The sequence below is a fragment of the Helianthus annuus genome, chromosome 17 (assembly GCF_002127325.2).
Source record: "Helianthus annuus cultivar XRQ/B chromosome 17, HanXRQr2.0-SUNRISE, whole genome shotgun sequence".
Lineage (NCBI taxonomy): Eukaryota > Viridiplantae > Streptophyta > Magnoliopsida > Asterales > Asteraceae > Helianthus > Helianthus annuus.
In genome coordinates, this window is record NC_035449.2 from 3,242,576 (window position 1) to 3,314,211 (window position 71,636).

Here is a 71,636-nt window from a genome sequence, read left to right on the forward strand (position 1 = left end):
ACACAAAACCACACTTTAACATGAAGAACCCATTTTGCTTAGACCCGTATTGACCCAAAAACCTATTTCGAGCCACCCCTTTTTGCCAACCTTAACCACACATATACACAGGGGAACATGAAGACGGTGAAGCAAAAAAAAAATTAGCTCTAGAATATGAAAACCTTGTCACTATTTAGAAAAAAAGTAGCCCGTATCATCTTCCTTGATGAATGTAAATATAAAGCACCCCACATCCAGTCCAAAGTAGTCTTCAAGTTTGACTTCACATATAAATAAATGATCGATTCGTTGAAGCATATCAGTAATTATTGAAGTTACAGTATCATACACATAATGCCAAGTGATTAGCATTTTACTTATCCTAAAATGAATAAAAAACTTACAATCTTGTAGTAAAGAAAGCCTACTTCAATCATATCTGAAATTCCAGAGAATGGATGTTAAACTCCCTCTAGTCGCCTTCATCGAATAATAAAATCTTGGCTTTGACTGATACCAAAAAACATCAATTTTGTATTAGTTGACTATGAAAAGGATTTCTTGATTTTATAATATCATTTATTTTTACTTAATTTAGTATGCCATGTTTATATATTTACAATTTGTCAAAGTTTTAAACTTTTCTTCTGCATTTTTACAAGTATGAACTTTAATTTGCATTAAAAAACCATATACAGGTTAAAAAGTTCCTATAACCTTAAATCATGGCTACAAATAGCAAAATGCCTGGTCCACTATTTGAACGATTCTACTTGTCATTTGCTTCTCGTAGATCATCCTTGTGGAAAATTTTGCATGACATTAAAAGAAATCCTTATATCGGCGACTTACCGGTACCGGCCGAGAAACCATACCTTTTAAATCAATTAACTTACGGTCTTCAGAGATTCGAGATCATCCACCATGATTATGTTGCTGATGATGCTATGATCATGTTCTGGGAGGAAAATTTTGAAAGAGATGAGATAGAGATCATTTCAACAACAAAATCTATGGCGATGTTGGCTACCAAAATCATGATGGTTTACAATGAGGATTAGGATTTTGGGTGAGTACAAGATCCAAATAAATCAAACAACAGAAGGATCTGATCGATTTATCCGCGTAATCCTTGCAATGATCGGATGGACGGCTGCTCTTTAAGAAGATCCAGTAGCCTTGCAACAATGTTCAAGGCTATTGTTGGCACCGTGGCTCATATCAGCTTTTTACCTCATGGTACCAAAAGGGCCTCTGGTTCTGGTATTCATATCATTAGAGCACCATAGAAAAAAAGCCCCTTCAAAACATGATAATAAAAGTAGGGTATTTAACATATTACCGGAGGAAACAAACACTTTGCTAGAAAACTATATCCTTAAACATTTGAAAGTCCACTTGGCAATACTAATTGTCATTTTAATGCTAGAACCAATACAACAATTAAATAGGACATCATCTTCCTCAACAACACATATGAAATCACTACTTTAAACCCTAAACCTGACCTCTCGATTTGATTACGAATATTAAAAAAAAAACAATCTGTATATAAAACAAATCGTGGAGATTTACTTACCTGCAGATGTTATCAGAGATTTGAAAGACGGTTGAGATTATCGGATTCATCTTCCACGAGATTATCAGAGATTTGAAAGAGAATAAGGGTAGAGAGGCAGAGAAACTGGTTAGGGTTTGCGAGGATCCAGTTAAGGCAAGAGGGGAAAACCGGGTCGGATCTATCTCTTTAATCGGAATCGGGCACAAAAAAAAAAAAAAAAAAAAACTCACGGGGATCAATTAGAGGGAGGCATTGAGCGGGAAAAAAGTCTAAGAACCCTCTCAATGAGTGACACCTGTTCAAAACAGGTTTACTTTATTATATGTATAGATATGTTATGGTATATCAATATAATTAGCCAATTTATTAATCATATATATATATATGTATATATATAAATAATTAATTTATGCAAAATATGGAATTAAGTAAGTTTGCGAAAAATAAAGTATAGGTCATGTATTGTAAAGGTATAATCAAGCGTTGGTACGTATAGGATATCTAGAATCGTATATTGGTTGCAAGTTACGCATGTGTTACGAGGGTACAAGTATGTATCAAATGTGTATAAGGATCAAATGTTCAGGCATGTAAGAAAAAGATAAACGAAGCATAATTCGTATGGAATAATTAATTTTTTTTTTTACTACGATCGAAGTCTCGGATGAAAAAAAAAATATGATTACAAGAAATATAAGTTTTTTCGAAAATAGAAATATATTACAAGCTTTCTAAATAAGAAAAGATACGAAAAGCGGGGCGTTACAGTCTCCACTCCTTTAGGAAATTTCGTCCCGAAATTTATTCAAGAGGAAAACCTTGGAGAAAAGGGCGTTTTGGCCAAGCGAATCGAGGTAAAAAGCGAGTACATGTGTGAGTCTAAACAGTTTTGAATCAAATCGGATAGGTATATATAAAATGTGTCGTTTTCAGAAAGATCTTTGTACGAGACGGTTGTATTTAATGAATAGGGAGGTAGTTTGTATGAAAATTTTAAGACTAGTAGTAAATCGCATATTTGTAAAAATTTTCTTTATTAAGAGGGACGAGAAGGTTTGGTACTTTAAATAAAGTGATAACGGTCTACTAGTACGTTTACACAGGAGTTAAGAATAGAAAGACGATTTTAAAGTTAAGGCGTCAAGTTAGGATTCGAACGTTTAAACAGGCTTGAGGTTCGTATTGAAGAAAAGAATAATAGAGGATAATGAGAGTATGGAAGTGAACGAGTGACTCTTAATGAATGCAAGTATAAGAATGGCATAAGTATTGGATAGATGAAAGTAGCGTGCTAAGAATGAAGTCTCGTCGTGGATAATCGGATATAATGCGTTTGTGAGTTGTTTGAAGTTTGTATTAGGTCTAAAAGGTCTGCAAAACACCGAATTTCTCATGGCACGTTTTACGAAATTTTGGTAACATGGTGAAATCACTTATATATAGGATGTACCAGCGGCGTATCCACCATGTTTTGACCATATTACATCCGTCTCGTATTCGGTGTCATGTTACGTTCCGTGTTTTTTTTTTACCATACGCAGTAGTACGCTCTATGGTTTTCATACGCCTATCACTATAATCCCGTGTGCACCCGCGATTATATTGATTGTCGCATGATCCGCATAGCTTGTACTAGTTGAGTATGAATCAGGGTATACATAATTTAAAAATAAGAATGTGTACGTATAAGAGTATAGTATACAAGCAAGTCCATGCTTAAGTATGTATGGGACCCACGCAAGCGAATCCCTCGGGTTGCGCTCGTGTATAGGTACGAATGTATGAATCATTAGTAAGGATGAAAGTATTAGCATAAGTTTAAGTATGAATACGCATGTATGTATGAGCATAAACATAAAACGTGTAAGTAGTATATGTACAAGTAGAAGCGTAAAACGTATTAGTAGTATGCGTATAAGTACAAGCATAAAACGTACGAGTAGTATGGGTATAAGTATAAGCTTAAACGTATGCGTATAAGTGTAGATACGAATAATAAAATTTACGTATATAGTGTATGTTGGAGCATCACGGATTTAAGTGTATGAAAGCGTTAAAAGGGTTAAGTATGTAAATACGAACGATATAAATGATGTTATCGCGGGATATCGACTAAAATGTGTATGATGATATGCATGTATAGTTGTTTAAACGAAACGTTGAGTTTATCATATCAAAGTTAGATGGAGCTTGGTTTGAAACGTTGAGTTGATCGATGTCGTAAGGTCGGTCAAAAATATAAGTTAAAAGTGTCCTATTCACCTTTTACTAGTAAAGGGCAAGTAGGGTGTCGAATCCACGGGGAATCAGTGGAAAGTATGAAAGTTCGTTGCTTTAATTACCATCTACGTCTAAATTAATTGCTTTTTGCAGTTTTGAGAATGATTGGTAAAACAAATATAAATTAGAGTTGTAAACAATTGTGAGAAAGTGGACCAATCTCCAGGTTTTCAGGTTATGCAAAAGATCAGGTTACTTAGTTACGACCAGTTGGAAATCACATAGACATGATTTGTAAACTTGTTTTGATAAATAATTAACGGACAATATATTTGATTGCAATGATCCACGATCGAAACCGAAAGATTGATGCAAATGAATAGTAGTCCAATTAATTACCAATTTTAGATTTCATAAACATAGTCAAGTTCAATGATTAAAGGTTTAAAACAATGACATCCTAGAATTTAATCCCGATTGTTGATGAACAAACCAAATAATTGATGAACAAGAATGATTACGATAATCAAATAGTGTTTAATCGAAACAAAAACAATAGGAACGACTAACCGAAAGTTTAATCGAATCCTAATCCGAAAAGTCGTAACAATAAGCAAACCAATATTCAAACATTAACCCTATTCCCGGAGACGGTCACAGGACGACTAGCCGCTCATGATGTTTATACAATCTTCAAAAGCTTTGTAGAAAGTTGAAAACATGATCGAACTGGTACGCGCGGAACTTGATGATGAATGATGTGTTATCGAGATGAGTTTTTGAGAGCCAAAGTTCTGTTGTGTGTTTCCAATCGATCCCCCCCCAAAAGTCTGATGTATGGCCGGCTGCTAAAAGTTGTGTTATATTTTTCCTCTTCGTGAGTGATTAGAGCCCACCAAAAATAGTCTTTTGATGCTGCCCATGTCGAGATGATGAAGCCCAAAATTAATTCCCATATATCGGCCCAAGTGTGCAACCTCTTTTATTCTTTTATTATTTTTTTTTAATAAATTAATGCATGCTAAAAAGAAATCCCCCAAGTCTGCACATAAAGTCCACCCCATGATGATGTTGTTGACTTTGCCTCTTCACGTGAATATTGGCTGATGATTAGCATTCTCTTGTAATGATGATGATATCAAATTAAATGCCCTCCAAAAATTATGTATTCTTGCTGCCAAGATCGATGATAGAGAAGTTCATGATGAATTAAAGGCTTTCAATAATCGAGAGTCCAAGAAGCCCAAAATTGTTGTAAATGGCTGCTCCTCTTGTCGAGATGATGGCTGCCAAAAAAACAAGTCGATGGATATGATCTCTTCTCCACTTAGGTTTTTAATATAATCCTTTAAATCCATCCCATAAACACTCACGTGCAACCTTGCTGAAACCGTAAGTTGCATGTTCATTCCGTAAGCTTTAAGTGCTACCTGCTGTGTCTTTTTGTGGAACCCATGCACAACAACCGTAAGTCACGGTTCGAAAACCGTAAGCTCCAGCGCAAATCAAAGCCTCCATTTCTCCATCTTTTACAACTTTCAACTAATGCCATTTCAACCCCCTCACTTTTAATCTTCTTCATTTCTTTTGTATGTCCACTACACTCAACTTCCAGATAATGACACAAAGGCCCCTCAACTTCAGTTCTTCGTATTGCTTGCATATCCAAACCATCAATTCAACCCAAAACGCATCCGAACCCTTCTGTTCGCTACATTCGCCAACATCGGACATTCCACATCAACTCTAAACGTGTTAACTTCCCCGAATTAAGCAATTAACCTGTACAAACCACAATTTCTCATAGTTATCTTATTCGACACGTTTAATCACTTAAAACCGAACGAAACACACAAAATAGACACTTTATAGCTTGGGTTTCACCCTCTCCATCACATCCCCACACTTACCTTTGATTGTCCTCAAGCAAACTAATATGGAACTACTCACCATAGTAACAATACCTCTGAACCCCTAAACCAATGCAACAGTTTAAGTCCCAAGTCATACCCGTTTCATAGACTAACACAATCAAGATTGACAGTCCGACAAGCAGTTGATGCACTTTATAAAACTTAAGACTTGTTTATTTAGAACTAACATGCTTAGGATTATAACACATGCTACACGCCCCTCACAATCAACTCTCATCTCGGTTTAACAACTGAACTAGCGTGTAATGTGCTAGCATTTAAAACACTCATAACCAAACATGAAATCCTGTAATCATAGGCTTGTATGACAATCACACCTCCACTGTATCATATAACACGACACATATCAAAAGGACTTTCGGTTTTGGGCTTAGGCTAAAGGTAGGAAAATTTTTGGCTTATATTTTTTTTCTTTTTCATGGCGAACAAACAAACGACCAAACCGTGACAACTTTATTTGCAAAACACATAACGACTAGCACTTTTGGGTTGGTTTCTACCCAAAACAATATAACATTATCCATGAAACTTTTTTTTTTCTTTTACCTTTTTCTATTTTTTCTTTTTTTTTTCAATTATTCATAATTTGTCGTTCACGGTCGGTATCAAACAATTCACATTGGGTGGACAAACGAAAGGGTAAATAGGCTCAACAGGGCTACTAAGGGTGATGGTTTGGTAAACACAAAACAAATAAACAGGTGTAGGGTATATCCTAATGCCTTTATCATTTACGTGCACATGTCAAATCACAATCTCAGCATGTATCGAATCATACAAGTTCTAACACAGAACAACACGCGGCCTGCTCTCAACAAATGAATTCAATATGTAAATCATTCTATCAGTCTACAGGCTCAAAATTCTCACCGAAGAAAAGGATAAAAGGCTGCCGACACGTAGCATATGCAATCTAAAGCATGTTACCCCTAAATAGACATCTCTTTTCAATTCTTTTAACTAAAAACACCTGTCGGACCTACTTTCATGAAACTTAAAGGAACGACCATGACAATGGACTATGCTAGATTACAACTGGCAAGGAACCCATTAGTGATTGAAACGTTCGGTTTTCATATCCATTTAGTTCACTTAAGGCGATGAAATTCTTTAAAATTTTTTAAAATTTTCAATTTTTTCGCTTTTCATCATTTTCAATCACTTTCAACCTCTTTCAAACTCTTGTCCCAAACCTTCCCTTCCCGGGTTTCCATATCCCCACACTTGGGCGACATTGTCCCCAATGTATCGTGCTTTTAAAATAAACCCGGGAATACCAACTAACAAACATCATGAGCGACCAATCCCTAACACAATAAGCAAAAACACATTCCCTAAACACCACATAGTTTAACACCACCAAGACACGAATAAAAATACAATAATAAAAGTGGAACAGACTCCCCTGGTTTAAAGCGTAGAATCCTCATGTGCCCTGTTCCACCACGACCGTATAGCATTTCATTCGCAGTCGTGTCCAACAAGTACTCAGGTCAATCTCTACAGTTAGTGTTCAGATCATCCCCATCCAAATGGAGATTGAGTATGGACAGTTTTTGACTAAACTCTAATCCGCGCATTGTCCGCAACTGCAACTAGAACGTATCGGGACTTCACCAAACATCCCCACACTTGGACCATTGCATCCGTAGAGATTCATAACCTGGTAACCTGCAAAACATACTCACACAAAAACAAAACAAATACACACTACTCTACATCCTCGGGCTGCCTCCCGAGAGCGCTAAGTTTATAGGTCTTCAGCCAGACCGTACCTGACATACCCTCATGGTGGTCGAGTGGGATGCTTGCATCCCATGGTCTCTATGTAGGTACCCCGCCAATGCTCTAGTAAGTCATCCACTGTATTCCACATTGGACCGAATAAATTTAACCTCCGTTTTGCATTATCAACTTCAGGCGGTTTCTTTTTCTTCTTCTTCCCTCGTGGCTTCCCTTTGTCCGTTTTAAACTCCTCATGAGCCACACTTTCCTTTTTCCTTACTGCCTTGCTCCCTGCCACTTCAAACCTGTCAATCATAAAACACTCATGTTTGGTTTGAATCTCCTTTGCAGGAGAGACTTGCTTATCACCACTTTCAGCTTTTGAGTGTTCACCTGTAATAAGAGGATCAGTAGCATTTGAAAACACATTTAACCGCAAATCGCGGTCACCAAACCTCATACTTACCGTTCCATCAACACAGTTTATAATTGCATGAGCAGTCGCTAAGAACGGTCTACCCAGAATGACTGGAGGGTGCGTGTTCTTTGAACTTGTGGCACAATCAAGAACTAAGAAGTCAACTGGGTAGTAACACTCTTCTATTTTCACAATTACGTCCCTTACAATCCCCCTCGGACACATGGGAGTCTGATCAGCCAACACCACGGTGGTGTTGACTTTTTGTAGCGGACCAAAATCATATTGGTCATACAGACTCCCTGGTAAGATACTAACACACGCTCCAAGATCCAACAGTGCCCTGTCTATTTTAAATTCACCCACTTGTACTGAAATGATGGGTGCTCCTGGATCTTGGAGTTTTGGGGGAAGGGTACCCAACAAAACGGCATTCACATTTGCAGTCAAATCAAGTTTTTTAGGAAACTTGTGAAGTCGTTTTTGGGTACTTAACTCTTTCAAACACTCAACCTGATCAGGATTCTCTTTAATCGCATCGAGTAAGGGTAGATTAATTTTAACTTGTTTAAAATTCTCCCACCTTTTATCCCTTGGTGGGCCCCGTTTACTCAAAACAAATGTTTCAGATGGTTCTAATAAAGCCATAGGATATGGAACCTTCACTTTCTTACCATCAACTTCCCTAAACATTTCCTTTTCACAAAAAGATTTTTTCAACTTAGTGCTTTCCTGATCATGTTGAGAATCTGATTCAGTATCAACATCCTCCACCACCTCCTCAACTACTTGTGATGGTGGAGCTACCTCAACGTTGCCAGTTTCAAAAGTTGGACGAACACTTACCGCATTGATGTGCACATTTCTTCCATTCTTTGAGCTAGATGACTGATGTGCTGGATTAACTGTGGTAGTGCTTGGCAACTTACCTGGATCTCTTCTCAGCTGAGCTAGATCTTCTGCTAGCTGCCCCAACTGTTTCTCCATTGCTTCCGAAGTTTTGTCTCGAACTTCATTATCCTTTTGGATGTCCTTCATAAACTTCATAATAGCATCCAACTTGTCATCACTTGTTCCACCACTAGCACTTGAGGAGTTCCCCTGCTGATTACCCTGATTATATTGGCCCTGAGTTTGGTAATTACCTTGCGAGTAGTTACCTTGACGACTCTGATACTGCTGGCCTCCTTGCATGGGTACCTGAAAATTAGGGTTCATTTGATTAGTAGAATTACCGTAACTAAAATTGGGATGGTTTCGCAAACCTGGATGATATGTATTCGATTTCATATCATAGTGCTTTCGTTCACCGAATACTTGGTTCACTTCTTCATTCGGACCCATCCTTGCGAGACACTCTCCAACCTGGTGTCCTAACTCACCACAATCTGTACATACGGCGAATGCATTAGTTGCCCTAACTTCAGCTCCCTTTCCCAACTTCATCTGAGCTACCTGTCGCTCTAATAGCAAATTCTGTTGTTTTAATTTCTCAACCCGTTCTTCAGCTTCATAATCAACTGACCTCGCTGATGCTGATCTTGCTCTCCTGCTAGACTGTGCCTGTCTCTTAGAAGTAGCACTCTGCCTCTCCAAATATGCCCAATCTGCAGCTTCTGTATTCGTGAGAAACGTCCCATTACTGATGGCTATGAGATCTCTTACATCATCAGGAAGTAGCCCATCGTAGAACGCTTTAATCAATTCCCATGTCTGAATGCTATGATGGGGGCATTTACTAAGCAACTCCTTAAACCTTGTGAACGCCTCATGGAACGCTTCCCCTGAATGTTGCTGGAATGCTCTGATTGCATCCCGAGCTTCACTGGTTCTATTCATGGTGTAGTATTCCTCCAAAAACACCAGCTGCATCTCTTGCCAAGTGTATATACTACCTGGAGGTAATGTGGCGAACCAGTGGCGAGCTTTGTCTTTCAAGGTGAACTGAAACAGCATCAACTTAACTTCATCCTTTGTAAACCCCGAAACCCCAATTGTTTGGCAAATTGAATCAAAACTTGCAATGTGCAAGTATGGTTCTTCGGTCCGTTTTCCATAAAACTCTGGCAAATGGCCTAAGTATTGAGGCCTCACCTCAAAAGGTCGGTTATTATTTCCCACTGGTGTAACTATAGCTGACGAGTTCGGTACTACAACTGGTCGACAATGACCTTCAACGCCTTGAATGGGTGCCCCTTGAACGACTTGTGGGACACCATCCACAAACTGTATCTGATCGCCCCCAACCCGATTAATAGCTCGTTGATTCCCCGCATTGAATCGTGGGACTCGATGTTGAACTAGATTTTGTGGAATCGGGCGGGGGATGTAATTTCTTTGATTGACCTGTTGTACTGGGTAGCCTTGATTCACATTGTATCCCTCATCGTATCTGTAATCAGCATATCTCCCATCATACTGATTCTGATAATCATCTTCTTCCCAACCAGATTCCCAAGTATGCACACTGCCTTCTCTGTGTTGAAAACCCTCATCATACCCGTGTTGATGCTGTGGTTGGTTGAGACGAATAATTTCCCCATGTCGGAGATTCAGATTTCCTGGTTGGTTCTGTGGGCCTGGGTTGAATTGTGGAAATGGTTGTGGTGGTGGTTGATTCTGGTTTTGGTTATTGGGCTGGTTTTGGTTTTGAGGGATTGGTGGATCTGGAATAGGTGGAATTGGTTCGTTTTGGGCTTGGTTTTGTGGCTCTTGATCAGCCATCTCGTTAGCTGCTTGTTCAAGGTCTTGAGCAACTGTTGACGACTGAGCTTTATCTTTCACTGCTGAACGTAGAAGAACGCGATTCTGTCGAGCAGTCTTTTCTATCTCTAAATCAAACAAAAGCGGTGATGATTTCTTTGAAAACCTGGTATGCATGCAACACGAGGATCACCTGCACACAGACAAACAAGAAACCAAGCGTAATATGGAACGAAACAAGAGAAACAAACAAAAGGAAATATTTTTGGATTTTTTGGTTTTTTTTTTCTAATTTTTATATTTTTGATTTTTTTTAAGAAAAAGCAACTAACTAAACTAAGCGCACCGATTCCCCGGCAACGGCGCCATTTTGATCGATGTCGTAAGGTCGGTCAAAAATATAAGTTAAAAGTGTCCTATTCACCTTTTACTAGTAAAGGGCAAGTAGGGTGTCGAATCCACGGGGAATCAGTGGAAAGTATGAAAGTTCGTTGCTTTAATTACCATCTACGTCTAAATTAATTGCTTTTTGCAGTTTTGAGAATGATTGCGAAAACAAATATAAATTAGAGTTGTAAACAATTGTGAGAAAGTGGACCAATCTCCAGGTTTTCAGGTTATGCAAAAGATCAGGTTACTTAGTTACGACCAGTTGGAAATCACATAGACATGATTTGTAAACTTGTTTTGATAAATAATTAACGGACAATATATTTGATTGCAATGATCCACGATCGAAACCGAAAGATTGATGCAAATGAATAGTAGTCCAATTAATTACCAATTTTAGATTTCATAAACATAGTCAAGTTCAATGATTAAAGGTTTAAAACAATGACATCCTAGAATTTAATCCCGATTGTTGATGAACAAACCAAATAATTGATGAACAAGAATGATTACGATAATCAAATAGTGTTTAATCGAAACAAAAACAATAGGAACGACTAACCGAAAGTTTAATCGAATCCTAATCCGAAAAGTCGTAACAATAAGCAAACCAATATTCAAACATTAACCCTATTCCCGGAGACGGTCACAGGACGACTAGCCACTCATGATGTTTATACAATCTTCAAAAGCTTTGTAGAAAGTTGAAAACATGATCGAACTGGTACGCGCGGAACTTGATGATGAATGATGTGTTATCGAGATGAGTTTTTGAGAGCCAAAGTTCTGTTGTGTGCTTCCAATCGATCCCCCCCCCCCCAAAAGTCTGATGTATGGCCGGCTGCTAAAAGTTGTGTTATATTTTTCCTCTTCGTGAGTGATTAGAGCCCACCAAAAATAGTCTTTTGATGCTGCCCATGTCGAGATGATGAAGCCCAAAATTAATTCCCATATATCGGCCCAAGTGTGCAACCTCTTTTATTCTTTTATTATTTTTTTTTAATAAATTAATGCATGCTAAAAAGAAATCCCCCAAGTCTGCACATAAAGTCCACCCCATGATGATGTTGTTGACTTTGCCTCTTCACGTGAATATTGGCTTATGATTAGCATTCTCTTGTAATGATGATGATATCAAATTAAATGCCCTCCAAAAATTATGTATTCCTGCTGCCAAGATCGATGATAGAGAAGTTCATGATGAATTAAAGGCTTTCAATAATCGAGAGTCCAAGAAGCCCAAAATTGTTGTAAATGGCTGCTCCTCTTGTCGAGATGATGGCTGCCAAAAAACAAGTCGATGGATATGATCTCTTCTCCACTTAGGTTTTTAATATAATCCTTTAAATCCATCCCATAAACACTCACGTGCAACCTTGCTGAAACCGTAAGTTGCATGTTCATTCCGTAAGCTTTAAGTGCTACCTGCTGTGTCTTTTTGTGGAACCCATGCACAACAACCGTAAGTCACGGTTCGAAAACCGTAAGCTCCAGCGCAAATCAAAGCCTCCATTTCTCCATCTTTTACAACTTTCAACTAATGCCATTTCAACCCCCTCACTTTTAATCTTCTTCATTTCTTTTGTATTTCCACTACACTCAACTTCCAGATAATGACACAAAGGCCCCTCAACTTCAGTTCTTCGTATTGCTTGCATATCCAAACCATCAATTCAACCCAAAACGCATCCGAACCCTTCTGTTCGCTACATTCGCCAACATCGGACATTCCACATCAACTCTAAACGTGTTAACTTCCCCGAATTAAGCAATTAACCTGTACAAACCACAATTTCTCATAGTTATCTTATTCGACACGTTTAATCACTTAAAACCGAACGAAACACACAAAATAGACACTTTATAGCTTGGGTTTCACCCTCTCCATCATATGTAAAAGGATATAAGGTACTCATTGGTTAAGCAGAAAGCATTTTGTAAAGAATGGAAATGCTACTTTTGTTTTAAAATAGTTTACATAATCCAAGGATGGTCGGTCTCCAAGAAGTCTTCTTGCCCACGTGTTTTGTAACTTGGGGTAGGAAAAAGGTTTTCAATCAAAAGTAAGTTCATTTCATCAAACGAGAAATCATGAATTTAAGAGGTTCTTGTGAAAAACGAGGATCCTTCGAAAAGAATTTTTTTTTACAAAGAACTTAGTGATTGTTAAAAGTTCTAACAAATGATGTGTCGATGTTTGAAAAGAGTATTTGGTAAAACGATCATATAACATCTATAAGTTCTTATAAGTAGTTGAGGAAGGTTGGTTCGATTTCGATTAAGAATGGAAGTCTCTAGTATGATGATATAACGTGAGTGCGTTTTAGTGATTAGGTCGAATATGAAGTTCGTGGGCAAGAGATTCATTGGACCGGTTAAATTGATAGGTAGCATTTCGTAAGCTTTGGAAATTCGTGTAGTAAAACGTTTAAGACATGATTAAGAGTATCGTGTATAAGAGTTAAGTGAAAACAGGTTGTAGGATAAGGAGTACGTTTGATAAAACAATGTATTTTGAAATCGGTATAAGTAGGTATTTTGAATAATGATAAATGATTTAGGTATAAAACATGATCGGGTTTGCATAATAAAATATTTTGAAAGAGGAGTTTTGGTAACGGTCACCTAAGTAAGGGAATCACCCCTAACTCGTTGGTGAGGTCGTTTTAAGGGAAGAGGGGTGGAGTCAATCGTCAAGGTAGGGAAGTCACTCCAATCTCGATGATACATCTCCACTAGTTGTTACAAGGAATATGAATGTAAATTATATGAAAATCATGCATATATAAGTGTATCAAAAGGTTCGATATGTTGTGCGTGTGAAAAGAGAAATCAAAGGTAAACTCGAGGTTGAAAGGTTGCATCGTATAAAATGAACAATAGAAAAACATGTTTGACCAAAGTTTGGAGTGTTCCAAACGGAACTTTGACTAACCAAAGTGGTCGAAAAGTCTTTTGAATTTGAGGAGCATGCTTTGGCCTAATAGGTAAAATACTCTCGCCGACAAGTCGGTTAACGGTATTTACCCTTCCGGTTACTACATGTCCCAAATAAATCGAAATTTCGAGACTTGGCGGGATTTATGAAAAAATCAAGGAGTGGAACTAGTCGACAAGGTGCGGGTTTCACCCCTATCTTGACGATTTCGTATCCTAAGTGTGGTTGGTACTCGTCGGGTGAAAATTTAAATTTCGACATGTTGACGAGGGTCCACTAGAATTTGAAATTTGAGATTTACCATTTAGATGTGGATTTCACTCCTAGCTCAATGGCGATATCTCGTGTAAAAAGAAGAATAGATAGATTGAGAGTCGTTCACTAAATTGTGGGTTTCACGCCTATTTTGGTGAATTCGTCTCATTTGTACAATATGAGTGTTGTCGGATTTAGAATAATCAAGTAAAATGTATGAGGGAAGTGTGTGTTGAAGGAAATACACAAGCAAGTATAAACACATAAGAAAGCATATCAAGAATGGTACTTAAATAATGAAATGATAAAACAAGTGTTATCACATAATAGAACAAGCTTTAATGCGTACGAATAACATGTCAAATATTACACATGAGTAACATACATGCTTAAAAGAGCATAAATAAGTAACAAATAAGGTATCATGTAGTAGTCCAAGCAAAGCATACGAATAAGGCTCTAAAACTATAGACTAGGTGAAAGCATTCCTACTTTTCCTAATTCCCTATAGTTATGGCTCTGATACCAATCTGTCACACCCCAACCAATGGCGGAAACATCGGGATGAGACGAAGTGTGAAGATTGCAAGAGACTTCATAACGCTATTTGTGACAATATTTAATAAACCGGTTTCATTTCATAAGTAAATTGTCAACAATACAAGAAATACAAATAACAACAAGTTCAAAGGAAATACATAACAACATAATCAAAATTGATACAACATATTAAACCTAAACGTCTATATGTGTATCTAGGCATCAACGCTACTTCTTTTCATAGCATCATCATCCTCAACCTGTAACATGTTTAAAATAAAGTTCAATGCAAAAGCAAAGGCGAGTATACAAGTTTGGTACATACATAGCATAAGATAAAAGTGTGAACAATTCCTCATAGCAAGCATGCGATTCAAGATAAACATTAAATATGGCATGTGTCTAACATATCAAACCAAGAAAACGCAACTTGCTCATGACATAACCAAAGTTTCAGTAGAGGCGGGTCGTTAATCCTATAGCGCTACATATGTCAAGGTTTGGCTCGTACGAAGTTAATGATAAGTTCAACACATAAGAATCACCCAAATTTAAAGTATCAAGCCATCACATATACAAGCATTGTTATAGGAATGTTCGTGTGTTTAGACAAAAGTTCATGTGTAAGTTTCAATAGGTAAACATGTTACACCCCAAAAGTGGTAAAAGTAAAAGGGGAAAAGTACGAGTATACTCACAAATTTGCACATGCTTTCCGATTATCCAAGAGTGACGAGTTTGCTTGTGAGTGAGGATTTGATGGTAGGGTTACATGATGTGTAGGGAGTGGTAAGATTCGGAATTTAGAAACTAAAGTAGTAAAAGTATGTATACATGAAAGTAATATCTAAGCCCTAAGAGTTTGCTTATGACACCAAAATTAGTGGTTTCATGGGTCCCAAATTGCCCATTGGAATCATAACAAGAACTCTAGAATCTTTGATATGATAACTTAGGTTTTTGATGGCTAATCATGGTTTGATTAACACCACAAACTCAACCATGTTTTTATATAATTATGTATAGTTTATATAGTAATAATACATCCTAAAACTAAGTCCAATCAAGTATTGTCATATAACATCATGTATGTCAAGCATGGAGGCTAGAAAACCTCATTATAAGATTCACCACTACACACACCATCATGAATATGGTGGGAGGGTCATGAATAACAATAAAGTAAATCTAATCTAACAAGTTATAAAATGTTCAAATGAAGGAGTGGAACTTAGTTTGGAAAGCCAAAGCTTCCATTTGTTCACACTTCACAAGTCACAAGTTCATCATATAAAAGATGATGTCTTGTGCTTGTTTTCATCATTGATTTGTTATGTATAAACAGAAATAAAAGGGGTTTTTGAATCCAAAACTTTGATGGAAATCCCCTAAACACAAACTCACAACCATAGACTAAGTTGTGAGCTTGGTGGGAACAAGATTCCACCAAGTTTTCTATCAAAATATAAACTTAAAAAGAAATAAAAATGAGCAGAATTTTATATGCACTTTGGACCTCAAAAATGGTGAGGTTTCATCTTAGTTTGCCCAAGCAAACATGTGAAAACCTTCCTAGAGGTTATCCAAGTGTTTTAGAAGAAGAAACAAGAAGAAAAGAGTTGAAGAAGTGAGCTAGAACTCACTTTGAATGACCTAAACCTTCTGCTCAAAGCTGGGAATTTTAGAGTGATTAGAGAGTGATTTTGGAGTGATTAAGAGGTTTGTAAAGTGAAAAAGGGGCTGGATATTAGTGGGTATATATAGGGGAAAGGTTAGGGTTTAAGTTGATTGCAATTAATACAAGTAGGTGTGGTTCAAAACAATAAAAAAAGAAAAAAAATCTAAATACGGTTGATGTCTCGAGACCTGGCCGAAATTCTTGAACATAACCAGCTGATGTGCTTTATTTAATTGGCCATCAATGTTTCATATTAATGTATATTAAAATGAAATAATATTAGTGGAAAGGAAATGGCCAACATCAAGCCAATGTGTAGTGCGAGACCAGCTACAAAAATTGGCCAATCCTTGTCCATTTTTTTATTTCTTTATTTTAGATATAATGATATAAGAATCCTTGTTTTTTTTTTCTTAACATAATAATAATAGTGTAATAATGATTAAAAAAAATAAGTTAATTCAGCCATGTAGGCTGTGATGTGATCGGCCGAAAGTGGCCAGCAAATTGTCTTTCTAACTTTGGCAAATTTGTGTTTGATTATCATTATTATAATATATGTTATGGTATATCAATATAATTAGCCAATTTATTCATCATATATATATATATATATATATGTATATATATAAATAATTAATTTATGCAAAATATGGAATTAAGTAAGTTTGTGAAAAATAAAGTATAGGTCGTGTATTGTAAAGGTATAATCAAGCGTTGGTACGTATAGGATATCTAGAATCGCATATTGGTTACAAGTTACGCATGTGTTACGAGGGTACAAGTATGTATCAAATGTGTATAAGGATCAAATGTTCAGGCATGTAAGAAAAAGATAAACGAAGCATAATTCGTATGGAATAATTAATTTTTTTTTTACTACGATCGAAGTCTCGGATGAAAAAAAAATATGATTACAAGAAATATAAGTTTTTTCGAAAATAGAAATATATTACAAGCTTTCTAAATAAGAAAAGATACGAAAAGCGGGGCGTTACACCAGATCCTTTAATTCTCTGAAATACATGTAAGTTGAAAAATCAACAATAATGTTGAGCGAGTTCATGTGTAAGTGAGTAAGTATAACCTTTGTAAGTATGAAAATCCTGGTATGTAGCAAATAAGGAAAAAGAGATCACCAATGGTTTGCAAGGCCATTGATATGTGTGAAGTGCAAGTAGGGAGACTCAAACCTAGCGGATTTATGCGTTGGGCACAAAGTCACCCCGAGGTCCGTTTCTAGTTTGGCCTGGGGCTGGGCTCGCTACACCCAGATAGATCTACCGCTCCTGTCCCTCGGTCCTACCATGAGGATTAATGGCCCCATGTTGCTCCTACCCACTCACATGATCTAAGTAGTAAACCTCCTTACGCTAACCATACCATGTATAAAGTACTTGTAATCATAGTAACATGTAGTTCACCCCCGCAGTTTATAAAACTGAAAACAGTTAAGAGAAAAGGGGGACATGAACTCACTGTGGTGCGTCTCTACCAAGTATGTCTCCTGATCAAGCAGCTGTGTGTCGACCTACACGTACTAACTCTATTAGACGGACGGTCGTGCCTTAGCTTTATGGTTTAAGTTTTTTTTTGGGAAATAGTTAGACAACTATTTCGTGTTTACATTTAGTAAATACTTGGTAATCATTTTCCTTCCCAAGGATGGGGAATTTAATACATGTGTGTTCGAAATATATTATTAAGTCTCACTTAAAATATATTTTATTTCTAACTCCAAAATATAAATATTCTTCTAAAAAATATTATATTTTCTATTACATAAAGTTTTCCCAAAATAATACCTTGACAAAATATGCGTTCAGTCATATTTTCTTAATAATGCGTAAGTTACGTTTTAACGATCGAGTGGTAATAATAATTACCGGTGTAACTTATATATTTATCGTGAAAGCGTTCGTATTATTTTGGAGCCGTTAAAGTTTGATAGTATTATTTTTACCCTAAAAATAATATTTGTATCTTCCCAAAATAATCATAAATACATGACAAGTAACGTTATGAAAAATATATTTACTAAACATATATTCATCACGTTTAATTTTGTGAAAATCCCACCTCCGATATTTTGTAAATAAAGTCGTGGCGAAACTTATAATTTGAAAACAAGTCGAAAAGTATTTCTAACACTTGTAGTGAAAATAATTCTAGGTGTTAGGTTTTTGGGAAAATTTCGCCAGAGTTTCCTCTGTAACTGGAGGTGGCCACGCTTTCAAGCGTATCATTTTCTTTTATAAATCAAACCAACAATTTTTTCTCATTCAGCCAAAACAATGTTCAGAACAACAAACTAGTCAATAAATATGTAAATCGCAAAAATCACATGAACTTGTAGTTTTCCAAAACTATGAAGTAAATCTCATTACTTTTAGTGGATCTTTATATATATCAATCCGGTTTTATAAAAACCTCGTTTTTAAAGAAATTCCGTCTTTACATCTTCTTGTAAATTTTTACAAAAATAGTTATTTTGTCGAAACTTTATGTGTTACACACTCGGGTGTTCTAAAAATCATCCTTGTTAGTGTAAGATCCGTCTTTAGTAAATATGGTTTCTTTGACACTCGGTCCTTTGAAAATACCGCTGGTAGATCCGTAGATCTACTAGTTTTAAACACTATTCCGTAAGTAAAACCATTTTAACACAAGTTCAAGTTTGATGTGTGGTAGAGTTTCATCACTTAACCCTTGTTATATTTAAACAAGCTTTATGTCATAATCCATGATCATGACCAATCCGGGTTAAACGATGATCCGAGCTACCACAACATAGATCGGGCCTAAATAACTACACAAGTCAAATACTACAAGATTTACACAACATTCAAGCTTTTAACCATCATTACTTGCATTTTTAGTAGACTTTTATGTATCATCTTGTATGCTCATGACTTTTAACCGTTACATATCATTTTAACCATCTTAAAATAGTTCGAGAAGGTGATTCAAGCAACTTACTACTAGCTCGAGGCTAGGGAAGAATCTAGACGCAAAATGAGTGGATAAAAGCAATGAGATGAGGTCCTTCGCCTTCCGAATGCACCAAGCCTCCTCGGATATGATCCTTAACACTTGTGTGATCTTGGAATTACTTGAACAAAACTCGAAAAATTGATGGATTGTGTAGGGGTGTTCGCCCGTGAGTTATTTAGAGAGAGAGGGGGAGTTTTGTGTTGAGTGAAATGTGAAGAATGATATGGATGATTATGATGGGTTTAGTCTACTACTTATAGACATTACATAGGATGACTATATGTAGGCTAGATATAAGACAAGTGAGATTATTTTATTCATCAAGTACACAAGGAGGTCACAATGTGACCGAGTTCGGTTAAAGGGGGGGGGGGGTGGTCCTAGTTCAAATCCAACCATCTAGTTAGTTTAAAGTTAGGTTAAGTTAAGTTAACTTAGGAATTAACCCGGTTACTAGTGTGTTGTGCATTACAGTGGGTGTTAGGGTGTTCAGGGACCCTAACTGGCTCAGAAAAAGATAAATAATGTTAATGGCAATATTTTTATGTCCCGAGTAAAGTCCGGTTGGTCGGTTGGATAGTAATCCGTTAAAGCGCTTAACAAAGCTTTAGAGTGTCGTTAATATTAATTTTAGTGACACAACTTATTCCCGACACTTTGGAAAGTGTCTAGTAACATTTTTCTCATGTTTTGGCACTTTATGAGTTAACCAAATGCTGAATTTTGTACTTAGAGTACATTTTAGGCACATCCGATCACTGTAACTTATTCCTAGAGACGCAGTTCTACAACCCTTGTATCCCTACACTCACTACTAGTGTAGTAAAATATTTCTGGCTCATACAGGCCTTAGAGGCAATATCTGCCTGGTGCTGGTTATGACAGCACGTTCAATAGGTTATCCGTTCATTGTGCTACTGTGCTTTTGTGCATCATGTTTGTCACTAAGGTTTAGCATGCAAATAATGTAGTGACAGTAAATAAGGTATGATGCAAGTAAATACATGTATCAGCATTTAAGTAGCAGTTTGTTCACAAGTTCAAGTAAGTACAGTAATTAAGCAGTAATTAATTATTAATTAAGTCGTACGAATACCTGATTTAGTGAGGGTTGTCACACAATGCCCCTACGGTAGCGGATTTACCCCCAGACTCAGGCTTGCTGGGTGGCGGTCTGCGAGGTGGGATCACCTCGACGGTTGGAAGGACTGTGGAATATCCCCTCTACCTCACATTAGCTTTACCCGAATGAATGGCTCCCCTAAACCAAATTACATTATAGCTCTCAAAATTTAATAAAGTTTTTTTTTTTGTTTTAATTGATTTACACTACAACATTTGACCTTTAATAAAGTCATAATTTTAAGGTCTAATTTTCTGTGACGTGATATTTTTTAACGGTTTCGTAGCGCTCCTCACGAGTTATTTTTTCGTAACCCTGTTTTAAACCGACCAATTGTTTTTCATGTTTTTTAAACCACCTAACGCTTATCTCTAAATACATCATTGTGACGTGCTTTTTTATCTATGTTTACACGACTTGTTGTAATGTGTGGGCGTCATGTTTATCTTTATATACGTTTTGGTGTAAGTCTTTTAGAATAACTTGCATTTGGCACAAAGTGACGTAACTTTTTTGTGACCTTCAAATATATCATCACGAAGTGGTTATTCATCGTCATGTAGAACATCTCATCACGATTTTCTTATTTGTAACACCTCAGAATTTTATATCGAATCGTATGGCAACACGTGTCCAAACAACTCTCAAATATGCCACAATATTGGATGAGATGGACTAATTGTGTAAAATAGTGGAAGTTTGGATGTGGAGGGATCAAATATGTCAACATGCTAAAAGATTGGCCTCTGAGTGACCCTTAGGGACTGCAAGGCCTAATGCCTTACGGATCGTAAGGCAATTAAATTATTGTTAATGGCAAAGGCTTACGGATCGTAAGGCTTTAAAGCTTACGGACCGTAAGCAATTATGAAACCATGTGCGCTGAGGTCCGTAAGGGACCGTGCTGGCAGAATTCACTTGCTGCCCATGGCAGCCTGCACACTTTCAACTTAGCACGCGAATGTGCCACCTTTCTTCTGGTTTTAACACCTCAAGGGGCACTTGTTATCATCTTAGAACCATTGCCAACACATGGCAACATCCTCTGAACATAATTCAACTATAAATAGCCTCATAAGTTCATTCTTCCAACTTGTTCATTTCCATTTTCTTTCTTTCTACTCTCTACCTAGAGTTTGCTTCTGATTAGAGGCCTCCAATTGAAGTATAATCTTCCTCTTGAACACTTGTAAGTGTTCTTCCTAGCTCATTTCTTTCTAAGCTAAGTTATTAGCTGAAAGTCAAGCAAATTGACTTTTGCTTTGACTTTCGGCTATGACCATTATGGTCCAGCCATTATTCGAATCGAACATGGTTACGTGATCGTAATAAGGTAGGTGATAATCCCCTATGAGGGCACCTCCTGAAGATCACGTTAAATTGGTCAAATGACGGGTCAAAGTTATAATAAAATAAAAGTCAAAACGCAGTTTTTCGGAAAATTTATAAATTGAACTTATAAATATCTAAACTCATATTTTTGACATTATATCAGTCACTATAACATATTAGAACATGTGTAAGCATGTTCAACCCGTCATTTCCAGACACAATAAACAACTCTGGGGCAGTGGTGGATGGTTATCACTAAGTCCTGAAGACTTTTTACTGTGGTGAAGTGGAGGTGAGCAGCTGCGTGGCGGTGGTGGTTTCGTCGAAGGAAGATGACAACAATGGATGCAATTTGGGTGTTGGTGAGATGGAGAATGGTGGTTGAATAGGGTTTTTTTTTGCCGAATTTTGAATAAGGTGGGTTTTGATAAGATTCAGGTGGTTGTGGTGGTGTTGGGTTTTGGCCGGTTTTTTATGGTGGTGGATTTTGGTCTGACTTGGGTAGTGGGAGATTGTGACGGTGGTGGTTGTGGGGTAGAAAATGAAGAAGATGGGGTTTTAATAAAGTGGAGGGAAAAGACAATAATGTCCTCACGTAGGGCCCATGTAATCAGAGTTAACTGTAAAAATTAACTTAGTTAGGGCCAAAGGACATAACAAGCTAGGGCTTGCATACATCGAGTACGTTTTTTGTCATTTTTAAAGACAAAGGACACACTTTCCAATATGGTGTCAACATAAAGGACGAATTTTGTAATTTACTCTAAATTATATCTTTCATGTTTACTACTTAGGCTATCTGGTGTAGAGCGACGCCTTTTGTCACATCTGCACAATGGCTCCCCAAACACCACCCCTCCATAGCCAAAGGGGGCGTTATTGAAGGTCTCGACCAAGGTATGGCGAGCGCGAGAGGGTGAGCATATGGGGCCATTTGCTTCTTATCCAACATAATTCATTTTTTCTTTAACTTCTCTTTTTGTTTTTTTCTTTTAGTTAAAAGGCTCTTTAAGAGGATTTTATTCCATACCGTGGAAGTTAACAATAAATCCTTCCGTTTGTGTCACCTACGTGGTGTGATAAAGCCCGGGCTTTATCCACACTATATTACTAAAACCTAAAGTGCTAGATTAAAATTGTTGGTTGATTTGTGGTTGACTATTTAAAAAAAATTATAACTTGTAGAGAGCAATCGTACTATATTTATTATGCATTTTCTAATGACAATTGACGAATTTTTATCATGAATGCATTTGGTTTCATCTTTTTATTATATGAGGCCACCCAAAACGAACCGAAAAACATATGATCTGGCAAAGGATACCTGCGCATCGAAAATTTCAACCCCATAGCACGGTGTGGGTTAGCCAGCGTTGCCTGGCATCCCCCACCCTATAAAACGCACCACTCCCCACAGTCTAAAAGATCCCAGAATCAAGAAAGAAGAATTACATACTGAATTTTATCGAAGAATTCCACCCATGTTTACAAGATGTTCATCGTATATACACACAAGGTTTATCATAATTAGTTTCTAGACACTGTCACACTAAACATAGGGGGGTATGGGGCGGGGGTTTGGGCGTGGGTGGGCTGAAAACGCCCAAGTCACCACCCCGGGTGGGCATGGGTTTGGGCGTGGCCCCTTTTTCGTGGGTTTGAAGCCGGGCGTGGGGCGGTCTGGCCAAGCTGACATGGCGGGCTCTGATTGGACAAACCAAAGAAGCCGTTGGGCTAGCCGTTGATTTAACTATCAATGGCTCAGATCTAGCGAAGCCCACCAAACCCACGCCCCCAACCCCCGCCCCACCATACCCTGTTTAAATGTGGGTCGCCCCATGTCTGCCACCCCAAGCCACGTGTCAACAAATGCCCCAACCCAAGCCCAACCCCCGCCCCACCATACCCCGCAGTCTAAGGGCACACGGGGTGGTCCGTTATACCACCCCCATCACTCGTTAAACAAGAACGGAACGCCGCCGCCTCCATGTTTATCACGAGTTATAGGAATAACTCGTTGAATGTATAACGCGTTGAACTTGATCAAATGAATGTGTATTACTTGTACATTGGGTATTAATACTTGTACATTGGAATCTCATCACTAGTGATACCACCCCCCCCCTACATTTCTATCACTAGTGATAGAATATTGGGTGATGACATGGCATGATTTGATTGGATAGTGGGAGTGATAGAAATCTATCACTAGTGACCACTCCTCCTCCCCTAACTACAAAATAGAACCGTAATCTTTGTATCAAACTTAATCATCAATTAAGGCCAACATGGACTGATGCACAAAATCATGTTTAACACATATGAAAGAAACATATAATAAGATAATCCCATCATGGTATCTATCAAGTATCAAACAAACCAAGAACACACATGCAACATGAAATATAAAAAAAAAACATTTGTTTATAATCACGAAACAAATTACATAATCACAAACCCATAACATCATCATGTCATGATCATATATCATAAGGCTGCTTGCCAGTGAACTTAACTTCAATGGGGCTAACATTCTTCCCAATGGACCTCATGTTCTGGCCCACACCTTGACGCCCAGGGTTCACCTTCTCAGGGTAAACCCCATCTTTAGGGTGCAAATACTGCACCTCACCATTCGGAAACACCCTATAAAACTGATACTTAATCTTGTACTTGGACCTCAACCTAGTACCAAGAGCCAAACACTGTTCTTTCCTAGCCAACTTCAACAAGTTGGGCCCCTCTCTCATAATAGCGGCGCCGCCTGTCGGCATCTCAAAGATTTGCTCCTTCGGAGACTCCCATGTGATGACGTAGAACTCTTCCACTTGGGCTTTTCGGAGTAAACCGCCGGTGGATCCGGCGAAGATGGGGGAGGGGGTGTTTGGGTCGAGTTCGGGTGGGGTGAACCCGGCTGGGGCTTCTTTGACTGGGGCGGGAGTGGGGGTGGGTGAGCCTTCGGCTGCGGTGGCTTTGATGGTGAAGGTGGTGCGGGTGGTGGGTTTGAGGTGGGTGTGGTTAGGGGTGGTGAAGGAGGATTGGTTGAATGGGTTGGAGAGGGTTGGGGTGAAGAGGGAAGCTTGAGTAGCCATGGCCATTGAAGATCAAGATCAGGTGGTGGTGGTGTTTGTAGAGAATGAAATGTATTGAGGGGAAGATGGATTATGTGGAGGTGAGTGGGATAAGGTGATATGTGAGAGCCAATCAGAATGTTTTGTTTTGATTTGCTCCTATATCTCTGGTGTCTTAATTTTCTTTGTTGTTTTCTTTCTTTTTTTATTTTTATTTATTATTTTTTTATATATGTACGTTTGACAGAAATATCATGCATAAATTTACGCCTTTATTATTTTAATAAATAGATAGATGGAAAAAAAATATTTTTACTTTTAATGAAATGCTTTCTTTTTGATGAAATTAAAAGACTAAAAAAATGACCGAAACATTTGAAAATTATGAAAACACAATAAAAGCTAGGGGTGTGAATTTCTGACACGGATCGAAAACCCGACACGAACCTAACACGAAATTCGCGGGTTTAGGTTTAGTCTAAACGGGTTCGGGTCAGTTTCAGGTTGAACCCGCGAACCCGTTTAGGTTAACGGGTCGGGTTCGGGTTAACCTGGTCGGGTTGGCGGGTTGACCCGTTTAACACATTTATACTATATTATATTTTTTACAATATATTTTATATCATAAATTAAATGGGGTGTGTATTTTATGCCATGATTATAACTTAAAAGGAGAAATTAACATAGATTTTATAACTTAAATATGATATTATTATATACATTTGTGTTTTTTAAGTAAATATTAATTTTAATATATTAATTTCGGAAAAAAATTAAAAAAATTCAGGTTAAACGGGTCGTGTTCGGGTCAACCCACGAAACTTCGGGTCGTGTTCGGGCTCATATGTATGATATGATTTTCGGGTTCGGGTTCACGTAAAATTTTCGGGTTCGAGTCGGGTTGAACCCGCCAACACGACCCGTTTAACACCCCTAATAAAAGCATGTGAAGACATTCATGACTTTGAATTTAGTCTAAACAAGTTCAGTCCGGCTAAATTTCAGATCAAATCCTTAAACATGATTAGCTAAAGTGGTAAAAGTTTGGGTTGATCGGCTAAATTTCATATCAAATCCTTAAACATGATTAGCTAAAGTGGTAAAGTTTAGGTTGATCTCACGAGTTAGGGTTGGTTACAGGGTTGGCATATAACCCGTTTAGGACCTTAGGTAGGGCTGTAAACGAACCGAACGAACACGAACAAGGCCTTGTTTGTGTTCGTTCGTTAAGGAAATAAATGTGTTCACTAACGGTTCATGAACACTTAGCGAACGAGATTTTATGTTCGTGTTCGTTCATTAAGGAAATGAGCATGTTCGCGAACGGTTCACGAACACAATTAAATTTGGCAAACGCGACGAAGAATAAAGATAGATGGCTCAGAGAAAAGCTCTCGAACTTGAATCCCTTATTGTGGAACGGAGGTCGATCGTATTCGTGGATGTAAATAATGAGAAATGAAAGGAAATGATGCATAAACAAGGTAAAAGTGGGTTTCCTAGTTTAATTGTTAGGGAAATAAAATAAATAAAAGTTTAATAATATATAAAGTACAAATAAAATATAAGAAATTACAAAGATCTTCAATAAAAACACAAACATATGAACATACATGAATGAAAATCAAGGAATGTTCACGAACACGTTCATGAACACCTTACCGAACGTTCACGAACATAATCGAAAGAACGAGACCTCTGTTCATGTTCGTTCATTTAACTAATCGAACGAAATTTCTTGTTCATGTTCGTTCGTTTATTAAACGAACGAACATAAACGAACTTCCCGCCGAACGGTTCACGAACTGTTCGCTGAACGTTCGGTTCGTTTACAGCCCTAACCTTAGGTGTTGTGTTGTTTGGCAACTACTGAATGGCTAAGTGCTGAACCAGTAAGATATCTCAATCATTAAGAGACAGTATAATGTTTAACCGTTTTAAGGCAAATGTCTGGTCAATTCAGATAAGACCATGCGTAGTGGTAGAGAAAAATGATGCCCCCACCATGGGGCATTATTCGACACGTGTCATCTCAGTCAGCATGGGGCGTTATTGCGAAAGTGGTGTAGTGGGAATAATACCTAATAATGTCCCTTCCAATCATTAAAAAAAAAAAGCAAAAAGATGGTGATTGGCTAGTCAAACTTGGACACATGCAAAAGTGGGGGTTCTCAAAAGTTATCAGACCATGCTCAACATTGATTGGTTAAGCAAATATGTAAATAGCGTTATAATTAAAACGCCGGAAACTTTTTTGAAATTTAAAAAAAAAAACGCCCCATGTAATGGGATTGGGGGGGGGGGCGTTTTTAGGCCTTTTTTTCAATTTTTTTTTAAAAGACGCCTCACTACGGGTGGTCTAAGAGGTCTTAACCATTCAGACCCTGTATAATGATTAACTATTTAGAAGCAAATGTCTGAATCACTCAGACATCTGCTCGCAAAACAAACAATCTAAACTATTAAGTGATAAACCAGTAAGAGGTATAAACCATTAAGAGCCTTATTAAGAGGTATACAAACAACCCCTTACTTTTCTAATTTATTTTTCAATGGTTTTTATGTATTAACTTAAAATAATCAATTATTTAATATCAAAATTACAAAAACTATAAGAGAAATTGGATATCTACTATAATTTAATAGCAATTCTCTTTCTCAACATATACAAGAAGAAGTGGATCACCTCAGCCAGTAACAGTTTTGATAAATGGTTGGCCACTTTGGGCGGCCATTTCACTTTAGCTTTTTTTTTTTATATATAATAGTTATTCTCAATTTATAGGTGATGCCAAATTACAATTTTATCCCAAGTGTAAAATTATGATTTCGCCCTCGATTCAAAAAAGAAGTGGATCACCTCAGCCGGTAACAGTTTTGATAAATGGTTGGCCACTTTGGGCGGCCATTTGACTTTAGCTTTTTTTTTTTATATATATAATAGTTATTCTCAATTTATAGGTGATGCCAAATTACAATTTTATCCCAAGTGTAAAATTATGATTTCGCCCTCGATTCAAAATAAAATTTTGCTTTTGTCCCCTGCTTAAATTAACGATTTTGCCCTCAGTTTAAAAATACAATTTTGCCCCCAGTTCAAAATAAAATTATGGTTTTGCCCTCAGCTCTCCTACCAAATTACGATTTGGTTCCCAGTTTAAAATTACGAATTTGCCCCCAGCTAAAAATTACGATTTTGCCCTTTATAGGTGATGCCAAATTACAATTTTATCCCAAGTGTAAAATTATGATTTCGCCCTCGATTCAAAATAAAATTTTGCTTTTGTCCCCTGCTTAAATTTACGATTTTGCCCTCAGTTTAAAAATACAATTTTGCCCCCAGTTCAAAATAAAATTATGGTTTTGCCCTCAGCTCTCCTACCAAATTACGATTTGGTTCCCAGTTTAAAATTACGAATTTGCCGCCAGCTAAAAATTACGATTTTGCCCGCAGCTAAAATAGTACGATTTTGCCCCAATTTCAAAATAAAAAAAATGGTTTTGCCCTCAGTTCAAAATATTCTTTTACCTCCATTTTAAAATTACGATTTTACCTCCGCTAAAAATTGCAATCTTGCCATCGTTTTTTTTCCCTTTGGCAAATCCATGGTAGTGTTTTATTTTATTTTGTTGACTTAATTTTGTTTCTATTCATGCCAAACAACTGCCTAGCAATCGCTAATTGATCTTGACAAATTATTGTTTTGCCCCCAACTCTAAATTACATGCCTGTCATTGTTTTAGTTAATTTTTTTTATCATAACTATGGTACTGTTTTTCTTTAATTGGTTAACTTGATGTATCTTTTTTAATATCGTGTTATAGGTAGCATGTATAACTAACCGACATAAAGGCGTACATGTTATTAACCTAAGAAATACTCGGTTTAGCGCCCCGCAACACGGGCCGCGCATAACTCTAGCTGCCTAACACTGGCTCATTAGTCCTGAAAATTTACAGTTTTGCCCTGAATCCAAAATTATGGTCTTATCATCCTTTTTTTTCATAGCAAAATTATAGTAGTCTTTTTTTAATTGGTTGAGAATTATTCGGCTATGCCCCGCAACGCAGGCGGGGCATCTACTAGTTGTTTACATAGAGTTGTATCTTACGTTGTAATTTTTATTTATTCTAAAGTAATAATATGCGTAAAAAAACATTTCGGGTATACATATCATATTCATGTCAACTCGTGAATATCCATGTCAGTGTTCAGGTTCACACGTTTGACATGATTTTCGACCTGCCAAGTGCCCTGCCATTTACACCCCTATAATAGTAAGTAGACCAATAGCATCAAGGAGCTATCGAGTCTACAAACAGTACATTGACGAGCTTGAACCAAAATTATCAAGAAAACATCCACTATAGGCATATATAACAATGTCGAAACACAATAGCATAAGCCAAAGGTTTGACCCTGAATAGTCAAAGCATCTTCGTGTTTACGATCTGTAGGTTCTAGATTCCAGCTGCTGATCACATCTCCACCACTGGTGAATACCATGAGCTTCCTTTAAATCACGCGCAGGAGTCGAATTCACAGTCAGATTCGCAGACGGAAGAACGTGGAGTGGTTCATGTGATTCCTTTCCAATCGCGTCCATCAACAGACCAGAAAATGAATGTTGCGAGGCCAATCGTTCCACCCCTCTCGCCCCTATACCCTCCATCTTTCTACGATGTTGAAAATACCCGATATACTCCGAGCAGATATGATCGCGTGGATTCACGTATAAACACGGGACCCATGACGCCAAATTCGAAAACGAGTTGTCTGGTGCAATGTTTCTTTGCTGAACATTCTTTTTAGCCTTGACAGCAACCGCAAGTCCAGCTGTTACAAAACTGCTAGCGATTCTGATCCCGTGTTTGACTTTCTTGTTTTTAATGTTCTCAATTGGAGGCGAAACATACGGTGAATTGAAAAGATGAGATTCGAGAAAAACGCCATTTCTCGCCATGCTTTTTCCCGCAAGCATGGCCATGGCTGATCCGAGAGAATGACCGGTTAACCAGATGTTTCGATTACCCGAAGCAACCAAGTTTCGAACAGCTTGAACAGCGGTTTCAAATCTTGACGATTGGTGTAATATGTTTTTGACACAGTGGAGATCTAGCTGCAAGTCTCGAGCAAACGCATCGCCTTTGGTTAATGTGCCTCTGAAAGCAACGATATAGGACGGTGTTGCGTTCGTTGAGAGGGCGTAGTCCGTTGATGGGTCGGGTTTGGGTTTAAATTTGAAGACGGCACCAAAGATAGACGAATCAGCATCGTCTATGAGTTGACTGTGCAAGTCAAAACTGAAGAATTTCCACCATGGAGGAGCAAGCGCAGCTGGCCCGTGGCGGTTCTCCTGGCGGTCACGCTGCATGATATACACACCTTGAACCATACACGCTGCCACCGACCTCCGGTGATCCACATTGGTCCTGAATCATCATGGGTAACCTAGTTATCTTACGAATACAATGCGGCCTCTACGCACACAAGGTGTTCGATGAAATGTCTATGGTTAAAAAACTGATAAAATTTAAAAAAACAGTGTTACCAGTCAATAGTAGTCAAGTGTAAGGGGCCTGAAATTTCAAAAATATCCCTTTCTGAAGCCATTACATCTATGTTGCTTTATTCTTGATCAGATCAAAATTATTCTGAAACATCACAAGAACAAAAGAATAAACACATATTCAACCAAATCAAAACAAATTCGTATTACAATAAAGTGATAAATTGGGGGTTGAAACTTGCAATCAAGCAGGCATCAATGGAGGATTCATTCTGATTATCGATACTTCTTTAACAGCAAGCATACAAATTAAACAACCCTAATTATTAGGTTGATGAATAAAACATACAGATTGAAGTGTAAGACGGAAAATTAAGTGGCGAAATGTACCTAGGTAAGAATGATATAAGGAGATGAGATCTGGTTATATGAATGTATGAATGGAATGAATCAGAAGCTTCAGGAAGACTGTTGAGATCTGCGCAGATGAAAATGGAAGTTTGTTTTGAAATTATTTTGTTTGTTGAGTGGTCTACCGTCGGTGAGTGAGACGTTACAGCCCCCAAATTTATAGTTTTTCAATATTAAAAACTAGGTTAGAACCCCGTGTATTACACGGGTTTACTAAATGTAATTTTATATACTAAATAATAAAAATAATATATCCTTAAAAAACTCGTGTATCGTATGGATTTAACAAATGTAATTTATATACCAAATAAAAATAAAAAAAAGTTATATCTTTAAAAATCTTGTGTAATACATGGGTTAAATAAATGTAATTTTGTATAGTAAATAATAAAAAAAGTTATTTTTTTAAAACCCTATGTGTTACACGGGTTCAATAAACGTAATTTTATATACCAAATAAGAAAAAAAAAGTTGTATCATAAAAAACTAATGATAACATAGTAATACAAAGTTTGGTTTTCGTGATAATAAGAAAAAGTTATAGCATAAAATAACAAACGATTTCGTGATAGTGAAGCATTCTGTTCCAAAATGGCTAATGAAAAAACTTAGTTATATGAAAAATATATCTATCTATAAAGACACCAAGTACCTATACTTAATATGTTTAAGTTTTTTAAAAGATATGGGAACTTATGAATGCACTATACGTATCTGTAAACACAAAAAGTAACATTCGCCATTGAAAAAATTAATAAAGAGAATGAATCAACATAATAGCATGGATAGATTAGGATTTATTTGGTGTAATTTAGAAGTAAAGTTATTATAACATTCGTAATTGAGAAATTAATAGAGTAAGTAAATCAACATAATATACGGTAGAATAAATTAAACAAAAAGAAGGATATTAAAATTAGAAATAAAAAAAATGAAAATTGATTTTGTTGACCACATTGACACGATTCATTTCCAATGAAGATTTCTTCAAATGAAGTGTCAATCAATGCCTGCCAACTTAATGTAATTGGTCGATTTGAAAAGTTGAATGAAAATATTAGAGTATTAGGAGCCAAATATAGTTAAATGGTACAAAAAGAAAAGAAAAATCTTTTTTTTTATAACTTTGAAATCAACTAATTCAACCAAATCGACCTTCCTTAATGATTAAGTTACTATTCAATTGTATGATATCTCATATATCAAATTCTAATCAGCGTTAGCATACATATCCTACTACGTTTAAACCCTTTTCTTTTACTTCATTAATAAATAATTCAAAACCCGAAATGTTAGATAAAATTTGAATGAAAGATTTTAAAATTTTATTGGATTAAATTATACAAATATTGAACAAAAGATATTATCACATTTAAATAATATTTATAAAAAACTCAAATTTTGATAGCCTCGTTGATTGACACGTGTCCCCAAAGAGGTTTCTTTTAGTATATGTATAGAATAGATTCAACAATATACACCAACTAACATGACAAGATTAACTATAGACTCGTAATATAGAGCACTTAACGATGAACCGAAGAACATTCTTAAAAATTTAACTTGACATGTTAGAAAATTATTTTTTTTTAATTTTTTTCGACGCTTTTCCTTATAAATAGTTGTAGAAGCATTTTTAATAAAAAAATCAGAAACTAAAAATATAAAAAAACAGTTAAAAAAAGGCTTATTTTTTTTTACAAAAATATTTTTTATTGGAATAGTTTCTACACATTTTTATAAGAAAAAGCGCTGAAAAAAATTAAAAATGATGATTTTTAACATGTTAAGTTAATTTTATAAGATGTATTTTTTTAGCTGTCTTTTAAACATTTTTTAGTTTTTTTTATTAAAAATGTTTCTATATGTATTTATAAGGAAAAGCGTCGAAAAAGTTAGAAAAAGTTGATTTTTAACGTGTTAAGTTGAATTTTAAAGAGTGTTCCTCGATTCCTCACTTTTTTAGTATTCTTCAATGAACCTTCCCCCATATAAAATATATTTATTTATATACATGGGTGAGCAAATAGTATTAAGTTTGGTTTAGAATTGAGCTCATCCCTAGTTAAGTTATCTTGAAGATATAAAACATTGGACGTAGTCCATGAGATTAGAACTTGTGACTTTCCAAATGATATGGTCTAGTTAAACATGTTGCTAGTAGTAAACATGAAAAGGAAGTTCTAGTCACTTTGGTCACAACCGATTTTATCTGGTTTGTCGTACGTGAAACATAGAATAACTATATATTAGAGTTGCAGCTGGTCCAAATAGTGTGGGATTGGGAAGAGTTCTACATCGGGTTCGATTCAAATTGTTTACTAGTTAGCAAATCAACATGAACACTCACAAAGATGTATTTGGGTGGAACGGGTACTCCCCACGTGGGGAGCGGTAACCTCTCCACCTCAGTCAATTAGGTCATGTCATGTCAACATCCATCTTCTACTATAAGTGCTCTTCACGTGAGGAGTTCATTTTTTATTATTATTATTTGTTTCTACAAATTATGCATTAATAAATAAAACATATTTTAAACAAAATAACTAATGTAACTATTCGTCATCGGAATCCGCCAAAAGGTAGGGTAAATCTAGTTCTGCTCCACGAGATCATATTTTAGTTTCCAATGCATATATTTATCAATAAGCTCATTAAAAACAGTATCATCGAAAACGGGCTCGACTGGAGGATCCCGAATGTGTATCGGTGCTATCGTGTATAATAATGCACGTACATACGACATACCTAATCTTTTATACACTCATAGCACGCATTGGTCGATTAAGTATACCCCACTTTGACTTTAAAACATTAAACACCAAAAGCCCATTCCACGTCTTTTCTTGCCGCCTCGTGTTACCACTTAAACTTCTTTTCGTTCGGAATGTGAGGATATGGAAAAGATTCCACTAACACGGACCAAGTAGGGTAGATTCCATCGATAAGATAGTATCCACGCTTGTAAAAGTGGTTGTTCAAGTAAAATGGCCATTTTGGTGCAGTTCCATTTTGTTGAGTAAGAAATAACGGAGATTGTTGGAGCACATTGATGTCGTTTAGTGAACCTGGTGGAACACAAAAAGCATGCCAAATCTACAAATCTTGAGAGGCCACCGCTTCGAGCATAACTGTTGGGGACCTATGATCCTCTCTCATATATTGGCCCCGCAACTCTGTTGGACACATTCTTCAAACAAAATGCGTACAATCAAGGCTACCCAGCATCCCAGGAAGGTGATGTTTCTCCTCGTGAGCTTGGTACGAAAGCGCAACATCGTGGCTTGTTGGTCTATGTAAGAACTCGAATGCGTATTTATTACATACAGTTAGACAAAAATATTCTAGACACTCACGGGAAGTCCTTTCGACCATATTTAAATACTCATCGTTCTCGTCTGAAGGGTTACCGGTTGCAAGTTGTTTAATTGTCGATGTAACTTTTTGCAACGGTGTAAAACTCTTCTTCATTCTCTCATCCACGCCCTCTTGAAATCACGGGTTATTCGCTTGCACGTTGCTCACAATTTTTAAAAACAACCTTTTTGACATACGAAACATATGACGAAAAACTTCATCAATGAATTTGGGCTCCTCGACAAAATAATCTGCCATAAGGGTTTCGTGGCCTTTCTCTCAATCACGACGGACAACTTTTTTTTACTAGATGTGCTCGTGTCTTCTAGTTCGACTTGCCCGATGAGTTTTTGAAAAAAAAAAAAACTACTATTGCTTGAGGAAGAATCACCGTCTTCACTAATGTCGTATGGAATAAATAGCGGTATGTGATCCGCCATTTTAAAAATAGGGTGAGATTTTTAGATTGTGAAAGAAAGGATTTGGTTGATAGAAGTTTGGATTGTGATGAGAGAAGTGAGAAATGATGTTAAATAAAAAAATTGTAATTTTCAGTAAAGTAGTAGCGATTAGCAGGTCATGATCATCACTTACTATAGTCTTAGCTTTGTTAAGGACAATACATTCAAACTTATACAATATGCAAAACATAAAGATCAATCAAAATAACAAATCTGATGTCTCATCTCATATCATCAGTCTTCATAATGCCGTTGCGCATACATTTTGTTGCGCATACATTTTGTTTCTAGTACTAACCGTTCGCAACAAATTTCGCTTCTTGATTCATTAGCTTCTGAAGGATAGCCTACACAAGCCATATAAAAGAAACTTCAGCCAATAAACAACTTTGTGTTCCATAATCATATCATATAAATCAAGACCCAAACGAATGAATTCTTTGAGTAAATTACAAAAATCGTCCTTTATGTATGTCACTTATTCCAAACTGTGTCCTTTGTTTTCAATAATTATAGAAAACGTACTCGATGTTTACAAACCCTTGCAAGTTATGTCCTTTAGCCCTAACTCAGTTAAATTTTGTGGTTAAATCTGACCAAATAGACCCCCACATGAGAGTAAAATGACCAAAATACCCTCATCAAGTTATGTCCTTTAGCCCTAACTCAGTTAAATTTTGTGGTTAAATCTGACCAAGTGGACCCCACATGAGAGTAAAATGACCAAAATACCCTCATGTGGGGTCCATCTGGTCAGATTTAACCACAAAAAATTAACTGAGTTAGGGCTAAAGGACATAACTTGCAAGGGTTTGCAAACATAGAGTACGTTTTCTGTAATTATTGAAGACAAAGAACACAGTTTGCAATAAGTGACATACATAAAGGACGATTTTTGTAATTTACTCGAATTCTTTAGATAACTTACTGGACATGAACGATTTGATTTCAACCCTTGATGCAGTTCAGCAGGTGAAATTAGCAGCTTCACTGAGCGGAATTCAATACACTGATTATGTCCCCTATCTGCAAACTCGATTAACTGGCGATCAAGAAGGTGCTCAAAGGCCTGCACATTTAAAATTGTTAGAAAAAAATTATTACCAACAAAAATGGGAACATAACTTAAGAAATTATATCAAATTACACTGATATTCTATACTATCTTAACAGACAAAATCGGTAGAAACCCCACCGGCTTTGCCTTCCTCCCCCCATACTTTCACAATGTTGCAATTTTAGCCCCTTGACTTTGGTACCTTCAAAGTTTCATAAAATGGCAAATTTAGTCCCTAAACTACTACTCCATTTTACAAATAGTTTGCTTTTGACATCCCAACTTTCTAATAGTTTCCTTTTCAGCCCCAACTTTGTTATAGTTTCCTTCTTACCCCAAAACTTTATCGAATTTTATCTTTACCCTTTCTTAGCGCTTAAGTTTAGGAAATGCAATTTTTAACCACTTAACTTTTTATCAACTTTGTAAATGCCACTTTGACCCCCCCCCCCTCGAGAGTTTTTGGCTTGACGATATAAATTCGAGTTAGTCGGGTTGCGTATAATACGTTATGATTGTACGATATAAATTCGATTTACGTTACGTTTTGATCCAATCGCAATGCAACTATAGGATACATTGAGTTCAACCGGATACGTCAAAACGTGCGTTTTCATATGGTTAACACATCACATAACGCTTGGACTAATTAATAATAAAAAGGTATGAAAAAATGAAAACCTTACCCGTAAGCATACATTACGTGAATAATTATCCACATTCTGAACTGAATCATATATAGTTTTGTATTCTGTCATGTAGAATGTGTTACTAATATATATTTAAAGCAATGGAGCATAACTAGAGATTTACAGGATAAATCTGTGAGGCACATTTGCACTGACCTTTCATTACGGAATTGAAATTATATGATTCTTGTTCTTTGAATTCCAACCTCCTTATGCAAACCATTATATAAAGCTCCAGAATTGAGCAATCTGCAAAAAAAAAATAAAAATAAAAAAAAAAATCATGCCGTTTCTCTCTCAAAATAGACAAAAAGGAATGAACAGATACTTACAAGAGATGAATCCGTTTTAAGTCTTAATGTCAATAAAAACCGTTTATGTGATTAGCAAAATTTTATAAATATTTTATTAAGAGTTAACTGCCATTTCATCCCTGTGGTTTGTCCAATTTCAAATTTGGACCGTTTTCATCCCTGACATTCTTGAAACATGCCAGTTTTGTCCAAAAACTTAACGTCTGCTAAAACCTGCCGTTTAATGAAGGGCAAAAACGTCATTTTCCTTTTTTTATTTTTTGTTTTTTACACCATTTTCCTTTTTTTATTTTCCGTTTTATTGATTTAAAAAAAAAGGGAAAACTAAAAATAATGATGGTTTTACTCTTCATTAAACGACAGATTTTAACAGACGTTAATTTTTGGACGGAACCGGCATGTTTCAAGAATGTCAGGGACAGGGATGAAAATGGTACAAATTTGAAATTTCGCCTGGACTGGCACAATTGGGCAAACCACAGGAACGGAAATGGCAGTTAACTCACCAAAAAAATGAGAATCTTGTGGACCCAATCAGACGTTAATACTTTGTAACGTTGACAATATCAAACAACTTTAACTTGATTTTACCCGAAAGAAATTAAGTCAGTCATACCTTTTAGACAATCCAACTTGGGCTGCCTTTGAACGGTTGAAAGTGCAGATTTAAAGTTCTCAAGTGTCATATAACCACTTTTAGAATCAATGCAACATACAGCAGAAAACCTAAAGAAACGAAGCATGACAAATAAGCTTTAGAAGATAATCACGGCAAATCGATGACAAAAGGAAACTTGCATATGCAAAATACAAGAAGAAATAACTTACAGAAACCGCACGAAATTACTAACGGTGCAGTCAGCATCTGTTAATTTATCAATGATTTCATTGAACTTTTTATCTGCTATTATGTTCTAGAGCATGTCAAGGAATGTCACATGTAGTCTCATTTGACTTTTTTAGAGTAAAAATGCCATTTTCGTCCCTGAGGTTCGGCCAGTTTTGCGACTATCGTCTAAAGGTTTGTTTTTCCGCATCCGGATCCAAAAGGTTTGAAATCTTGCTATTTTCATCCGGCTCGTTAACTCCATCCATTTTTCTCCGTTAAGTCAGGGGTATTTCCGTCTTTTTGTTAACTTAAAGGACAATTCGATCTTTTTACATAAAGTGAAAAAGACCGAATTGCCCTTTAAGTTAACAAAAAAGATGGAAATGCCCCTAACGGAGAAAATGGATGGAGTTAACTAGCCGGATGAAAATAGCAATATTTTAAACCTTTTGGATCTAGATGCGGAAAAACAAACCTTTGGACGAAAGTCGCAAAACTGGCCAAACCTCAGGGACGAAAATAACATTTTACTCACTTGTATATTATAAAAACCACGTCACTAGCAAAAGAGAACGAAAAAGGATACGGAAATTCGTGAATTAAAATCAGTTACATAGTCATGAGGAAGGGTTGAATCCGTTGGCAACAGTAAAATGTGTTTCAACAGTCTGCATGATAAACACACAAGTATTAAAAAAAAAAAAAATTATAAATTATAACAAGCTTTAACCTAGTACAAAAATATAACCACATCACAAAGAAAGTTTTGTAACAATCACCTCTGTAAATCATCCTTTTGTGGAGGAAGAAACAGCAGTTTCCTGTGTGAGAACCGAGATCGTACTCGTTTTTCCAACAGCTGATCCGCATCCTGCTTGGCAAAATCGAGTCTCGTAATGTATAAAACTTATAACTAATTAAAAACTTACGATGAAATAATGAAGTAAATTTTTTTGACATACCAGTCGACAACTAATACCGATGACAACAGCTTGTGACGATACAGATTGCATTGCATCCAACAAGCTATACAGTAATCTTTGCTTACCCTGTGCAAGGATATGTCGGTCTTAAATAAATAAAAATAGCAATAGCACAATCGTATATCTCAAATTGTGAAAATAAAAGAAAAGAATCCATTATCACAGCGTGTATGTTGACTTCACCTGAGCAAAAAGGTCAAACTCGTCCAATACAAAAACTACTGTCTTGTGTGCTAATCCGCATTCTCTGGTCATAACGATCATCAGGAATAAATCAGCAAAACCACTTAAAAAAAAAAAACTTGTGAAAAAATGAAATATTGCAAGCTAAATGTAACAGCTTAAAGTGTTGTAGCTTTTATTGAATGTCGAGAGTATATATTTAGAGAAAATAAAAATAAAACAAAAACGAATAGATGCTGACCGTAACATGGCTATCATGAACTGAGAATTATCATCAGATGACGCCTGCAACAAATTTACAACGTGATGAACTGCAAGTTAACTTTGTTCGTATGTATCATTTAGTAACGGTAGATTTGAGATAGTACCATTTTAGAGAACATCAGTTCATGTTCAATACATAATTGTCTAGCAATTTCCTGTAATGAACGTTAAACAATCAATCCAAGAAATAAATATGAAAAAAGAGAAAAAAAGACCAAGATACATTTTTCACATTTGCAAAGCAATTTCTTCTGATCATCTAAGACCAAAATTAATATTTATCAAAACACAAAACCAACAAAAGTAAAAAAAAAAATTCACAAAACCAAAACAGAAAGCAATGTATAACTTACAAAAATAAAAAACAAATAATTTAAAATAAAATTTTCATTAAAACAGAGACGATTATAGACTAATGCCAGGTAGACGGGCAACAAGCTGTGCCGCTACCCCCTTCTGAATAGCAAACCCTACCCTGCTAAACACAAAATTCTGTCCCTTAACATGCGCGGTGTTACTACTTACCACCTGCTGAACTCGCTTGAGGAACAGAAATAAATTTGGAAGAGAAAAAAAAGATCTCACCTTTAGAGCACAATTATCATCACAGTGCAAAAGCCCATTCAGTTTAATCTACAACAACCATAAAAAAAACCCGAATCAGACACCAATCATTGTGCCTAGGGCTGCAAACGAACCAAACGTTCGGCGAACAGTTCGTGAACCGTTCGGCGGGAAGTTTGTTTGTGTCCGTTCGTTTATTAAACAAACGAACACGGACAAGAAATCTCGTTCGTTTATGTTCGTGAACGTTCGGTAACGTGTTCGTTTGTGTTCGATGGTTCATTAGTGTTTTTAATTTTTGTATTTATTTAAATACTTCAAAATTGCGACAAATTAAATATCTAATAAGTGTCAGTGTATTATATATTCTGTTTATGAACGATTGTTTGTGTTCGTCTGTTTCTATTTGTGTTCATAAACATTATTTTGTGCTCATTTGTGTTCGTCAACGTTCGTTTTTGTCCGTTGTCTAAAATTAACAAACACAAACGAACACGAACAAGTTCATTTCCTTAACAAACGAACACAAACATAAAATCTCGTTCAATAAGTGTTCGTGAACAGTTCGCGAACACATATATTTATTAACAAACAAACATGAACAAGGTCTTGTTCGTGTTTGTTTGGTTCGTTTGCTGCCCTAATTGTGCCAAAAATAACTTAAAACCTAGAACAACAAACACACATACCACTGATATCATGTCAGGATACTCTTTCAACAAATCTTCTAGAACAAGATCCAACACCTAAAAGAAAATAGTAAAACCCTAATCACATTACATACTATCAAACTTTCAAATACAAACCCTAAGGTAGGTAGGTAGTGTACCGCATTTTTGCCGCATCCTCGAGGACCTAGAAGCAAGATTGAATTGTTACAGGCCTCAGTTACCGAACTTGATACGATAAATTTCAACTTGCTGAAATTGTTAACAAATTAATTAATTAATTTTTAGGGTTTTAACTTAAAATACATGAATGTTAGAGAGAGAAGAAGGGGGAACCTGTAGTTGCTATCGGGAGAATCGGAGAATAAGGAGAAGATGAAATCGGGATCACAGAGTCGTTTACGAAGGAGTACTATTGCTTCCTCTACTGTTCGTTGAATCTTCATCTTTTTCTTTTCTTTAACTATGAATCCGATCTAAGACTAAGTAAATAATCGCCGCCGTAACAGATAGAAAATTGGCGGGAAAAATGTATTGTCCGGTGGTGTATACCGTCACTGTACGCATCACTTTCAATAGCGCCCTATGGCGCCCCACCTTCAAATTAGGGGCGCTATAGCCCGTTGCCAGCCCAGTAACAAGTAAAAAAGCGGTTGTTTCAAGGATTTTGGTTAAAAAGACCGTTTGGCAACGGTCAAAACTTAAAAAAATTAAAGTTCTAATTTTTTATTGTAATACTATAAATACATTACCCCTTTACTTAAATTTTCATCTCTTCTTCATCTAAAATCTTTACAAATTTCTCAAGTGGCATCTTGTACAGTTGTTTGACCCAATGGCCCATAGGTTAAAACGATCCAGATCAACGACGACTACCGAACCATCTGAGTCTGATGCTCGTACTACTATTAATCTAAATGACGAGTTCGAGGATTTTGAAGAACCGCCACGACCGAAAGGTAGGGATAGAAGTAAGGAAGTTGCACGAGCATGAGACACGTCTTCTTCAACGCCATCGGATGACCTGCCAAAGTTGACGAGTTCAAACGTAGAGTCAATCGGCTTCTCTCGATCAAGGAAAAGGAGCATGAACTTAGAATGGAGAAACAAATCCAGAAAGATATGAAGTTTCTCGAGAAAGATTTTCCCACCTACCAGAGAAGGACCGAGTCATTTTAAAGGCTCATAAGACAAAAATCCGAGCGAAATATATGTAGTTTTTTTTATTTTCAAGTAGTTTATCTTTTTTAAGTAACTTTGCATTTTTTTAAGTAGTAATGTTTTATTTATTTTAATGAAATTATGTATTTTTATTTTGTTTTAAATAAAATTGGCATATAAATTAAAAAATAAAATATATATATATAAAAATAATTAGGATGGAGGTTTTAAACCATTGCATGCAAGTTTAACGATGGGTTTTAAAGCCCCTCATATGACGTGGCGCCTAGGTGGACCTGACATAGCGTAATAAAGCGCCTAGGGCTATGGGCTTTAAACCACACCCCTAGCCTTAGGGCAGACTTCTTTTTATCTGTTTGATGATGTGGCAGTGACATATGACTTATCTTTTTTTATGATATGGCAGTTGATGTGATTTTTTATGATGTGACACTAGTTCGGTGACGTGGCGGCTAATGTCGGCAAACTGGGTTAGTGTTAGGTTAGCCTTAGGTTAGTTTTGGAGTACTATCGACCAATAAGTTGAAAGTTGGAAGTCGTGTGGTACAAATTGAAAGTTCAGAGTACAATCGACTAATTAGTTAAATTTAAGGTTATTTAAATCAAATATTCCATAAATAATAAAAAAAAGAAGATTATTGGTTTTTGGTTAGCGAGTTAATGGGTTATTCACTGTTGGGCTTGTGTATTAGTACTGGGCTAAGTAGATATGGATTGAAAATGGGTTATTTGAGTCAACTAAATTGAAAATTTCAGTTTATTCAATTTCGGTCTATGCAGTTTCGAATCAAACAATGAACACCCTTACTTTTAAGTTTTAACTATGATGTTTATATAGCCATAATAATAAGGGTAAGCGATTTTCTCTTAAAACTTTTAGTAAAAATTTGTTTGGAAAAAAACCTTCAGAAATAGCATGGTAGGTAAACGGTTAACATGTTGTGCCAAAACCTTGTTTTGAATCAATATCTATTAAATAATATTATAAGTGATTTTCATAATTTTTATTTTAAATTTATTGGGTAAAGATCAAATAGGAAGTTTATTTTGGCTAGGAAGTATAGGAAGTAATCTTAGCCGTTCATCATATTTTTTTAAATTTTTGTACGCGGTGGCATTTTCGTCTTTTTACATTATCATATCTTCGTTCTAATTCAATTACAGATTTTGTTACTTCTTTTCTTAGTTCATCACTCTCATAACATAATTGAAGGTTCTGTAACCCTAAATCACCGTCGATTGCAAATTCATCTCTTTTCAAACATTAATCTTGTATCGTTCGTCAATTCGATAACTTCAATGTCTTCTTCAAACTCTGTTGGTATGTTTAGCTTCAATTCGGAGTAAAATTTTGTTATTTTTTCTGAATTTCTTTGTTTTACGTTTTATAATTCGTGGTTCTGTAAGTAATATTTGATTTTTCATAAGTTTAATAGTTATTGTTGTATAATTAAACATAATTTGTTTGTTTTTTTTCTTCATCATTTATTGCGTTTTAGTGAAGAGTTGCGTTTTATGATATTAATTAAATTGTATGAATATAAAACTTTTATTTTTATGTTATATAAAGCTTTAACTGTCTATAACTGTTATTGTTGTACAATGTTTTGTTTATTCATCATTTTATGCGTTTTACTGAATGTATTGCGTTTTATGATTTTTTAGATAATAGTTCATATACAAACCTTAAAGGTTTGTATTTCATATATTATTTTTAACTTATTTTTATGATTTAATATTAAACACATTATTATATAGGATGTATTGCGTTTTATGATTATTTGTTAAGTGTTTCAGATCATATGATGCGTTTTACTGAAGCTGTTGCTTTTTATGCTTTTTATCCATATTAGTCTATATATAAACTTTAAATGTTTGAATTTTAAATTTTTATTAATATATTTTTTGGTTTATCAATAAAAACATTATTATGTAAGATGAATTGCGTTTTAAAGTTTTTTTTAATTGTTTCAGATAACATTTCCAAGTGGGAGGAACGTGTATGCATAAACAGTGGAAGAAAGTTTTTCAAACCTAAAGTCAGTGGATCCATTACACCTGCTGTTGGAATGTTTTTTAAGTCATTTGATGAGGCTTTTGCGTTTTATCAGAGATATGCACTTGCTGCAGGTTTTTCTGCAAGAAAAAATACCTCTTGGACAAATGGTGATGGTTTAGTGAAAATAAGATATATTGTCTGTTCAAAAGAAGGATTTCATGTTAGCAAAGAAATAGATTCTGGTTCAGTTGAGAATAGTAAAAAGATTGTTAGACGTAATAGAGGTTCAAAAAGAGTTGGATGCAATGCTCATGTGAAATTAATATTAGAGAACAATAATATGTATAAAATCTACTACTTTGAAGAAGAACATAATCATATCTTTGTGGAAGATGAAGATATTCATTTCTTGCCGGCTGCACGAAGTATCGATTATGTGAAAGAAAGTTTTATATCTGGATTGTCAGCAATCAATATTGGACCTGTTAAAGCATTCAATATTATGAAAACAATGTATGGTGGTTTTGGTGAAGTTGGTGCTAGTAAAGTTGATTGTAAGAATTATAGAAGGGATTTGAATCTTTATATCGGAGAGTATGATGCAGAAATGGTAGTTAGGCGTCTTATTAGGAAGAAAGAATGTTGTCCGGGTTTCACATGTGATTATGTTATTGGTGAAGATAGAAGATTGAAAGGGCTTTTCTGGGCTGATGAGCAATCAAAAAAAAATTATACAGTTTTTGGTGACATATTTGGTTTTGATGCTACTTATAAATCAAACAAGTAAGTTTTTTTTCATTTATTGCGTTATATATTCTATTGCGTTATACATTCTGTTCTAATTTCTAATGCTTTTTTAATTTGTTTTTTATGCAGGTATGATTTGGTTTTTGTTCCATTTACTGGTATTGATAATCATTATAGGAATGTCACATTTGGTGGTGCATTACTTGGTTCGGAGACTGCAGATTCTTATAGATGGCTTTTAAGGTGTTTTGTTAATGCTTTTGGAAGTGAGCCTAAAGTTGTTGTTACTGATCAAGATGCTGCAATGAAGAGAGCTATTAAGGATGTACTTTCAAGAAGTAGGCATAGGTTATGTATGTGGCACATATGGGAGAAATTGAAGACAAAGGTATTAACTGCGTTTTATGATATAACAAACTGAAATTTTAATTGTTTTATTATTGCGTTTTATGTATTATACAATAAGATCACCAAATATTTTTATCAATAGAATTACAAAACAATTGCGTTTTACCATCAATTCATTATGTTTATCATTTTCAATATATTGTTTTTAAATTATTGCGTTTTATGTTTTATAATATTATTACTTTTTTATTCAGGTTGGTCCTGTTTTGTCTGCAAACACTGATTTTAATACAAGAATGACTCATGTTGTTTGGAATGATACTATTAGTCCAGAAGATTTTGAAACTGAGTGGCATTCAATAATGTCTACTTTTGGATTGGAAAATCATGAGTGGTTAAAAGATATGTACGATCTTCGATTTGACTGGATTCCTGCTTATTACCATGGAGAGGATTTGGCTGGTCTTATGCGTACTACTTCGAGATGTGAAAGCGAGAATTACTTCTTTGGTCAGATTTGCAATCCAAGATGTACACTTGTTGAATTTTTCACTCATTTTGAGACTGCAATGGATATTCAAAGGCATGAGCATAGGAGGAATGATCATGATACAAGGTATATTGAGTCTAAGCCCTGGAGTGACTTTGTATTGGAGAAACAAGCATCAGAAATATACACCAAAACAATTTTTAAGGATATTCAGATTGAAATTGATGCTGCCATTACAAAGTGTATGTCAAAGTCTCTTGATATTGTGGGTGATGTTCAATATTTTGAAATAAAGGATTTCAGACAGCCATGCACATCTTTTTTGAAGGTATTTTTTAAATTTATATATTTTTAAATATCTATTGCGTTTTATTATTCCATCATTCATTGCGTTTTATCATTATATGAAAATATAGTTTTATCTGTATTATAATTAAGATTCATTGCGTTTTATATTTAATTTCACTAATTTTATATAGCTTTTTAATCTTATTTACAGGTGCAATACAGCAAACAAGAAGATGGATTAACAATAAGTTGTTCTTGCAAACGGTTTGAACAATTTGGTATATTATGCCGGCATATATTTTACGTTTTACGGTATGATGATATAAATGAGTTTCCTAGAAGATATGTTCATAGAAGATGGATGAGAGATGTTGTTTCTGTTGGATCAAATCATTCAAATATTCGGTTTGATGAAATTGGTAGGAATAGTGAAATTGATAAAGTTTATAGAGAAATCGTTGTTGCAAATGAGTATGTGGTTAATAGGCTGGTTGGCGATATAGATGAGTTGTGTCGTTACAGGGATCATATTAAAAGTTATATTGATAAAGCGGATGAGGTTATGGTTGCTGCGCCGCCTCCTAGTCGCAAAGAAAGATTTGCTGAAATTGGAGGGAACATAGAAAAATCAGATTCTATTATTCGTGTGCCGATCAAAACAAGGACCAAAGGATGCGGTGTACAAAAAAGGATCAAGTCAAATCGTGAGATTGCAATTCAGAAATCATCAAAGATCCAGAAATCGTGCCGTGTATGTGGTGAAAAAGGACATAACAGTCGCACATGTAAAGATAAGGTTTCTTCTAATGCTATAGGTTCTAGCAATGCAATGTAATTATGTATAGAAATTCTGACAAAATCAGATATCAATAAGTAAAAAAAAATTTGTCATTGCGTTTTATGATGTATATGTTTCATCTCATTTTATTACTGAGTTTTATAATATCCATCATATTTATCAGTATGTTTTGGTTAATTGCGTTTTATCATACCAACAATATATTGTAATTGCGTTTTATACATGAACAATATAATTTAAATTGTATTTTTTGATTAATGCGTTTTATTGTAACATAGATCATAGAACAAATTAAACACGAAATGATGACAACACTAAGATTCCAAAAGGGATTTCAAAATCACATGACAGCTTTTTTTGGAAAGTTGCGTTTTATGATAACAGTATATTGTTATTCCGTTTTATAGATAGAACAATATACTTTAATATGTTTTTTTTTATTATTGCGTTTTATTGTAACACATATTAAACATAAAATTAAACAAGAAATTCAAGTAGATATAATAAACATTGCGTTATATAGATAATGATAGTTCTAAACAAAGATGATTTTTTCAAGCAACAAAAATAACAAAAATAACTAGCATGATCAGCTTCATGGATCAAAGTTTGTTTCTTCATCGGATGAAAACCCTAAGCTTCCATCAGGGATTTCTTCATCACTTTCAGATTCAACCCAAAGTTCAACCTGTGAGAGTACTGCGTTTTGAAGCTTCTCTGCAAATTTGCTAGCAGAGTTGTTGATGATTGGTATTTCGGATAACTGCTTCAAAAAACTTATATCCTCACTGGTAGATATGTCCTTTGGGTCATACATCTCCACCTCACCATCGTCCCAAGTCACTGAAACTTTGAAAGTTTCTTCAATGAACTCCCAAGATGTAACCTGGGCATCTTCAGTTTCTGTTTGATTCGGATTACCATATCTTTTGTGTAGAATTCTGAACAGTGCGGCTGTTTGATCTGTGTAACAAGAAGGTGGTATACCTATTTCGTTCATCCTTTTCAAAACATTTTCATTGCAGTTTTGAAGGACAGAAGCAACGAAATGGTATTTTATTTTTTTTCCATCAAGGAATTGAAGAAAGAAATTGCCTCTTTTAACCCACCAAACTGATAGTTGTTGATTATCCATTTTAGGGTTTGTGTGTGTTGGGTTTTTTGGTGTTTTTTGGTGTATGATGAGAGAAATGTGAAAATAGTTTAGGGTTTCTGTTCTTATATAATCTACTGGTAAAGGAATTTGAATCAATTTGTCTTAATAATAATAATGATTATTTTTTATTTTTTTCTTTTAATTGATATTTCCATCATATATACAGTATTTATATCAGGAATCTAAAAGGCTTTTTAAGGCTTTTGGTCTAATCATTTCTTGTCATTAAGATATCAGTTTATTTTATTTGTTTTTTGTATTTTATAAATTTAAAAAAAAAATCAATGCGTTATAAATATATTGCGTTATATGTTTGGAAAAGAATAATTAGAAAAAATATTGCGTTTTATAGTTTTTAGCATTTTAATACATTGTAATAATTTAAAAAGACAATAGCATATATTAAAATGTTGCGTTTTATAAATTTTATATAATTGTATAAATTGTTTACAAAATAATGATTTAATATTTTTAAATGATACATATTGCGTTTTAAGATAACAAAAAAATAACTGATATTTTAAAATAAAAAACATTGCGTTTTATAGTAAGTAGCATTTTTAACTCAAAGTAACTAGCATGATCAAGAAAATAATGATTTATATAAAAACCAAGATAAATGAAAAAAACATTGCGTTTTATAATAAGTATCATTTCAAAATCAAAGTAAACCAGCAAGAGCAAGCCTGTCTTTAATCCTATCTAAACTAGTTTCATAAGATTGTTTTTTAAGTTTCGCACTGAGGTCTCGAAACGTCTTTGAGTCTTCAATAACATAATCTCTTTGTTCGTTGATTTCGTGCAATAATATCTTTGCGATGAACTTTCTTCTTAAATCTTCAAGTTGTGCGGTCTGCTTGTTGACTGGTTTTTTGTTTTTAACCTTCTTGATATTTGCAGGTACTTCATATTCCACGTTAAACCCACAATCCCATTTTTCGACCGGTTCTCCTTTATAACATTCCATATGACGCATTGTGAATATACCACAATCAATGCCATTATGTTGTGTCCTCCATTTCATCTGCATTCTAACAGGGATTATTCCCTTTATATCATCTGCTTTTTCATGTCCAACAGATTTAAGGTAAGCTGCCAAAGCATCCCTCTATAGAAAAAAAAAAACAAAAAACAAAACAAAAAGATTAGGTGGTTTATATTTGTGTTTTAAAAGGATAATTAAGAATACTTACTGTATTTTCAGGGACATTTCCATATTTAGATTCATTTGTTTCTTCTTTCGCACTGTTGTCAATGATGAATATTTGTTTCTCTTCAAGATTGAAAGATATAACAAAGAAATGCTGTATATGGAGAATCGGGACAAGGATAATTTTAAAATCCTTTATGCTTTTTAGCTTTGCACCTTGAAGAATTTTTTCTATGTTCATTGTGAATGCTTTTATCATCTTTCCTTTATTTTCAGATTCTTCCTTGTCACAATTTGGTAAAGCCTGTATAAAATAGAACAAATTAACATATTATTGCGTTTTATGAAGGTAAATAAACATAGAGCTGCGTTTTATGAAGTTAATAAAACATACAGCTGCGTTTTATAAAACATCATTCAAACAAAGAAATCATTGCGTTTTATTAAAGAAATAAAAATTCTATTGCGTTTTATAAAACATAATTCAATCAAACTTCAAAATTCTTCATTATACGAATAAGAAAAATTGCGTTTTAAATATCATACCAGCATTCGAATAGTACAGAAAAATCGTGGAGATTTGTTGTCTTTTGATCTTCTTTTTTCTTCTTCATTCAAAATATAAGACCAACAATTGATTACTTCTCCGGTGATTTCCAATCCTGGCCTCATTGTTTCAGCAGCATATCTATATAGAAATGCATGTTCTTTAATTTCAAAGAGAATATCCCTGCAAAAAAAATATAATAATAATAATTAAATTATAATATTTTGATTTTTGTTTTTTTGTTTTAGTGTATATAAATGAATTTTTACATCATTTCTCCTTTTGCATGGAACGCATATCCCGATATGTTGTTTTCGTGTGCTGTTCTTGATTCCTTCATTGCTACTTGTCTTAGATAATATGGTGAACAAAATACTTCAGGAACATTTTTCTCTCGATCTGGTCGTACCATCTTTGTGATTATTTCTTCTGTTTTGCTTATATCAGTTGTTGGTTGTTCTTGATGAACTGATTTTGCAGGTGTTTTATACTGATCTTCTTGTGGGTGTAGGAATGATGTGTTTTGAAGTAGATCACTGATTTCCTTTTCAGTATCCTGTTCTTCAATTCTATCAAACATTGTTTGTATTCCAGTAATTTGAACATCTTGTTCGATTGTTTTTTTTTCAGATTCCGCTTGAATTTCGGTTTGTTCACCGTGTCCAGTAGCATCAACTTCAACTTCATTTTCATCAACATTTGAAGGCAACTGAGAAATTTTCAAATCAAAGGATGGTACCTCATCATCATTAAATTTCTTTAGATTTGATTTTTTTTCTTCTTCATCTGTCTTTTTGATAATCTCCAACATTAATGATGGAGTTTCTTCGCTAAATGATGATTGTACCATTGAAGGTTTTTCAATGTGTGTTTGCAGAACAGATGCAGGTTCATTCTCACTGATTGTTTCTGGATTGGATGATTGAACTAGAGGTGAGCTATCCTCATTGTGTTTTGTATCATCATCATTGCGTTTTACAATCAATGGTGTTGAAATGATTTGATTTTCAGTGTCTTCATTTTGGCTCAAATTTAGAAATCTTGATGGTGTTTCAATCATAGTTGAATCAATATTAACTTTCTGGTGCTTTTTTGCTTGATGGTGGAATTTTTCAATCAATGACACCCATTCGTTAACTTTGTTATGAAGAGCTTCACTCGTTGGATTTTCCTCCACAATCTCATCTATGCGTGATTGAATGCTTTCGAAAACTTCTTCAATTCCTTTAAAATGTTGATCCAAAGCAGTCACAAGATATTCTTCATGTGATTTTTTATCTTTAATGTTCTTCATATTTTCATCGCCACTTTTTGTTGAATGAATGTCAGAAAGACCTTCACTTTGATTTTGTGATGGTATGAAATTACGCAGTCGGCTTTGACTGTCTACCCACATTTTATCTTTATTTCCTACTGATGGTTTAATGAAGAATTGCCCCCATGATCCTCCACTTTCTGTATTTGTTTTCTCAGTTTCATTTGTTATAATTTGGCTGTTTTGAACATTCTCTTGATTCTCTTGATCAATCCAGTCTGTTGCAGCTTTAAGTAAGGAGATTGGTTGTTCTTCAGCATCGTCTTCATGTTTTTCTTCAGATTCATCTTCAAAAATTTCTTCGTTTTCATTCTCGGATTCACTTGGATAAACATAAAATTCATTCTTTTCATCTTTCTTTTTTTGTTTAGTCTTTCTGACTTTTTTAACTTTATCATTTACAAGACATCTGCCGTCATTTTGTGCAGCAATTTCCAATTCATCTTCAAATTCTTGTAATGTTGTAGAATCAATTTTATCAAGTGAGAACTCTTCAGTGTTTTCAGTATCATCAAATCCTTGTTTTTTGTATGCATATAGTATCTGTATGATTCATTGCGTTTTAGATAAATAATAAATTCATAATTTGTTGCGTTTTAAAATATAAATCATTGTAAACAAATTAAAAAACTATTGTTTTGTAACTTTAAATATATTGCGTTTTACAAAAACATTGCGTTTTACTCAAGCAAAGAAGAGTTTTAAAGAAACAAATAACTTAAATAAACAAAAATGAAAGATAATTGCGTTTTAAAATATACATTGCGTTTTATAAAGTGAGAACTCTTCAGTGTTTTCAGTATCATCAAATCCTTGTTTTTTGTATGCATATAGTATCTGTATGATTCATTGCGTTTTAGATAAATAATAAATTCATAATTTGTTGCGTTTTAAAATATAAATCATTGTAAACAAATTAAAAAACTATTGTTTTGTAACTTTAAATATATTGCGTTTTACAAAAACATTGCGTTTTACTCAAGCAAAGAAGAGTTTTAAAGAAACAAATAACTTAAATAAACAAAAATGAAAGATAATTGCGTTTTAAAATATACATTGCGTTTTATAAAGTCTAGTTTTAAACAAACAAATAATATAAACAAGCAGCCTAAACAAACATTCAGCAAATATGTAGCAATAATGAAAGATCAGATTTCATACCGCTAACAATGCAATAGGTCCATTGAAGAGCTTCTCATTTCCAGGCCATTGTCTTCTTGTACGCTTTAAAACGGTCAGCATATATTCACACCAATTAAAATTCTGGGTTTTTATGTCACTTTTCATTGATGGCAGGAATCTTTGATTAACATTACTACTCTGCATTGCCTCCGCCATGATCGTAAAAAAAATAACCAAGAAATTCAGTTTGAACAATCTTCCAAGCTCATTTCTTGATTTTAAATAAGTAATCAAGTTGTGCGCATACATTCTTTGCAAAATATCTTTGGGGAATTGACCGCGCCAGAATTTAATTATAAGATCAGTGTCTTTTGGTCTCAGTTTTTCCACAATCTCTGTTTTTCCATTTGGTATTTGAAATACCTTTTGGATGAATTCAGCTGTGATCTTAATCTTTTCATCTCCAATATTTATCTCATCATTTTCAGCATCAAAGTTTTTTACCAGCCAATAACCGAATTTCCGTGGAACTGAATGCAGCTTGAATTTTAGTATGCTCTCAAACCCTATTTCTCTAACAACATTCCTTTGCTCTTTTGACAAACCTTCAATATAATCTTTTAGATTATTGACTGCACATCTAATGTTAATTTTTTTTCCGTCGTAATCATAATATGGTTGTTGTTCTGGTTGTTCTTTTGTTTTATCTTTCCTCTGTGATCTCTTTGGTTTTGATTCTGCCTTTTCCTTCTTTTGATTTTTTGTCAGGTTAACTCTTGGTTGTGGATCAACAAAATCATCATCTGATACAATGAATTGTGTTAAAAACATATATTTTTTTTATGAAATATGTTAAATGCGTTTTATGTTACCTGAATTTACTTGTTGTTGATTGGAAGTATGCAGAACAATTGCTCGACTAGATTTTTCATCCATTGAATCAGAAACTGTTTCTTCTGATGATTCTATCACCACTTTCTTTCTTCGCCTTTTTTGTTTTTCCTGTTGTTGTTTTTCCTCTTGTTTTTTAACTTTAAATAGAATAATGAAACAATGTCAATTAACAAATTTATGATAAAACGCATTAGCTAACACCATAAAGTTAAAAGCAGTGATTCACAGGTTTAAGATAAAACGCAATACTTTACATCATATTATTTAACAAACCAAATTAACATTACATAATCTCATTTGTTTTTTATGATTTATTAATGTAAAACGCATTAGTCAACAATGTCAATTAACAAATTTATGATAAAACTCTCTAGCTAACACCATAAAGATAAAAAGCAGTGATTCACACAGGTTTAAGATAAAACGCAATACTTTACATCATATTATTTAACACACCAAATTAACATTAAATAATCTCATTTTGTTTTTTATGATTTATTAATGTAAAACGCATTAGTCAACAATGTCAATTAAGAAATTAATGATAAAACGCATTAGCTAACACTATAAAGATAAAAAGCAGTAATTCACAGGTTTAAGATAAAACGCAATACTTTACATCATATTATTTAACACACCAAATTAACATTACATAATCTCATTTTGTTTTTTTATTTATATTAATATAAAACGCAATAGTTAACAACACATGTATCTCAGCAAATTCAAAGATAAAACGCAATGTAGTAAAATTCGATTACAATTATCATAATAATAATCTCATTGTTTCTGCAAATTTATTTAGGTAAATCGCATTAATTCACAATATATAAATCCCGTAAGAAGCATTAGTATCTTAGATCATAGTTTTAACATAAAACGCAATATAGTCTGTGGTAACAAAAATGTAAAGATAGGGGATAATATTACTCATTAACTATTTTTCGGAACGGATATGATATATTAGGTCTATTGTACTTCATAAAACGTAACATGAATTCAGTTAAAGAGCAAAAAATAGATAAATATACCATTGTCTGAAATATCTTTGCGTTTTCTAGTTCTTTGTTGTTTGATTGTTGATTTTCGGCTAATATTTTCTTGTTCATCAATGTTCTCTTCAGCTGTTGATGTTTTTAGCTTCTTTGATGATTTAGGGTTTTCAGAGACTGATTTGTTTTGAGTAACTCGAATGTAAACCTTCAAATTATCTCTCGACGACGCCATGAACTTCAATGGAGTATGATTTTCTCAAATTTCTGTATGTGTTTGATCGTTCAATGGAAGTGTAAAACGTAATGCACTTTGTTTCGAAGCGTTTCTGTGTATAATCAACGGCGGTTATTTTGAAATTTGACGATAATACCCCTGAAACTCCGGAGAGCGTGTTTAAATGACAGTTTTTAATTTGATTTTGATCTTGACCGTATATTGTGCAATTGGACGGTTATGATTACTTCCTATCCTTCCTAGCGAAATAAACTTCCTATTATATCTCCACCCTTATTATCTATTATAAATAAAAACCAATTTACTTTGCACTTCGCGCAATCGCAACTGGTTTAGTGTACTAAAATCATACAATTAACAAACATTAATAATTCCAAAGAGCTTGAGACACAAATAACAAGTTTTCATTGCCTATTCAATTTATCACCATGAAACTCCATTAATCTCCATTTGTGCACTTTTATATAACTCTAATCTTTTAGCCAACGACGAACGCCTCTCCATGATCGCGGGATCTTCATCCAACAGCTTCGATAACTGACTTGGCTGCAAATAAAATTAAAACATTACCTTCGAAAACTGTTTATAAGAAAATAGTTTTTGTTTAAAAAAATGTTAAAAAAAAGGGGTAATTGCACGGTACCCCTGACCGCGGGAGGGATCCCCCTCCCCAAGCTAGCGACCCGGCAACGCTGCGTGGCGGTGAACACCCAGCCGTTTCGAGGGGAGCGAAGAGCCTGCAAGCAGGATTCGAACCCGAGCACTTTAGGTCTCAAACCGGTTTAACTTGGGTGCCGGTGGCCATTGGGCTGACACCCAATGGTTAAAAAAAAATTAAAAAAAAATGTTTCAAGTCAACTCGGCGAAAAATGGTCAAGTTAAACAATAGATAATTAGTGACTTACTTTTTTTCGACCCAACTCGGCAAAGAAATGATCAAGTAAGCTGCGTTTAGCTTCGCGCACTTGACAGTGAACCACCGATTTAGGAATAGAGTTCACTAGGCCCGAAAGAACCATATTCACATACTGCAGTACTGTCGTTCCTGTTTTCATATTCTTAGCGTTAGGACTCACAACATGGAAGTAACAATGTATTCAGTCGCTCACCAATTCGTCGAAGGTACGTCTCGTTATATCTGTCAAAAATGGATTGTGTTGGGTTACCGCCTTTCTCGACTTCTTGAGGAAGGGTCCGGAAAAAGTCAACGGTTAAATAGCAACATTCCATATCGACAAGCATTAGTGTGGCCTTTCTACTTTCGTTTTTCATTCTTTCAAGCGACTTGTTTGCAGCCCGTTCCACTTCTTTTCTTAAACTCGGGAACTGTTTCAGCTCCTGACCAAACAATCTTTTTATATAAAAAAAAAGATAATTTTTTTCTTAGAAAAAACAAGAAAATTCTAAAAAAAAAAAACGCACCATTGTCTCGCTAATGGCTTTTCGAACCAGCTCCTTTAAGATGATATCAACCTAAAATCTTGAAAAGTTAACTTCTTTTCCAAAACCAGTAACCGAAAAAAGTTAAAAAAAAAATCGGGTTGTGTTTATCTCAAACGGGTCACGCCAAAACTTCTTTTCGTAATTTTTTGTTTCAGTTTAACGGGTTGATAAAATAAAATTATGGTCGGTCTGCACAACCTAACCCAACGCAGCCTGGCCCATTTCGAGTCAGTAGTGCAGCTTAGTTATGTTCCGAGGGGGCGCCCGACCCCCCGAACTTTTCGATGCGTAGTGTTATGAATAGTACTTTCGTATAGAAATTTTTTAGGTATATACGTTTCCGCCCCCCCGGTTTCGGAAAATTTGGGGGGGGGGGGGGGCAAGCTTCGCCAATGTTTCGAGTGATACAAAAATGGCCCGTTTCAATGTAGACTAGTTTTGACCCGTTACTCAACCAGCCCATCATGCTACTTCAACATAAACTACTTGTTTTTTGAATTACCGCATTCACAGAGGCCTCAGCGGGAGCTTTGATGGTAACCAATGAAGATTCAATAATGTGACGATATCCTTGTTCAGGAGCTATAAGATGCGGTTGATATCCGTCAGCTTGAGTGATCAGTTTCTTGATATTCTCCATCGATAATTGCTTGTCAAACTGTAATTTTTTTAGAGCGGAGGGAAGCTGGCTTTCAAAAACATGGTATATTTTATCTCCTCCGGATCGCCTATACAAAATGAGAACCATTAGATTTAGATGTAGCAAAATGGACCGTCTAGATGGTTAAGGATCTTGTACTTACGTCCCGTCTAGATGTTCTTTGTATATTTGATCAAAAGCCCGACATATATCCATTATCACAAGTAACTTTCCCTGCGTTTTTGTACTAAACCATCAAGACCAACATTTTATGAACATTTTATTTTATACAATAAAGAGTGAATTTCAAGGATTCTCCTTTATCTTTATACCAATTTTCAGGCGCTGTCCTTTATGTTCAAAATTGACGAGTTTTGTCCTTTATGTTTTCATATCATACACGTTTTGTCCTTTAGACCTAACCCAGTTAGTTTTTTCGGTTAAATTTGGTCATGAGCTTTGCAAATGAGAGCATTTTTGTCAATTCAAAGGTAAGTTCAACGGCAGATTTACAGCTCAAAGCTTCTGCAACCTTTGAATTGACAAAAATGTCCTCATGTGCAAAGCACATGACCAAATTTAACTGAAAAAACTAACTGCGTTAGGCCTAAAGGACAAAACGTGTATGATATGAAAACATAAAGGACAAAACTCGTTAATTTTGAACATAAAGGACAGCGCCTGAAAATGGGTATAACGATAAAGGACAATCCTTGAAATTCACTCTACAATAAATGTGACAGAAAACTTACACCGGCATCGGTAGATATAGGCTTTCCAAGATGACTCAATTCCGCTTCGAGATCCGCTAAAGTTTTGTTGATTAACGATTGAATACCCGGAATACGGGATTTAATCACGCCTTCCAAATGCTGAGATAGCAAATTAAGTCATATATCAGCATTGGCGCAACTTTGAAGGGGCCGGGGGGGGGGGGGACCCCGAACTTTTAGCTCAGTAGTGTTATATATGTAGTTTTTGTATAGATATTTTTGGGTATATACGTTTTCGACCCCCCGGTTCTATAGAATTTTTTGGGTATATACGTTTTCGACCCCCCCCCCCCCCGATCGAAAACGTCAAGCTTCGCCACTGTATATCAGATAAAAGATTCATTTGAAGAACGTTTTTTTTAATATTTCTAGATTCTTTAACCTTTGAGAGCGTTTTTGCAAGATATTCAGAACCCATTCTTGAAGCCAGATGCTTGTATTCTCTGCTGGTAGAAAAGTATTCTCTTTCTTTACGTCTAGCCGAAGCCATATCGACCCTTTTATTAATATCTTGTTGTGAACGGTTAACAATCCCGACCCATGGGAACTTTAGCCGATAAGATTTTCCTTCTAAAATCTAAAACTCAAGAAGATATGAATTTGTATGAAAATCAAACACCCTTAAAGTATCGTACCATCGTTCTAGAATAGTTTACATATTATTTGAGCCGATTAACTTACGTCAACTGCATCGGTACCCTTATCCATCAAGTCAATCTTGGTCAACACTCCAATAGTTCTTTCACCTAAAGAGGCACTTCAAGCTCATAAATATAAATTTTATAATAAATAGAGTGAATTGCAAGTTTTGTCCTTTATCTTTAGGCCATTTTGCAAGTTTTGTCCTTTATGTTTAAATTTGACGAGTTTTGTCCTTTATGTTTGAAAATCAAACACGTTTTACCCTTTGGGGCAAAACGTGCTTGATTTTTAAGGACAAAACGTGCTTGATTTTTTAAACATAAAGGACAAAACGTGCTTGATTTTTAAACATAAAGGACAAAACGTGCTTGATTTTTAAGGCCCAAAGGGTAAAACGTGCTTGATTTTTAAACATAAAGGACAAAACTCGTCAAATTTAAACATAAAGGACAAAACTTGCAAAATGGCCTAAAGATAAAGGACAAAACTTGCAATTCACTCTAATAAATAAGAGTGAATTTCAAGGATTGTCCTTTATCTTTATACCCATTTTCAAGCGTTGTCCTTTATGTTTAATATTGACGAGTTTTGTCCTTTATATTTTCATATCATACACGTTTTGTCCTCTAGGCCTAACCCAGTTAGTTTTTTCAGTTAAATTTGGTCATGTGCTTTGCACATGAGGGCATTTTTGTCAATTCAAAGGTTGCAGAAGCTTTGAGCTGTAAATCTACCGTTGAACTTAACTTTGAATTAACAAAAATGCCCTCATGTGCAAAGCATATGACATAATTTAACTGAAAAAACTAACTGGATTAGGCCTAAAGGACAAAACGTGTATCATATGAAAACATAAAGGACAAAACTCGTCAATTTTAAACATAAAGGACAGCGCATGAAAATGGGTATAAAGATAAATGACAATCCTTGAAATTCACTCTTATAATAATTTAACTATGTTTGAGAATTTGCACAAAACCGAAATGCATTTGGGTACCTGTGGGGTCCACCTCACGCGACATTTTAATCGCATCTGATGTAGCAAGATATTGATTAGCAGGTGATATTACCAAGATAATACAGTTCGGCTGCATCGAGAAAATCTCATTAAACGAATGAAACCAACGATTATATACTCATTGTTTTCGCAACTGAATTTATAATCCACCTTTTGAATGTAAGCGCGGACCATATTCTCAATATCTTGCACAATCCCTTCAGACTGACCATCTATATTCATTCAAGATTTTCAGTTAAACTTAGCTTAATATTTTATTTCATGTCACTTGAATTTTTTTTTTTTTTTTTATATGTACTTACCAACTGCGACTTTTGTAAGGCCGGGAAGGTCAACCAAAGTCAAGTTGACCACTGTCAAGACAAAGGAATTCATCAAAATTCTTTCTAAATTATGTATAGGCCTATGTTATGTAAATATACGTTGCAACAATGTCGAATGTTTTTTTTTTTTTTTTTCAAAATTTACCATTTGGAGAATAGATACTAAGATGGATCGGTACACTTGAAATTTGTTTGGTTTGGCCCGTTTCGCGATCGGTCTCATCTGAAATCTCTTTTCTCACAGCAACTGCACATTTTTAAAATCGCCAAAGTTATATCACTACTTCTCTAACAAAGCGATGAACCATACAAATGATGAACATCATGGGCGGAACCAGAGGGGGGTCAAGAGGGTCCGTTGACCCTCCGGTTACCGGAACTTTTTGAATTTTTATTTATAAATTTTGAGTTTTTGAAGAACGAACTTAGAGATGGACCCCCTAATTTGAACCAGTATAGAATATAAGCTTACGATGACCCCCTAACTAAATCGTTCTGGCTCCGCCACTTTATTGAACATACAAGTAAGAAGATAATGCCACTTGTTTATGAGTTATGAAGTAAGCTTATACCGAAATCATAAAACTTTTGTGACGGAAGGTGCAGGAATTCTGCGTATTCTTTGCCGTTGTCTATCTTATGAAGCTGCAAAACAAGTGGACGTCGAGTAACGATTCCTGCATATAACAAAGTTGAAAAATCATAAAAAACACAGTATAATTTGTTCCTGTATGTGATATTATACATTTAATCTTCAAGATTTTGATCAAATAAATAAAGATAATATGACATATGGACAAACCTGATCCTCTTGGCAAGAAGTCTTTGCCAACAACGCTTTCCAAAACCGAAGATTTCCCTGAACTCTAACAATATTAAACAACAAATTAAGTCAATATTAACTATTTATAAAATTTAAAGAATCTTTAATGGATAATACTGCAATTTATCATATAAAGAAGCAAATTCCACTTGCTAAACATAAACTTTAAAAAAAAAATGAAAGATGGGTGTTTAATTATCATTCAAACTTAACTCAAAAGATTAATATCATCATCATCATACTCTGTAAATCCCATCAATAGCAAAGCTAAGGTAGGGTCTGAGGAGGGTAAGATGTAGACAGCCTTACCTCTACCCCGTAGGAATAGAGAGGCTGCTTCCAGTGAGACCCCCGGCTCGATATTAGTTTTGCATCAAGCCTTGGACATAAGGCACATAACACTCAGCAATCGGGACAAAGACCGATTAGTGCATGTACCCTTTTCTCTTTCAGCTCTCAACACCACCACATGATGCATGATTAACCGTCCTCGGCTTTTTACGTTATTTTCACGAAATTAGTAAAATAACGTTAAAATTAGTGCACTTTCACTTTTGCCCCCCCCCCCCCCCCGATGGCCCACACATATATACATTATATGTGCATACCGCAAACGGAGTGTAAACTCAAAAGATTAATATCTAGTTTCATAATCAAAGATATAAAAATACAAACAAATATCATTCAAATACATGAGTTTTTTTTTTTTTTGAAAGGTGATTCTACTGAGATAGATGCATGCATTTATTTATTTATACATAAAGCAACAATCTTTAATGTATATTATGCATCAAGGAGCAAAATCAAAGATGGGAAATTGGATATTTGATGAAATTAACAAAAAAATAATAATAAAAATAAAAATAAAAAAAATAAAAATATAAGAATGATGGAATAACCTGACCACCAACAACAGCAATGGAGGGTAAAGAGTCCCAAAGAGTAGGCAATGAAGTTGCTTCACCATGATCACCCAATGCTGTGCATGCTCTCTGTATTTTGTTCACTAAACTGATCAAATTCTCCATTAAAACTTACAAAAAAAAAAAAAAAAAAAAATTCCAGGAGTTTGTGTTCAATTGGAGGAGGCTTCTAATTTATTCTTATTTATAGGTGTATTTGAAGCACAAAAAACTAAAAAGACTTCTTCTTATGGACCCCAATTTTCATTGTTTTCATACATTTAAAGATTCTTTTTTTCCTTCTTTGTTAAATATAGGATTCAGGTCAAGTTGGAATTTTATGGGATTTGTCTGTATTTTAATTTTATGGGACAAATGAAATTTAATAACAACTTCTAAATTGAGCACCTCCTAAACTATTTTAATCAATTAGAATTTAAATCTAATGAAATCATACTTAAGAATTGCAACTTAAATTGAACATTATACAATTAACAAGCTTGTCTGGTATAATGATTTTTATTTTAGAGTTAACTTTCGTTTTGCTTCCTGTGGTTTGGTCATTTTAACGGTTTTGCTCCAATAGTTTAAAAATAACCATTTTCCTCCCTGATCTTTCGAGTTTGTCGCCAGTTTGCTCCCTGGCTCTAACTCAGGTAAAACGTTCAATTAAAAGTAGGGGTATTTCGGTAGTTACTCCCTGGCTCTAACTCAATTAAAACGTTTAGTTAAAAGTCGCGGTAGTCGTGGTCGGCAGGTGGTAGTCGCAGGTGGTGGTGGATGGTTGTGGATGGTGGTGGCCGGTAGAAAGAGTCGTTGGAAAGATGGGGGATCAGAAAAGAATTACTTATATACATGTAAATAAACAAGTTATGGGTTTATTTAGGTGAAAAGACTTACATGCCCTTGCTTTTATCTATAAAAGTACCAAAATACCCTTCTAGTTAATGGATTGTTTGGATGGAGTTAGAGGTGGGGAGCAAAATGACGATAAGTTAGAAAAATCAGGGAGAAAAATGACTATTTTTAAACTATTGGGGCAAAACCCCTAAAATTACCAAATCACAGGGAGCAAAATGGAAGTCAACTGTTTATTTTATTGAGTTAACTGCCATTTTCGTCCCTGTGGTTTGGTCACTTTGGCCATTTCAGTCCATTTTTCAAAAATGCGCCATTTTCGTCCCCCACGTTCTGGAAAGGTGCCATTACAGTCCAAAAATCATAACCCAGTTAAGTCAGTTAGTAAATAAGGACTGATTGTGTAAATTTGTAACATAAAGGACCATTTAAGTAAATATTAAACACCACCACCACTAGCCCTGCCACCACCACCACTCCGCTGCCACCACCACCACCGCCACCACCACCGCCACCACCACCACCACAGCCCTGCCACCACCACCACTCCGCTGCCACCACCGCCACCGCCACCACAGCCCTGCCACCACCACCACTCCGCTGCCACCACCGCCACCGCCACCACCGCCACCACAACGCTGCCACCACCACCACTCCGCTGCCACCACCACTCTCACAGATGTCAACAGTGTCATCTCCCCCAAATCGGTCAACAGAAGGTCAAACAGGAAAGTCAATGGCTCAAATTAACGACCAAAATCAGGTTATATTCCAATTAACCTGGTGCAAACATTGTACAAGTATAAACGAATGAACCGGAACAAGAAAAACGAACCGTTAACGGCTGGAACGACGTGTTGACTGATTCCGGCCACTGTGAAGATTCCGACGAAGTTGCAGGTTCGGTTCCGGCTAAAATCGATGTGTTTGAGCATTGTGAGGGGTGTAAAATGTTTGTGGGGATCTAAGGAACTTCAGATGTCCGTTCAATTCGACCCAGATCGACAGAAACAGAGAGTGTGTGGTGGTGGTGATGGCAGTGGTGGTGGCAGGGCTGTGGTAGCCATTATGAATCTGAAGTGTTTCCGGAACCTGCAACTTCATGTTCCGTCATCGAAACTTGCAACTTCACTTCTCCGTCATCTTACCATCATCTCCGTTCACCTCCATCTTCCGTTTTGAAACCTCCATCTTCACCATTTCAATTCTTTCAGTCATGGTAGCAGGTCGGGTTATGTATGGAATGGTGGTTCGAAGAACTGTTGATGATGATCAACGTGATGATTGACGATGATGATGAACTCTTGATCGCACAAGCCAAAGATAATCGCACAAGATCCCGTAGTCGCGGTGGTGGCGGTGGTGGCAGTGGCTGTGGTGGCGGTGGTGGTGGTGGTGGCAGTGGCTGTGGTGGCGGTGGTGGCGGTGTGGCTGTGGTGGCGGTGTGGCGGTGGTGGCGGTGGTGGTGGTGGTGGCAGCGGAGTGGTGGTGGTGGCAGGGCTAGTGGTGGTGGTGTTACAAATTTACACAATCAGTCCTTTATGTTACAAATTTACACAATCAGTCCTTATTTACTAACTGACTTAACTGGGTTATGATTTTTGGACTGAAATGGCACCTTTCCAGGACGTGGGGGACGAAAATGGCACATTTTTGAAAAATGGACTGAAATGGCCAAAGTGACCAAACCACAGGAACGAAAATGCCAGTTAACTCTATTTTATTTAATCAATTGATAGTTAAATAATAAATATGATTATATGTTAAATTTTGGTAAAATATTTCATCAATCATCACAATCATTTCATTTTTTGTAACATACATTACATTAAAAAAAAAATTTTACAATATTTTTTCATGTTAAAAATCTACAATCATCGTCCTGTTTGTTGTTTTACGCTTTTTATTTGTAACGAAAGCGTGTGCATAGATTTATTCTATACCATTACATTTATATTTTTGTTGATGTATCTTTCTAGTTGGTTTGTATAGAAAGTCAACTAGATTATTAACACTTTGTAAACATCAATGATTTGCAATATAACCTTAACTAGATTAGAGTAGAAACATGACTTAAAACAAATAAAACCGGCTTAACCTACGATTTCGTAAATCAAACTAGCAACTAGAAGTTATCTCTGACATTCCAACCAATTTTACATATACATATACAGGGTAGGGATAGTGTATATTAATCCAGAAGTGTGAGAAGTGTATTATAACACTCTTTATAACACTATATAACACCATATAAACACCGTATAACACTATGTAACACCATATAACACTATGTAATACTATATAACACTTTATAACAATATATAACACTATACATCTATCATAGAAATGCTATCAGACAAAATATAGTGTTATATTTGTTATATAATGTTATATAGTGTTACATAGTGTTATATGGTGTTATACGGTGTTTATATGGTGTTATATAGTGTTATAATACACTTCTCACACTTCTGGATTAATATACAGGATCCTCTACCTACATATACAAATAATACAAAAGAGTAGCAAAAGTATAGATGCAGAAAGCATAAATCTTTACTTAAATAAATTTCAATATAATGAATAAAAGAACAGATCACTACACAAATACCACGTCCGATATACAAGAAACCGACCTATATGTTCTTTCTGCGTTAGCGCGACTACATTAACATCTATGTAGAAAAAAAAAAAAAAAAAAAAAAAAAAAACCAACTAATAATTACAGAAAAGAAAGAAACTAAGAACATATCACTCCAAACACTAAGCCTGATGCTATTTTAGAATATTCATGAACTAATGCTTCATAGTAACCGAATAAATACTGCCATAAAATATGAATGAAAACCGTCCAATTTTCCTTTTTACTTTTGTTTGGCTTCCTCTTTCGTTAGATAACCGTATGGGTTCTTACTCGCCCAGTTCCACTGATCTCTACACATCTCATCTATTCCATATTTCGCCCTGCAATTAACAACGGACCAATAGATCAGCATAATCTCAAAAGTGAAAACCATCGATAATCATATATCTATGTTTTACGGAAAAATTACAAGTTTTGTCCTTTATCTTTATACCACTTTTCAGGCGGTGTCCTTTTTAACGAATGTTGACAGGTGGTGTCCTTTACTAAGTATTTTGTTGCAAGTTTAGTCCTTTACACCTAACCCAGTTAAAAAACCCTGTTAATTGTTGACAGGCAGTGTCCTTTACTAGGTATTTTGTTGCAAGTTTGGTCCTTTACCTAGGTATTTTGTTGCAAGTTTAGTCCTTTACACCTAACCCAGGTAAAAAACCCTGTTAATTGTTGACAGGCGGTGTCCTTTACTAGGTATTTTGTTGCAAGTTTAGTCCTTTACCTTGGTATTTTGTTGCAAGTTTAGTCCTTTACACCCAACAATTAACAGGGTTTTTTAACTGGGTTGGGTGTAAAGGATTAAACTTGCAACAAAATACCTAGTAAAGGACACCGCCTGTCAATATTCGTTAAAAAGGACACCGCCTGAAAAGTGGTATAAAGATAAAGGACAAAACTTGTAATTTTTCCATGTTTTACAGGTGGCAATTTCGACCCATTTATGGGTAACTATATTAATTTGGAGTTTTGGACTATGTTTTGCCTTACAATTTATAAAATTGGTTCAAATGAAACGGGTTCATCCGGTCAAGCGGGTCAAACAGGTCAAAAGTCACCTAGGATTTATTCAAAATGCTTAATACCTAGCATTCTACCATACTTTTTAACTTCAAAAATAAAGATCAACACTTTTAACTATTTGCAAAAGTTCAAGAAAAAAAAAAGACAATTGTTTGCGGGTCAACGCTACCCCCCCCCCCCCCCCCGGCCCACCCAATTTGCCACCTCGGCTATTTCCCGTTAAAAATATAAGATCACTACTTACTTCCAGTTCAACTCGAGTTCAGCCTTCTCCGTTGATGCATATACGACCTCAGCATCACCAGGTCGACGGTCAGACATTACAAGAGGAATTTTCTGAAAGAAAGAATATCATGATTCATATATTTCAAATAACCGCTAGTGTATAACGACTGATTTTGGATCGGAAAACCAAAACACATTTCAAACTCATAATACCTTTCCCGATGCCTTTTCAAATGCTGCTACCATCTCCAAAACAGATGTGCCTTTACCGGTTCCCAAGTTGTACGCTTCACAACCTAGAAAGGATAGAACCATGTCGGTCAAAGGTCAAACACCGTAAAAAGTTCAAAATAACGAATAAAATCTATTCATTATCTATAACTTCACCCGTTTCATATAATTTTCCACAAGCGAAATTAGACACACACCTATTTTAGGGTCGGAGAGTTTCCTCAACGCAGCAGCGTGTCCGTCTGCTAAATCTACAACATGGATATAATCCCGTACCTGAAAATCGAAGTTGTAAAACGCAATGTCAAGATCAAATTCGCTACCGTTGCATACATAAAATCTTTAAACTTCTATAAGATTACAAAGAGTAAAATGCCATTTTTCGTCCCTAAGGTTTGGACAGTTTCGCGACTTTCGTCCAAAGGTTTGTTTTTCCGCATCTGGATCCAAAAGGTTTGAAATCTTGCCATTTTCATCCGGCTCGTTAACTCCGTCCGTTTTCTTCGTTAAGTCAGGGGTATTTTCATCTTTTTTGTTAACTTTTAGCAAAATGTACAAGTATTCAAAATACTCTTACTAAATAAAAAAGATGAAAATACACTTAACTTAATGGAGAAAAATGGATGGACTTAACGAGCCAGATGAAAATGGCAAGATTTCAAACCTTTTGGATCCAGATGCGGAAAACAAACCTTTGGACGAAAGTCGCAAAACTGACCAAACCTTAGGGACGAAAATAGCATTTTACTCAATTACAAATTTTACAAGATCTGTATATCCAATTTTTTTTGAACGGCCAACAAAATCAATCCTGAGTACTCTCGGGGCACCCACTGGACAAACGGAGGACTCCGAGAGTAACCCGAGTCCACCACCAATTCCGGGGAAAACCTGGTAACCCACCCGCCCGTAGGCACGGCAGTGAAATTACCGGTAAAACCTGTTTGACTCAAGGATCCAACCCAGGTTTCCTGGGTCTCCTATCATTGCCCACCAATGCCTCACTCTACACCAAGTGGGAGTTGAACCTGCATCTCTCAAGAGAAATGCAAACCCTCCACCACTTGATCTAGACATCATTGGCTCTGTATATCCAATTATTTCGATCAAGTAAGAGTTACAAACATACCCCTGTTCCATCTTTCGTTGAGTAGTCAGTTCCAAAAACTCTTAGTGTCGGTAGTCTACCAACGGCTACTTGCTGGACAAACGGCATAAGATTGTTGGGGACCCCACGTGGGTCCTCACCGATATCACCGCTAGGGTGTGCACCAACAGGGTTAAAATACCGCAATAATATTATTTTCCATTTATTATCCGAAGCATATAGATCCTGGCATATCTCCTCAATCATCAGCTGCAGAGAACGATTAACTATTTATTAGTCCATAAAAAAAAAAAAAAAAAATTTGTGTTGACTGTTGACCAAACATATACAAGGTTGACCGGTTTGTACCTTGGTTCGTCCATATGGGTTGGCTGCAGATAACGGAAACTCTTCGGTGCAGGGTACCTCTTTTGGCCAACCGTAAACCGTTGCCGATGATGAAAACACAAGCTGAATAAAACGTTTTAAACATGACGGATTAGCGTTTTGACTTTTTAATAACGGTTTTATGAAAAATAAACTATAACTAGTTACCTTTTTGCACCCGTAGGCGTCCATAACTTCTAATAGAGTTAAAGTACCAATGAGATTATTGTCGTAATACATTAAGGGCTTCTTCACACTTTCACCGACCGCCTTTAATCCAGAAAAATGTATAACAGCATCAAACCTACATACACACCAGATTATATTAATTCGAATCGTAAAATACTTTGAAAAGCGCATGACGTAAGATTAGTTTGTGAAAAAGTAACGTACTTTGTGGATGCAAAAAGCTCCTCTAATGCCGGTTTGTTCCGGATATCCATCTGCAATGAAGTAAAAACAGTGAAACTTTAGCGTTACACGTCGAAATATACACGAACGCAACGAGATTAAACATAAACAATTTCATGTAATACTCAATTATTCATCCAACAAGGCAATATTACTGACATTTCAGTTATTTTAATTGGAGTAAATTACGTTTTTGGCCCCTGTGGTTATATCACTTTTACTATATTAGCCCAAAATAAGAATTTTTAACATATCTGCCCCCATAGTCTCTATAACTAACCATTTTGGCCCCCATGGTCTCTATAACTAACCATTTTGGCCCCCATGATCTCTAGACTTAGGGGCCAAAATGGTTAGTTATAGAGACTATGGGGACAGATATGTTAAAAATTCTTATTTTGGGCTAATATAGTAAAAGTGATATATCCACAGGGGCCAAAAACATAATTTACTCTTTTAATTGAATTAAACAAAGCCCTATAAGATTTACTCTTTGCAGATCTTATAACAACCTAAAAGATAGTAACAGACATGACATGTTGTGACAGCAAACCAAAGTACACACATGACAGGTTTTATTTCTTTCTCACTTCCATTTTGCTCCCTGTGATTTGGTCATTTTAACGGTTTTGCCCCAATAGTTTAAAAATAGTCATTTTCCTCTTCCTCCCTGATTTTTCTAACTTATCGTCATTTTGCTCCCCGCCTCTAACTCCATCCAAAAAATCCATTAACTAGAAGGGAATTTTGGTAATTTTATAGATAAAAGCAAGGGCATGTAAGTCTTTTCACCTAAATAAACCTATAACTTGTTTATTTACATGTATATAAGTAATTCTTTTCTAATCTCTCATCTTTCCAACCACTCTTTCTACCGGCCACCACCATCCACTACCACCTGCAACTACCACATGCCGACCACGACTTTTAACTAAACATTTAATTGAGTTAGAGCTAGGGAGTAAATTACCGAAATACCCCTACTTTTAATTGAACGTTTTAACTGAGTTAGAGTCAGGGAGCAAACTGGCGACAAACTCGAAAGATCAGGGAGAAAAATGGCTATTTTTATTCTACTAGAGCAAAACCGTTAAAATGACCAAACCACAGGGAGCAAACCGAAAGTTAACTCTTTTTTCTTTTTTTTTTGAACGACAATTTTTTACACCTAAATATCAGATAACCTTGCGTTTACAAGGATTTGAACCCACACCACTAGTAGTTCAAGATTACAACATGTAAGCATAAAAAAAACAATAAAATAAAATAAAAAAATCCCAGATGCTCTATAAAACCTTAAACCGATTATCGGTTTGGTGCATACCACCATCAACATACCTAGAACTCACAATTAGAAAGACGCTAAATCAGTTTTTAGCCTAACAATTAGAGAAATTGTATCAAACACTCAACTTTTTTAGCCTTAAATGTATATAAATAAAAAAAAATTGAAACTTGAAGAGACCCACAAACAGATTTGCACAAAAATAAAAAAAAAAAATCTCAAAATTTATAATCAATTTTCAGAAAACAAAATCAATTTTTAAAAATTGTTTGCCAATCCTTTCTGAATTGCAAACCCCGACCTCCCGAACACAAACCCCTGCCCCCCCCCCCCTCCCCCCGGGTCGAACAATTGTTGTGGATAACCCATTGAACCCTCGTCTACCTTCTGTTTTAATGTAACTTAACAAGTTTTCTGGACTTTATTTAACTCTAAAATTAAAAAAAAAAAAAATTTAAACAGTTTATACAAAAAGTTAAAAGGGTAACAAAAATATACAGTTTCTTAACTAAAGATCAAATCTTTTTTGCAAAATTCAGATTAAACAGTTTATACAAAAAAGTTAAAAGGGTAACAAAAATATATAGTTTCTTAACTAAAGATGAAATCTTTTTTTTTTTTTTTTGCAAAATTCAGAAAATGGGACAAAAAAAGGAAATAAATTAAAAAAGGGAGTTGGTTAAACCTTGTGAAAAGACAGATTAGAGCCATGATCACCAGCAAGTTTCTGAACTCGATTGATAGCAACTTGAGATGAATTATCAAAATTATCAACAACCACCGTCTTGTAACCTTCCAACAACAGCTGCAATACAGTATGACTGCCGATATAACCGGCACCACCGGTCACCAACACGCACTGAGGCGGACCCATCAAGATTAAACCACTACTACTACAGTATCAAGATTCAAGAATATGTATAAAGATTGAAGCTTTAATGTAGAATTCAAAGTGGGTTGTGTTGTATTGGTTAGAAAGGATCTGAAGAGAGAAAGGGTATGAATGTTTTATATATAATTGTGAAGTATGAACATGTGGTGGGTTTGACGTGATGAAGTTCGTCTAGTATTTATACTGTGGCATTGAAAATGGTGGGGTATATTCCAAAGTTTTGTTAATTAGGGTTTTGTTTATTGGATTTTGGGGATGATTCTTGCGAATGAAGATAAAACCTACGGGGAGGACACGTAACTTTATTCTATTGGATCCAACACATAAAATGGGACTAGTTGGTAAATTCATTACTCTTTTTAGCTTTTTTCTTTAAGGACACGGGGTGTGGCTTTGCGCCCCTCGCCACCTCATGAAGTTTAGCGCCTCTATATAGTTATACTACCTCGTCTCTGTTAAAGGGGGTGCTATTGTTGGCTTCCGACAAAGGAATAGCGTGTACCAGAGGATGAAATCAAGGGGCCCCACCTAATGTTAACCAATCAGATTTTTTTATTTATCTTTTTTTTAATATAGTTAAAAAGGGGCTTTATAAGGGGCGTTATTCCACACCGTGTAAGTTAGCGATAAAGCCACTTGCTTATGTGGCGCTTACGTGGCATAATAAAGCCCATAGGACTTTAAACCACACCGTCTAGCCTAATAGAATGACAAACTCACACGATTGTTAAGTCTGTCGTCTACGCCTTACGATACAAAATCATTCATTCAGAGTCGTCCCTGATAATTTAGGACCCTGTGCTATAATAAAAAATGTGACTTTTAAAATATAAATTTGCATTTAAAAGGGGGGTCGGGGCACCTTTTTTGTCAGCGGGTAACTTCTACTCGCTACCACATACCGTCGTCAATTGTTCGGGTAGGGCATATGTATGGTGTGGGTTAACATCTTGCCGATGGTTTAAGTGTGAAAGAGGAGAGCGATAGAAAAAGTTGTTTGTATGGAGAGAGAGGGGGGGGGGGGGGTAAATGGTGAGGTCCATGTTTTAGGATAGTAACATCACTAAATCGGGTAGTTTAGAATAGTGGATGAACCGACTGATGTATCGTAGTGCGTGAGATGTGACGTAACAAAACGATCGTGCAGTGGCTACGTCAATGTGACCTGATTCAATATCACAACAATTGAGTTAGATGCATCAACACTCACCATAGCCCCGTCCCACTTAAAATTCAAATCATTGCACCTTTCTTCCTAAATATTCTGGTCTATTCAAGAGGCGCTAAGGGATGTTGGAACTTTCCGAATACAACTACGAAGCTCATGTCCATATAATAATACGTTACAAGGGTGCGGAAGACTCTAGATTCGGCTGGAAATTCAAACGCAAAGTTACTAAAATAAAAAAAGGCCTAACATTTCCTAGTAAATGTCTAGAAATGTTGGACCAAGAAGGGTTGCCATGAAGACTTCTAGATCAACCCATAATCACCACAAAGCTGGATCTTTTCAAGAAGTTCTACAATATTATGTATAAATGTATTTAGAATAGGAATATTATAGGCAAATAAAATCAAGTATAAATAGACATGTAAGGCCTCATTTGAAGGCAATCAAGTTCCTTGTACTTCAAAGACTTGTAAACCTTCTCAAAGCAATATAAAGCCATCTTTTCTTGTAGTCTTGTAAACCAAGTACTACAAATCGTTCTTGTGCTCTCGCAATCCAAGAATTTTGCTGCCAAACATAGACATACCCGGCTTAAAGGGTTAACTTAGATCCAATCTAAGCGCCGCCCGTGAGTCCAAAAGAATACTCCATGACACATGGCTAATTTATATATAATCTGATATGGCTTTCCCATCTATTTAACTTCACCACCGAGCTTTTCATTACTAACAGTTGATGTACCTAAAAGCAACCAAAATGCTAAAATCCTTAAAGACAATGTCATTTTGATCCTTGGATGATCGTGATCGTGTTTGTTTGGAACAGAAGTTTTATGTTAATAAGAGGAATATTCTAAAAAGTGGCCCTCGGAAAAGTGGGTCCTGAGGTCGCCTAATTTTCCTTTACTAAGGGTTGGCGCTAAAATAATTGATACTGCTAGGTTATAAACCTATTGATCATTACTTTTTTTATAGTAAACTGCAATTTGCCTCCTGTGGTTTGTCGGTGCCTGCACTTTGCCTCCCTATCTTCCATTTTTTGCAATTTAGCTCCCCGTGGCTGCATTTCGTCACACCTTGACTCCATCCGTGGTCAAACGTCTATTTGACCATCCAAAAAGCGAGTAAATGACTATTATACCTTTTTTTCTATTACGGTATGCACCCATATGGTTTCATTATTATTACAATCACCCACCACTGCCAACACCACCACCGCCATCATCATCATCACTATTGTTCATCACTATATCACCTCCATAACACCATCGTAGCCCTTCCTTTCCTCTCTAACTACCACCTCCACCACAACAACTAGGGGTGAGCAAAAGTCGGGTCGGCCCGAAATTACCTGAAAACCGAACCGAAAAATAACCGAAACCGAGCCCAATATACTAGTTAGGGTCAGCTGTCGGCTCCCATGTATTTAGATTCTCGGTTTTGGGTC

The 71,636-nt window shown here is 35.5% G+C and overlaps 6 protein-coding genes across 9 annotated transcripts; 1 reads left to right on the plus strand and 5 right to left on the minus strand.

Annotated features, from left to right (window-relative positions):
- Positions 1-24,115: 24,115 nt before the first annotated feature.
- Positions 24,116-24,954, minus strand: LOC110920884 (photosystem I reaction center subunit II, chloroplastic). The gene has a single exon (XM_022165102.2). The coding sequence runs from the start codon at positions 24,889-24,891 to the stop codon at positions 24,274-24,276; it is 618 nt and encodes a 205-aa protein (XP_022020794.1). The 5' UTR covers positions 24,892-24,954; the 3' UTR covers positions 24,116-24,273.
- A 4,055-nt stretch (positions 24,955-29,009) lies between these two features.
- On the minus strand, positions 29,010-30,926 carry LOC110921421 (GDSL esterase/lipase At4g10955). 3 transcript variants are annotated; one of them, XM_022165740.2, is made up of 3 exons: positions 30,765-30,926; positions 30,417-30,519; positions 29,010-30,297 (listed from the first exon to the last, which is right to left on the minus strand). In XM_022165740.2, the coding sequence occupies exons 2-3, from the start codon at positions 30,476-30,478 to the stop codon at positions 29,310-29,312; spliced, it is 1,050 nt and encodes a 349-aa protein (XP_022021432.1). In that variant the 5' UTR covers positions 30,479-30,519; positions 30,765-30,926; the 3' UTR covers positions 29,010-29,309. The 3 variants fall into 3 exon arrangements, with proteins under 3 accessions (XP_022021432.1, XP_022021434.1, XP_022021433.1); XM_022165742.2 differs by lacking the exon at positions 30,765-30,926 and adding an exon at positions 30,724-30,759; XM_022165741.2 differs by lacking the exon at positions 30,765-30,926 and adding an exon at positions 30,617-30,749.
- A 3,785-nt stretch (positions 30,927-34,711) lies between these two features.
- Positions 34,712-40,740, minus strand: LOC110923000 (origin of replication complex subunit 4). 2 transcript variants are annotated; one of them, XM_022167198.2, is made up of 16 exons: positions 40,491-40,732; positions 40,316-40,406; positions 40,176-40,232; positions 39,508-39,555; positions 39,027-39,077; positions 38,900-38,943; positions 38,659-38,722; positions 38,455-38,541; positions 38,272-38,363; positions 38,079-38,160; positions 37,492-37,577; positions 37,280-37,389; positions 36,506-36,598; positions 36,347-36,411; positions 35,532-35,672; positions 34,712-34,950 (listed from the first exon to the last, which is right to left on the minus strand). In XM_022167198.2, exons 1-16 carry the CDS (start codon positions 40,598-40,600, stop codon positions 34,897-34,899), a joined length of 1,275 nt encoding a protein of 424 aa, XP_022022890.1. In that variant the 5' UTR covers positions 40,601-40,732; the 3' UTR covers positions 34,712-34,896. The 2 variants fall into 2 exon arrangements, with proteins under 2 accessions (XP_022022890.1, XP_022022891.1); XM_022167199.2 differs by lacking the exon at positions 34,712-34,950 and adding an exon at positions 35,799-35,862 and having other exon boundaries at positions 35,543-35,672; positions 40,491-40,740.
- Positions 40,741-40,989: 249 nt separating this feature from the next.
- On the plus strand, positions 40,990-46,109 carry LOC110921426 (protein FAR1-RELATED SEQUENCE 5-like). The gene is made up of 5 exons (XM_022165749.2): positions 40,990-41,113; positions 43,311-44,118; positions 44,212-44,470; positions 44,685-45,248; positions 45,420-46,109. The coding sequence occupies exons 1-5, from the start codon at positions 40,990-40,992 to the stop codon at positions 46,041-46,043; spliced, it is 2,379 nt and encodes a 792-aa protein (XP_022021441.2). The 3' UTR covers positions 46,044-46,109.
- Positions 46,110-53,707: 7,598 nt separating this feature from the next.
- Positions 53,708-60,111, minus strand: LOC110925530 (dynamin-related protein 5A-like). Its single transcript, XM_035986609.1, has 16 exons — positions 59,983-60,111; positions 59,063-59,126; positions 58,833-58,937; positions 58,406-58,507; positions 58,240-58,290; positions 58,088-58,149; positions 57,917-58,007; positions 56,959-57,023; positions 56,660-56,854; positions 56,257-56,376; positions 55,668-55,738; positions 55,367-55,592; positions 54,844-54,894; positions 54,531-54,759; positions 54,327-54,466; positions 53,708-53,967 (listed from the first exon to the last, which is right to left on the minus strand). The coding sequence occupies exons 1-16, from the start codon at positions 60,109-60,111 to the stop codon at positions 53,845-53,847; spliced, it is 1,824 nt and encodes a 607-aa protein (XP_035842502.1). The 3' UTR covers positions 53,708-53,844.
- Positions 60,112-63,420: 3,309 nt separating this feature from the next.
- On the minus strand, positions 63,421-69,269 carry LOC110921030 (UDP-glucose 4-epimerase GEPI48). Its single transcript, XM_022165295.2, has 9 exons — positions 68,813-69,269; positions 66,825-66,874; positions 66,600-66,735; positions 66,414-66,515; positions 66,087-66,314; positions 65,155-65,233; positions 64,940-65,022; positions 64,746-64,837; positions 63,421-63,807 (listed from the first exon to the last, which is right to left on the minus strand). The coding sequence occupies exons 1-9, from the start codon at positions 68,999-69,001 to the stop codon at positions 63,708-63,710; spliced, it is 1,059 nt and encodes a 352-aa protein (XP_022020987.1). The 5' UTR covers positions 69,002-69,269; the 3' UTR covers positions 63,421-63,707.
- Between the last annotated feature and the right edge of the window lie 2,367 nt (positions 69,270-71,636).

Coding starts and splice junctions, on each gene's coding strand:
- LOC110920884 (XM_022165102.2), bottom strand. CDS start 24,891: ATGGCCATGGCTACTCAAGCTTCCCTCTTCACCCCAACCCTCTCCAAC.
- LOC110921421 (XM_022165740.2), bottom strand. CDS start 30,478: ATGGCTTCAGAAAGGGATATTTTTGAAATTTCAGGCCCCTTACACTTG. Junction 30,298..30,416: donor CACTTGACTACTATTGACTG/GTAACACTGTTT, acceptor ATGATGATTCAG/GACCAATGTGGATCACCGGA.
- LOC110925530 (XM_035986609.1), bottom strand. CDS start 60,111: ATGGAGAATTTGATCAGTTTAGTGAACAAAATACAGAGAGCATGCACA. Junction 58,508..58,832: donor ACAAAAGTTTTATGATTTCG/GTATAAGCTTAC, acceptor AAAAATGTGCAG/TTGCTGTGAGAAAAGAGATT. Junction 56,855..56,958: donor AGGGTACCGATGCAGTTGAC/GTAAGTTAATCG, acceptor CTTGAGTTTTAG/ATTTTAGAAGGAAAATCTTA.
- LOC110921030 (XM_022165295.2), bottom strand. CDS start 69,001: ATGGGTCCGCCTCAGTGCGTGTTGGTGACCGGTGGTGCCGGTTATATC. Junction 66,875..68,812: donor CTAATCTGTCTTTTCACAAG/GTTTAACCAACT, acceptor ACTTCATTGCAG/ATGGATATCCGGAACAAACC. Junction 64,838..64,939: donor TTGAAAAGGCATCGGGAAAG/GTATTATGAGTT, acceptor TCTTTCTTTCAG/AAAATTCCTCTTGTAATGTC.
- LOC110921426 (XM_022165749.2), top strand. CDS start 40,990: ATGGCCCATAGGTTAAAACGATCCAGATCAACGACGACTACCGAACCA. Junction 41,114..43,310: donor AGAACCGCCACGACCGAAAG/GTAGGGATAGAA, acceptor TAATTGTTTCAG/ATAACATTTCCAAGTGGGAG. Junction 44,471..44,684: donor GGGAGAAATTGAAGACAAAG/GTATTAACTGCG, acceptor TTTTTTATTCAG/GTTGGTCCTGTTTTGTCTGC.
- LOC110923000 (XM_022167198.2), bottom strand. CDS start 40,600: ATGAAGATTCAACGAACAGTAGAGGAAGCAATAGTACTCCTTCGTAAA. Junction 36,599..37,279: donor CAAGTTGGATTGTCTAAAAG/GTATGACTGACT, acceptor TTTTTTTTGCAG/ATTGCTCAATTCTGGAGCTT. Junction 34,951..35,531: donor AATCAAATCGTTCATGTCCA/GTAAGTTATCTA, acceptor TGGCTTGTGTAG/GCTATCCTTCAGAAGCTAAT.